The sequence below is a fragment of the Miniopterus natalensis genome, chromosome 13 (genome assembly GCF_054644295.1).
Source record: "Miniopterus natalensis isolate mMinNat1 chromosome 13, mMinNat1.hap1, whole genome shotgun sequence".
In the NCBI taxonomy this organism is placed as follows: Eukaryota; Metazoa; Chordata; class Mammalia; order Chiroptera; family Miniopteridae; genus Miniopterus; species Miniopterus natalensis.
In genome coordinates, this window is record NC_142093.1 from 17,357,545 (window position 1) to 17,429,423 (window position 71,879).

Below are 71,879 nucleotides of genomic sequence, written 5' to 3' on the forward strand. Positions count from 1 at the left end.
AGCCTCTTGGGGCTGGATTATGTTATAACCACTGCTTGATATTTAAAAATAAAACTCAGCCTTGGCATTAGAGGAGGAAAGGAAGTATGTGTCTATTTGGGAGTATATAGTTATGATTTTTTCATAATGTGAAAATAGCCCATATCAGGTAGGTGAGCCAGGTTTGTACCCATTCTCTGTTGTCCTTCTTATGTTTGTGAGGCTGAGGTTTTATTGGAAGCCACTCTTCAACAAATGAAAGCAGAATCATCTACAAAACAGCTTTCATTCATTTGCTCACCAGAAAGGAAGAATAGTATATTAACATTGCAGTAGAAGCACTTACAAAATATAAGATTATAGCAGTGATTGCTACAGAGAAGTCTTGTTGTTCTTGGCATCATGTTAATAATTATAGGGCATTCTTTATTTGAACTAAAGTCTGCTTTTAAAATCTGATTCCAACTTTAATGAAAGAGAAATTTATTTGCCGCTCATGCTCTTCATATATCTGGGGCATGTAAGGAAGTGGTCACAGTATGGTCAAGTGGTCTGCCATTGATGGAAGCACAGCCAAAGGTCAGTGCCTGAGTTCCTCCACTGGAATTAGGTACCGCATAAATCAGGATGTTGTACAAAACATCTCCATTTAATTGTGATGTGACTTCCACTGAAACAGATACAGTGGTGAAATGTTACTTTTATTTTTTTTAGAGAAAAATAGTTTATTTCATAACAAGGAATAAAAAAAGGAATTCTTAATTCCTTTTCTCTCTTTTGGTGATTGAACTGCACTAGTCAAATGGATAGTAACATACAAGGATTTGCTTGCAGTCCTTAATCTTTTGCAGAAATGTTAAGATGCCTGAGTTACGTGACTTGCAATTATTATTTTCTAGACAAAAGTGCCAGCTGTTGTGCTTTCCAGTATATCAGCAGTTGCTACATTTTCATTCTTGTTTTCGGGTTTTATGACAGGAAACAGAAGTACTTCCTTGATGTTATCGGAGTCTGTAAGAAACATGGTGACTCAGTGGATGCCCATGCCCCAGCCAGCTGTGGGGGGCAGTCCGTAATTCAGGGTGGCGCAGAAGTCTTCATCTATGAACATGACTTCATCATCACCAGCCGCCTTTGTCTTGGCCTGTTCTTCAAAAAGCTGCCACTGCCTCATGGAGTCATTCAGCTCTGAGTAGGCATTGCATATTTCCTTCTTCATGACAGACAGCTCACAAAGTGCTCAGCCAGACCCTCTTTAGAGCCAAAGGGCTCAATCTCTGCAAGAGATCCCAGATAAATGTAGGACTGATGCATGCCAGTTACAGGAACTCTCTAACAAAGTTATCAAGGAACCTGGCTGTGGTCCAAGGTGGAAGCATTCAATAGCTTTTGTCACATATATATCATCAGGAATTTTGCTAGTTTCTTCAGTTTTTAAGGGGTTAGTTTCTGGCAGCTTTACTCCCAGGGCTTTCTCAAGCTCTTCTAATGTCTGATTCTCTGGAATGGTGTGGTAAAGTCAATCTCAAAGGCATCGCCCTCAAGGCCATCTGGATGGTGGGTAACCTTGTAACTGCCTGTAGTGTTCCTCACCATCTCTGAGGCCATCTCCGTGATTTCCATGATATCATGATAGACTGTGTAAGCCATGTAGAACTCACAGGTGGTGAATTCAGGATTGTGAGTCAAATTAGTTCCTTCATTCCAGAACTGGCATCCAATTTCATGAACCGGGTCCATGCCACCAACAATCAACATCTTATGGTAGAGTTCTGGAACAATGCTCATGTGTAAATTCATATCCATCTCATTGTGGTAGGTGATTAAAGGTTTGGCCACAGCTTCTCCTGAGATGATGTTTATCATGGCAGTTTCAATCTCTAGGAATCCCAACTCATCCAAGAAACATCTTATATAGGTAATGGTAATAGAGCAGATGATAAATTTTTGCCTCACAAAGTAATTCAGAATCAAGTCCAAGTATCTCTGATGGTATTGTGTTTTCTTGTCTTTGAGGCCAAAGTGAAGATGAAATAAGATATGCAAGCAAGGAGACAGTAGTGTGATCTCATAGGGAATGGTGCTTAGCTCAACCTTCTTGGTTTTCCCAGGGTTCCCCTGAACTCCAATTATGTTTCCCCAATGCAATTTTTTATTGATACAAATAAATTCTTCTGATTTATAATTTCTGGAATTGGCCATAACTTGTAACTTGACCCCCTCTCCTTGAAAGTCATAGAAGATGAGCTTTCCCCTACAAGCTCTTTTGGCATGGATCCTACCTGCCACCTTTAAGGTGTTGTCACTCAGGTGGTTTCCAGGCTGCAGGTGACTCTATTCTTGGATGAAGTGAGTGAGCGAGACATCTACATGAAACTTGTGTGGGTACGGGTCTTCCCCACTGACCTTTAGTTGGTGGACTGCTTGACTGTGAATCTTATAGTACTGACTTAGGTCCAGGCTCCCCCCTTGGCACCCACATCATTGTCTGTGTTAAAGTTCGTGGCAGCAGCTGTGGCCTGGCTTAGTTGTTTCTCACTGAGCTCCTTCCGTTTTGTCGTCTTCTCCACCTTCTTTTCAGCTTTGAAGCATCTCTTTAGCTTACCTCATCCTTGTGAAGCACTGTGAAAGGAACAAGTTGACCCAGTCACAGCTTCCTCTGCCCCCACTGTGTCCAGGAGTTTGGCGCAGGGACCCCCTAACTAGCCTCACAGTCGCTTGTATCAACATGGCAGAGCACCCTGGAACTAATGCTTACCACCACCACTCTGCACAGTTTGGCTCACTGCCGTCCACATTCACCTCAGCCCCCTGAACTGCAACCATCTCTCCAGAGGGCCAGACCTGAAAATCATGAAATGTTACTGTAAAGAGAATCCCTGCCATATGGTTTGTTTTGTTTGTCAGTGTTATTTCTCTTGAAAGATTGACTTGTTTATTTCACACCTTTTCAAAAATGGGTCAAGTGATTCAAATAATAAAGAACAACAAAATGTTAAGAAAGACTTAGAAAATCAAGCCCATTTCAGGGAATCAGCAAGAAATATTTTAATTGAGAGGGCTAAACCAGTTATTGTGATGAAATATTAATTTTGACCAAGATTTCTGGTACCCGGGGCATAAAGGTTGACATGATGTGACATTCATATCTGCTTGGATAAAGCATGCCAGTTCTTCATGAAACAGGACCCTTCTCTAGTAATAAGAAATCTGTAGTATTGAAGTTGAAATTAGCCCTCTAAACAAAATATTAAAATCTTAAAAATGAAATTAAATAAATTTCAGAAGTCCATGTCATCTGTATCAGTCAGGATAGATTATGTCTTGCTGTAGTAACAAAAAAATCCTCAAATCTCACTGTCTTAACCCAGTGAATTTTTATTTCTTACATCAAAGCGTGATGCTGCCAGTGTGGCTTTCCTGGGTCATTCTCATTTTAGCAGGAACTCAGGGATCTGGTCTCCTTCTATCTTGTAACTTTGCCAACTAGCAGTCCTTAGTTGACAGTGTACAGATAAGGGAGAGAGTGGAAAAGTGCATCAGAAATTTTAGAGACAAGGCCTGAAAAAGATATATATTCTTTTCACTCATATTCTCTTGGCCAGAACTCAGTCACATGCTCCTAATTTATTTGCAAAGGCAGCTGGAATATGTGGTCTTCCTCTGTTCCCAGGAGGAAGAAATGGGATGCATGAGCATCTGGCTGATTTCTGCCAAGTCTCATATTCATTTTTAGGGCTTTTCTTCCTCTCATCTTTAAGTCTGTTTTGAAACATTTTAGTCCCTGGGATTTCTGGGGACAAGAAAGTTCACCAATTATACAAATATAAAGTAAAATTATTATATTAATATAATTTATCATAAAAATACTAAACGTTGAGATCATTTTAAATCACATTTCTGTAAATGATGAAAATTTTATATACTCAAGTATATACATTAATATAATCATCCAAAGAGGGGACTCTGTACCCTCCTTCTCATCCAGAGCAGCTCTAATTTGAATTGCTTATGTTTTGGGGTTCCAAATAAAAATTTTTTCATATGAGAATTTCTCAGATCTGGAAAAAAGATTTGGGAAGTACTGAATTTGGACAGGCTGTTCCCTTGACTGTGGCCACATAAGGATAAGAACCTTTTTTCATTCAGATCCAGGAGCCAAAAAGGATCTTTTCACAAATGCAAAAAAGGGGTGATCAGAGGCCTATCAGAAAGAGGGACAGTTTCCAAAACATTCATATTATTCTTTCTTTGAGCCCCGCGTCAGAAACAGTACGAGCTTTCAGCTGACCTGAAACACTGTCCTCCACGGAGTTTTGGGAAACTCATCAGCTTCCATTCATGGACATTTGCATTTTATGAAGCTTCGCACCCATACCTTTGTCTTTGAGGTCTGCCCCATTTAGATCCGTATTGCAAAGGCTTGAACTCCCGTCACAGCCAGGAATTTCTTCAGCCCCGGGGATTTGCTTGGTTTTGTGCCATTTTATCCCATTTTTATTTCTTCCATCTGATTCAAATGTCTCATTACCAACTCATGGTTGTTCTTAAGAAAAGAGACAAAAAGAAAAGCAGCGCCTCTCTTTAAAACAGGAAAACACGCTGGTTTGAATTTCCTGTCAGATTTGGGCAGGTTCCTTGGCAGTTGGGGATTTGGACACATTTCAGAAGTCAGAGTAAATTTCACAGAGCTTTATTGCCTCCCTCTGGACCCCGTTGGAGGACAAGGCGCCAGGCTCACCTTAGTAACCACACTTTCCATTAGTCAGCTGCCCTTCTGGGGCGCACACATCACAAGCGCCTTCTCCTCACTGTCCCCTGGCTTTTTACTCCATCTGTGCATTGGAAAGGGACTCTGAGTCATCAGCAGCACCTTTCAACTGGGGGGAAATGGGGCCCAGGAAGAAAGAGCCTGATGTCGCTTCAGTCCCCTTGCGAGGCAGCCATGCCTCTCTGCTGTTCTTGTTATCTTAGTGAGCTTTTCATTGCTGCCAGATAAACTGCGAAGTTGCAACGGGAGTGCAGAGTTCCTGTATGCCCCACCCCCGGCCTCCCCCACTGTCGGCCTCTTACATTACTGTGGCACATTCTCCACCCTAATAAGCCAATAGTGGTACATTATTATTACCTCAAGTTCATACTTCATTTCAGTTTCCTTAATTGTAACCTGATATCCTTATTCTGTTCTAAGATATGTCATCCTGGATCCCACATTACATGTAGTTGTCATGTCTCTTCTGTCATCGTGTGTGTGTGTGTGTGTGTGTGTGTACTAGGCTGGGATATAATATGTAGGTCATGGCCACCCACATTGAAAGCCACTGGTATAGAGCAAATGATAGTTAACCACTCCTTTAAATTCCTCACAATCACTGAAAAGGGAATGTTAAGGAACTTTCCAAATATTAGAAGCATTTGTGATGCTAGTTTGTTACAGTAAAAAAAAAAAAAAAAATGAAGAGAAGATAGTTATTATATTTACAGGAAATTGAACAGCAAATAGAATGTATCCTAGAAATGGAGAGAATTCAGGCTCAAATACCATTCAGGTCTAGAGGGACCCATAGCGTTTTCAAAGCCAGCAGTAATGTGCTCCTGCTCGCGATGTTCATTTCTTTCAGGAATGCTGTCTGTCCTTAGTGACTCATAGCAGCCACTTTTACTGACTTTTTTTTGAAGTGTCAGATGTGGTGAGTTGCCTGGGCGTAGGAAGAGTTGGTACGTAGGTTTGGGCTTCATTGACTGTTTCCCATGGGAAAATTCAGTTGGTTAGATGAAAGATGAAAGGCTGTCCTGGTCAGCTGTTTCAGGCCATACACAGATGGAAGGAAGCAGGGAAGGCGGGGTATGTACATTTGTCACAATCCTCAGTCCAGATAATTTAATATGGAGTTCCTGCCTTATTGGTGGTAGAAGGTAGGGAGTGTGGTAATGGACTCAGTGTTTCTGGCTACCTGAGAACGAAGTCTCTATGGCATGGACAGGATTTGACTGGGGTAACTCATCTATGTTTCAAGCCAAAGTGAACAGACTCTGTACACATAGTGGTTGTAAATAAATAGGACTTAGGTGTGTGTTTAAATTTTTAAAATTAATTTTCTGCCCTTAGAATACATTGTTGGAAGCAATTTTCAGAATATTTTAATCTTTCTTTTTGCCTCCAGGTAGGTAACTTGGTCACAACCAGTTGTTCTTTGATTTTTACTTTTATTTACTAGGTCTTTTTAATTTTAGTAATTAAAATGAAGTTGGATAAGTTACTTTGAAAAATTAAAACAGAATAATGATCATTCTAATTTGTAGCAATCACTTGATTAAACATTGATTGAAGAGTTTTTGCCTTATTGAACTCATTTATTTCCCCTGGCTTACCACCCCCCCTCCCAACTTTTGACTCTCACTGAGTTATGACAATAGGAAGGGAAACAAAATAAAATAGAAGTGAATGTATTCTACTACTTGTCAAGTGATTTGGTAGTTATGGGGTAAGCAAAGGAGTTTAAAAGATGAAATAATGCATCTATATTGATTTGTTCTCTCATTAAAATAATGAGGAGAAAGTTATTTCTAAGTTTGAGATAGTGACCACCTCTGAATAAGAATGAGCACACACACACACACACACACACACACACACACACACACACACCCTCAAGTCTCCAGCTGGGGCCGCTTTGCCCTAACATCTCAGCACCTCCTTGGCTTTTCATATTTACTTTCAATTCATTAAAGATACTTTGCTGTTTCCAACCTGTTTGGGCCTGGTGTTTCTGTTGGGAAAGTAAATGGCAAAAGACCACATGACACCCAAGAGCAAACAGTGCAGAGAAGCCCACAGCTGCTGCTTGAGGGAAGCACAGGCCGGTTGCAGAGCTGAGGAGGCGTGTGGAGCAGACAGGGACGGGGCAGGGGGGAAGCGGCGCTCTCTCCCCGCTGCCTCAGTGTAGGTCCCCCAGGAGGTGGGCACCGAGATAGAATTAGGGACATAAGACGTTTGATGGGAGATAAGAAAGGGGGGGGAGGAGCAGGAAGCAGAGAGGGGAGCCTCAGATCATGATGCGAGTCTGACATCCGTGGAGGGAGAGCAGGAAGGAAGAATTGGGTAGGCAGGGCGCAGGCCGCAGGGCAGCTCTGAGGGGCCTTGGCCAGGGTGATGGGGAGCCCCAAAGCAGCTCCACTGGAGAAACTCCTCCCTGGGCAGGAGCGCCTGCTGAAGTCAGCGCCCTCCCCAGGCTTGCTCATGGGCTCCGAGCTGTGTTAGGGAAGTGTAGCCTTGGTGTGGATGTTGCCATGGATCCCAGGACTTCAGAAGCTGCAGGCTGGCGGATAAGTACACTGCTCACTGAAGAGTCTCTTAAAGGGAGATCTGAGCGGAGCTTTTCCTTGGCTGCCACGCCCATGAATCACATTAGTATCAGAGCCCAAGAAAGGCAAGGATGGGGCAATTCCATCTCAGGCATCTGGTCACCCTGCTATTCTCTCCACACACACACCATAGCAGATTATAAGACCCACAGAACTGAGTCTGAGTGCTGAGAATTTTCCTTTACCTCCTAAAATCCTAAGGCACCTGGCAAAAGTTACCTTGACCCAGTTCAGTTTCTTCCAGCTACCACATGTGGTCCAAAAGCCTCTCGAACAATTTGCAGCGTGCTGACTCAACTTGGCAGAGCCGGAAGCCTCTTGGCAGAAATGAGAACTATCTCACCTCTCAGATCTGTACGGAAAGGGAAATTAATTCACTGGTTTTTATTCTTTTTTTCTTTTTGTGGTGTTGCGTTTAAATGTTGGAGGGTGTTGGCCTCTCTGTGACTCAGAAGCATAAATCTCTTTTCTAAGGTGAAGGACTAATTTTCAGAAAAAAGAAAGTCTCTTCCTGTTTTTCACTTTAAGGTCAAGAACTGGTTACATGGAAGCAGTTGATCCAAAATATTACAGAGGGATAGGAGGGTGGAGCATAAGTGAACTACAAGGCAAACGTGGCTTCTGAATACCACTCCAGGTAAATTCAACTTTGCAAGGAGCTTTTCAAAATTCGGCCAGTTATCTCAGTTGAGCCTATCACGCAAATTATCTGCTTGTTTACCTTGACCAGCACATTCACAACACCTCATATTTCACATCCCTGGGCCCAGATAATAAAATTATCTTCATGTGAGAGATAAATTAAAGCCTAACAAGTCAAAGGCTCAAAGGGATACAAAATTCCACGTGCAGAATAATTGCCTCTCCCATGGATAAAGAAGTGGTGGTACATATATACAATGGAATATTACTCAATCATAAAAAAGAATGAAATCTTACCATCTGCAACAACATGGTAGGACCTAGAGGGTATTATCCTAAGTGAAATAAGTCAGACTGAGAAAGACAGATAGCATATGATTTCCCTTATATGTGGAATCTAAAGGGCGAAATAAACAAACAAAAACAGAAACAGACTCATAGATTCAGAGAAAAACTGATGGTTGACAGTTGGGAGGAGTGGGGGATTGGGTGAAAAAGGTGAAGGAATTAAAAAGTACAAATTGGTAGTTACAAAATAAGTCATGGGGATGTAAAGTACAGCATAGGGAATATAGTCAATAATATTGTAATAACTATGTGTGGTGCCAGGTGGGTACTTGAATTATTGGGGGGGTCATTTTATAAATCATATAATTATCTAATCACTATACTGTACACCTGAAACTAATATAAAATAATATTGAATGCCAACTGTGATTGAAAAATAAAATTTTAGACAAGGAAAGAAAATTTGGCATGTTCCTTATAACAATACCTAATTCTCCCATTTTGATATCTTTAGTACTTTGATCTGTAAGTAAACTAAGTAGTTCATTAAGAAAAACAACTGGCCTCTCCCAGAGATCCAACTTTTCCAGATGCAGATTCCAAAGATATCACACAGCACACCTGTACTGCACTGGTCGGTCCCGCTGGTCTCTGTGCAGTTAGAAACTGTGCCTTAGTCACTGCCACATCCCTATGGCCCAACCCAAGCCCAGCACCTCGCAGTGGATTCAAATATTTGTTAAATGAATTCACGATCATTCTCTTTTCATTCTCTGAACCTCAGCTTCCCCATCCATTATGTGAAAGTACTAATGTGTATCTCACAGATTGCAGCGGGGATTGCCTGAGGCAGGGCACGAGAAAGCCAGCAGGAATCGCTAGACCTGTGAGTGACGGGATGGGAAGACTTGGCTCCTTTCTGGTCCACAGTGTCCTTTAAACAGGTTGGCTGATTGTGACCCACAGGCTGAAATCCAGCCTACCTCCTGTTTTTGTAATACCATGAGTTAAAAATGGTTTTTAAATTTTTAAGTGGTTAGAAAAAAATCAAAAAAAGAATAATATGTCAGAACACGTGGAAATTGCATGAAATGCAAATTTCAGGGCCCATGAATAGTTTCATTGAGACAGAGCCATGCTCATTTGCTGTGTACTGTGGCTGTGTTTGGGACACAACAGCAGAGCTGAGTAGCCATGACTGAGACCTTAGGGCCCACAAGCCTAAAACATTTACCCTGGGCCTTTAATAGAGAAAGTTAGCCGACATCTACTCTAAACTCAAAACTTCTTCTGTCCCATCACTACCCTGACCCCCGCTTTGGGCTTGGGATCTGTTTTGATGTCTTAGCTTAGAGACATTTGATATTTCCTCACGGATCTAGAGAGAAGGCGCTATTTCTTATTTATCCCGACACAACCGTCTGACTATCTGAGCAGAACCCAGCAGGGCGTTTCCCAAAGACATTTCACATCTGGGCGTGGGTAACGTGGCGAATGCAGGAGCAGAAGGACTGGGGTCCCCTGCAGACAGCCTCCTTACTCGGGGTATTTGTTAAAGGAAGGGCTGCTTCTGCTTTTCTCAGATTAATGTCTGCGTTTGAAATTTGTTCAGATGTGTATTATTTTTTTTGTCTGCGTGGGGCTTTTTATTTCATTTTTAAAAAGAAATTAATGGAAAGAGACTAAAAGCCAAAGCAGTTCCCACTTTAAAACTTAGGGGCTTGTGGGCTTTAAAATTAGAGTAGATTCAGGTCCATGGTTGGAAAGTGAAGTGGGGGCAGGGAGGGGGGGGAGAGAGGAAGGGAGGGAGGGAGGGAGAGGAGAAGGCAGCTAAGAAGTGCAATGGGCACCTAATGAGAAGACAGGAGGGCTAGAGATCCTGTCGGGAAGCTGGGGCCAGGGAGGTGAAGGGAGACTACCTCAGGAGGCAGCCTGGTTCTGTGAGGACATTTTTGCGGTAGTTAAATCACTTCCTGCAGATTCTGCGTAACTGTTTGGCATCCGAGAGTCTCCTGTTCTGTCTCCCCCGTCTGTGTGGTATGGCTGTGGTTGTAGGTGAAAGAGAGAACTTCAAACACCCTGTTTCACAGGGAACACGGTGCACCTCCTTCCAGAAGGAATCCAGCGGCCGCCTGGACCCGCGCTGCATTCCTGAGCTCCTCTGAGGGTGTAGTAAACAAGTCGCTGGGATCCAGAGATTCACGAAGAGAGGCTCAACACTGGGAAATGCTTTTGATTTCTTGGTTGCTCCATTTGGCACCATACCACGCGCTGTGAAAAACAATCATTTTTGCAGTGTTATAGATGGGTCTAATCACGAAACCCACCAACTCCTCCCCTCCCTGCCTTCTAAAATTGCTCTAACAAAATAAAAAAAACCCAACTAACACAATATTCCCGGAAGACGGGAAAACCAAATACTGAGGGTCGGGGGGTGTGATATAAAGCACATATGTGAGCTTTCAGTTTGCCCCAGTTTATAACACAGGCTGTGTGTGCACATTCACAGTTGGAACCTGTAAACTGAGATACGACCCTCTGAGTTGGTTTGGGGGCAACTGCACCGACTTGTGTGAGCCAATGCCTGCTACCAAGTGGTGTTTTTTTCTGAACTCTTTAATTCGAGGGGTTTTATTTGATTTTGAGGATTAACTGACCCTGGATAATTATTTTATTCTCCCACAGCCCCAGCCCCTTTGCAATGCTTTTAAAGAGAAGTTTAAGTTACATCAACTAGAAACATGTGCTTCAGTTTGATCTGCGGTTGGTATTTCTTAAGACCTGGCGAACTTTTGGTGCCTATAAACATTTTCCTTTTAGGGGAAGGGAGTGGATTATGGTTTAGAATTCCACTAACCTGTATTGGGACAAAGTGTCTGAGAGATGCTCGTTACATATCGTACCTGTGCCCTGGAAGAATGTCTTTCTGTTTCTGTGCCCAATTACAATGTCGTTTATAATAAAACCGTCTTCTTCCAGACATCAGCTTCCCACAACCCATTTTTCCTTCCTGTTAATGTTCGCAAAGCAGCATGTACTTGGCTCATTATTAACCAGCAACTTGTAGATGTTTCTTCTTCCTCCTAAACCTGGGGTGGGCAACAATTCTTCGAGCTGGATTACAAACACAGTAAGTTATTTTAAAGCCTGTGCCAGATAACTCTAGTATCCAGATTACTGTAGAGCATTCCTCTCTTCCCCACCATGCCCCGCTCTGGTTTTTCAATCATTTAGTCTAATCTTATGGTTTAATGGTTTACCTTGTAAGTTTTGATTGAATGCTAGACATTATATATGAAAATATTAGGTGCAATCCGAAAACTTAGATGTTTTCTTCGTTCAGAGAGTGTTTAGAATAGAGGCACGTCACCTTCATGTAGCCTGGGAGTGTCCTGATTGCAGGGTTTTGGCCTTAGCAGCAGAGGGCTGGTGGCTGCTGGCGGAGGCTTTGCCGGGTGAGTGCCGCCAGGGCCCTGGAGGAGGCGGGCGGAAATGCAGGCCTCGCCCTCCCAGCGCAGTAGCCTCTCCTTTCTGCGTCTGTTGTCCTGCCATTGGCCGGCCACTCTTTTGCTTCACTTCTCTTAGGCCTTTGCCCTGTCCTTTGCACGGTCACATCAATGTCCTTTTCATAGAGTCGTGGCTGCTTGGTGGGACCAGCCTTTCTGTAATTTTTTTTAGGTCCAGCTATGTCTCCCTCTTTCACTTGCTATATTGACAGCGTTTGGGACGGCTTTGTGAAAGGAGTTAACCAGAAGTTCCCCGGGCGGTCTCTGCATCTGAGGAAGTTGATGGGGCCCTCAGGAAGTTAGTCTGAGCTGATCAGCAGGCAGAAGAAGGGGTCTGCTGGGGTAAATGAAATAGAAGGACAGGAAGATAGGCACAAACAGAAGGACAGGAGGATGGATGCCACCATGCAGAGACTAGGAGGGAGAAGCTGCCCCAGAGAAACACAGTTCACCCGCCAAGAGGCCACAGGGTCCAGCAAACTGCCTGATTGTCATAAGATGAGAGAAAAGTCCACGGGGAGAGGACTCAGCCACTACTAAGTTCTAAAGCATTTAAGGATCCTGAGGAAGACAATACTGCGGTGCATATCAGCTCAATACCCCCTTTCAGTCCCAGAATTCTGGGAAAACCCATTTCACCAATTCCCTACAAAAAGTTTCCAAACCACTCAGAAAATAGTATTTGCCTGAAAAACATTCAGTCTTTCCTTATCAGTAAGCTCCTGCTGCCAGCAAAGGTAAGACTATGCTTTCCTCTAAAGATGTGCAGGGCTTTGGGCCATGGACAGACATTTGAGCCTTATGACTGTCCATGCGTCAGCCTGAGTTCTTTTAAAATAGCATCTTTTAGGCGCCTTCTAATACATACTGACTGCATTTTCTAGAGGCCCCTCTCCCTCCTTTAGCACAGACTTTCAACCCCCCTTCCTGTTGGGTAGGTGGTTCTAGGATTGCTTGGATTTTTGTAAAATCCTGGCCTTTACTTAGGCCTAAAACTGGGCAGACTGCCCTCATGGTGCATGGGAGTTAGATACCCTGAAGCTGGTCTTGATGTGTCAGCTCTGATGAGCTCTCATTTTTGGTAAAAAGGTGAAGCACATTCTCTCCTGGATTGGATTCCTGGAGCTAAATCGGGTTTGCTGGGGTTAGCATTACCTCTTTCCCCCCATGCAGAAGAAAAACAAAGACAGGTGGTTGTACAAAGGCCCCGGTGAGTAAATCTAAAGCACCTGTGAAAACTCAAAGTCAATATTTTCTTTAAAGTAAAGAAAAAGAGAATGTACACAATTGTGGGTCATTTAACTCAGCTGCCATAGCAGAGATCACCTGGCTATCAATGGCTGGCTTCTTTAGCCGCTCTGGGTTTCCTTAGGGCCACTAAGTTGGGCAGTGACCTCTGCCAACTTATCATCAAGATATCCCAGTATTTTGAACAAAATTGTTATGTTTCTATTCCCACCTGGAGGAAAACAGTGGTGATATTGCTTACGTGTTTGAAATGCTAGCTGTGTTCCTGGCACCAAGCTAAATGTTTTATGTGGATTATCTTGGTTCATCCTCACAACAACCCCATGAAGTAACTATTGTTACTTTCATGCATGGATCATAGAACGGTGGCTTAGAAAGGAGAGTTAATTTGCCCACAGTCATATAGTTTGTGATTGATTCAACCCATGGCTATTCTGACTTCAAAGTCCATGCTACATTGTCTTTATCAGTTGAGTAAAACTCATCTAAGTGTTTTCTTTTTCTTTCCTGGGTGTTTCAATCATTTATCAACAATGATTTATCATTTCTTACAGTTCTGTGGGCAGTTATCCTGCTCTCAGTGGTATTAGTCATATTCAATGACATCTCAGTTCTCCCCCACATGGCCTCTTTGGTACGTGGTTTCTTGTCTTCCAGGTGCCTCTCTCTAGCAGGATAGCCTGGGCTTTCTCACAACATTGCAGCTTGAGCTTAAAAACTCCAAGAGGAAGCTCTCTCAGGAAACAAACCTGACTGTGTAAGTGCTTATCTAGTCTCTGCTTGTATCATACTTGCTAATGCCCCATTGGCCAAATAAAGTCACATGATTAACATCAGCTTTTGTGTGGGCGGGGCCTTCACATGGGGACTGATAGGAGAGCTGTGTTCATTGGGGAAGCCACAGTGCAACAGCCCCCACTCCAGTAGCAATAGTCATAGTAACAGTGTCTGTCACTGAGCACTGACTGGTGTGCTAGCCAATGTGACTTCTCTTTAATCATCGTAATAACACAACCTTTTGGCTCGGAACCTTTATCTTCATTTTATAGGAGAAGTAACTGAGGCCCAGAAACTCTAAGTAACTTGATGAGAAAACAAGAGCGAATCCAAACACTGGTCATTCTGTTTCTAAGGTCCCAACATAAGAGAGAGTGTGATGTGTGGGGAGTGGGGGAGGAAAGAATGTACTGTTAATGTAACAGCAGGCCGTGGAATTCGGAAGGAAAATGAAAGGTCCTAGGCGGTGGTCTTCATGACGGGCACTGTAGCGTGTTTGGGGCCTTCTTGTCTCAAGACTGACTTTCTTGCATTGGCAGTCATCCTTTCCACTCTGGCATTTCAAATGCAGAACACAGTCAGTAAACAAGATTGGGTATAATTACGCTCATCAAAATGTGGAAGACTATAACGCAACTTTTCTTTTAATCAGTCTATTGTTTTAATCCTTGGCAAAAAAAAAAAAAAAATCCAGCCTTTCCTTTGGCTGTGTTTTCTACAAGTTCTTCCCCTAAACCATTTGGGAAGCAGAGAGTTGGAGAAAGAATGAGAGTGGAGGGAGCTATAATACCCGACAATAATGCAGATTTCAAAACATAGCTTAGATTTTTGGAAAATCCCTTCATGAGCATGAAAAGTGCAACGACTTATGCTCAGATGCTTTTGCCAGCTGAAAACCACCATGACACTTGAGCACAGTTGCAAATGTTCTCTCTCTCCCACCAGCACCCAGGCTGTGTTCCAGGCGATGAACACAGTGTTTGGCCTGTCTCAGGGCTGGGAATGTATGAAGCGTGGGCATTGTTGGGTGAGCTTGGAAGGGCAGTACTTAAAAGCAAGGGAATCATGTGGAAAGATTAACGGAAACATATTAAAATATGATACCTCCAAAAATAATTTCTTGCAAGCAGTAAGAATTAATGCATTGTGAAACAAACAGAGCTTTCACTATTACCCTCAGGGAAGAAAAAAAAATGGGGGTGGTTGGCTCAGTGGAAAATATCGGCCGTGATTTTTTTTTTTTTGGCCTTTTTTGTGCTACACGGCACTAATTGATTGAAGGGGTTGGTTGTGGGGGGGCGAGGAGCAGAGTGGGAGGGATAAATGAGACCATGTGATTTTTGGTATATTGGCAGGGGCTATTTTATTTTCACTCCTGTGTCTGACTGGTTACTTCACTATTGTTTTGGTGTTAGAGGTAATTTTTAGTTTTAAGTGGATTGCCTGTTTTTTTTAAATGCAGACACTTGGAGGAAAAGCTGACTAATGGGCCTGCAAAATCACTGGGGTGGGTGTTGACAGATCTGACTGGCATTTGCATGGCATTTCCCAGTGTCCTCTCCCCCCACCCTGCACCCTAATGGCAGTTGTTTAATGGTACAAAGGTCCTGGAAAATAGCATTTCTTTCAAAGTGAAACCCATAGAGAAAGGAGTCATTTTATCTTAGCAAATAACAAATTCTTACAGGAGCTTGTAATCGCTGTCAACTCTTCCCCTCCACCCCTCAAAAATAGACCTTGTGGTGTGAAATGAGGACAGCAAATGATTCATATGTAAGTGAGTTTATAATTCATTTTAGAAATAAAGCTGAACTCATAAAGTAGAGTCCAGGAAAAATAAGAAAGAATGAATAGCCTTAAGGGCACATCAGACTACTTAGGCCAAAATAAAAATATTTGGTATAACTTAAAATAAGTCTATATTTACTTTGTGAAAGGTTATGTGCAATTAAAGTTTCCTCTGTCTGTTGAACAGTCACTTGAAAGTAGTTTTGCAACATTCATATAGTGACTTCCAATTTATGGAGGGATTGTGTGCCTTGGACCCATCAATGGTTCTGTGAAGAAGGCTTCTCATGTAACACTGTTGACAAATAACAAAACAGGCCAACAATTTTGACACTTTCCTAAGGTCACATGAATCATAAGTGACAGAACCAGGACTTGAACTTTCCATTAAGTTGTTCTGTATCTCACTGTACAAGGCTCTGTAATTATGGTAGCCAAGGGCCCTCTCACCTATAATCGGGGTGGTGGAAAGAGTTCTGAATATAGAATTAGGAGAGCTAGCTAGATTAGAGTATCTCCTGATATTACTTTGCTGAATGACTTGAAACGCATCACTAAAACTCTCCATGCCTCAATTTTATTGTCTGTAAATTGGGGCAGGGGGGTGGATTTATCTACAAGGTTGTTGTGAATGCAAAAATTCTTTGAAGATGGTGAAGTTCTCTACAAAGATACACTGTTGTTGTTTATTAGGCACAGACTAGATATCCAGCAATAGGCCAGGAGCTATGAGAAATCCAGAAGGTTTTTTTATAGTCTGTTCTAACATCCTGTCCTTCTTTCTTTCCCATCCATTCTAGAAGCTCCATGCCCTAGTCACAGTGAACTTTTTAGTTTTCCTATATATAACATACTTCTTCCTATCTCTATGCCTTTACATATTTTGGTCTTCCTGTCTGGAATGCCCTTTGCCTAAGAACTCTTAGGCATCCTACAGAGGCCTTTTCCAACTCTCCTGGGTAGAGTTAATTTTTCCTTTTTTGGATTCCCATACTGTGTTCACACCTCTGTTATAGCACTTCCCATAGCGTATTGGAATCCATCTGTTTACGTATCTACTTCTGCCCCTTCCTAAGCCATGAGCTCCTCAAGGGAAGCTGCTGCCACCTGTATGAAGCCTGTGTGCCTGGCACATAGGAAACACCCAAAGGCTTGGCTGCTGAATGAGTAGACATATAAGAATTACTGTTCTGACTGACAGGTACATCACCACCTAATTTAGGAGCAAGACAAAGACATGGAAGACTGGCAAGGTATGAGCCATTCATACATTGAGATGAAAAGGTGATCATTGAAAGCTAAAGTAACTAGGGAAGCAAGTGTATAGAATTAGTTAATGATAGGAATTGAGTGGGGAAAACATTAAATCCACCAGCATTATTTTAGGAGGGAATCCTATTGGTTTTGGAAGCCCTGCTGTGATAAACGCTAGAAACTGCTAGGTATTCAAGGGATCTTCTTGGGGTAGAACTGTTTGGTAAGAGGAAGGGGGTTTGTCTAGTGTCCCGGGGAGATAAGGGATGAGGCAGAGCATTAAGGATGCTGCTCGAAGGCCACAGGCCCAACCAAACCTAATGAAGTTGCCTAAATCCTGAAGAGCTTAAACTGAATAGATGTGTTTTTGGTTGGTTTGTTTTTTAATGGAAGCAACAGATAGACTTAAACCAGAGACGTTCTATGTGAATACTGGAACAGGGAGGCAGAGAGAGAAGCGAGGCACAGGCGCTCCTAGAAGGGATGAAGAGAACCCTTCTGAGGGTCCCAAGAGTTAAATTTAGGGTTTGGGCCAGATTTAGCCAAATCTCTAAGGAATGGAGCTGGGGGCAGAGGGAGGGGGAAGCTGACATGTAGATGACAATATCAAAAAGATTGTTTCTACAGAGCAAAGAACTGCCATGAGTCTTAAGGAATCAATGTTAGAGCAAAATAACACATCAATCCTCTTTATAGACATCCCTGTAGCCACTGACCCTTAGACCTATAGCCCATAAATGTCAGCCCACTGACCATGTTAGTAATAGAGGAAAAGTTCTCCTGTGTCTCTGGATAAGTGAGGAAAAACAGCATTGATGTGAGATCTTCATAATACTAAATTCATTAAAGAACTGTTATTTTGAAATTATGTTCTTATATATCGTTTTGTTATAAATGTCCTTTCTTTTATGAATTGATGGTTTCTTTTTGACATCCTTACATGGCAAAATTAAAATGTGTCAATTTTATGTCCATCTCCTAAATTTCTTGGAAATTTCACTGGTCTGTAACATTCAAAAGTCTAGGAGCTGTCTCTTAATGTGACCCACAGTATCATTTTAATTAGCTGATTTGTCTTGAATGAAATGGAAGGAAGGAGACTAATTTCAGCTCCTAAGTCCACTATTGCTGGTCTTGGTTGATGTTTAAGGCAGTGCCTTTTTTATTCCCATCATCTACTGCCTCTTCAAATTAAAATTTGTGAGTGGCAGAACTGCCCCAGGGCCCCTCTTAAGACTATGTGCATATGGACAGGGTTTGGTTCTGTAATCAATATGCTATTCAGCAAAGTATATCTTGCACCTAGTATAAACAATACCTTGCATTGTGTTATTACAAAGCAGTGTTTATGTCATGATTACATATTTTCTCTTACATATTATGAAATGCACAATTATTATGCTGTACAGTAATTGACCACAAATGGCACGCATTTCATGTACATGGCTGCATTTCCTGTGACTTTCTGTATCAGGGCCAGCTTCCTGGGCATGCAGCCTGTGTAGTCCCACCAGGCCCCATGCTCAGGAGGGCCCGCACTTGGTTTAATGCTCTGCAGTTGCTGTCTTGAAATTGTTAATAGTTTTTAAACAAAGGGTTCCACATTTTCCCTTTCCACTGAATCCTTCAAATTATGTTGCTGGTCCCTTTTTATATCCAACTGCTCTTGTAAGGATTCAGGTCAAGCTGGGAGATAGAAATAGAGGTACTAGAAAGAGATTTGTTTTTCGCAGCTCCCTGGATTTTTCTGCCTGCTCAAGAGCTCTGCCTCCAATCCAACTATGAGAGCTTCTTCTATTACTTATAAGATCTTGGCCCTTTTATTCCATGGGAGGAAGGAGAAAGAGTTAGCTTTGCAGAAAATAACTGGTTTAAGTTAGCACAGAGTAAAGGAAGGGAGCTGTGAATGTGTGTTAATAGGAATGATTGCTGGGGGGGGGGGGTGCGGAAGCAAGATGGAGGGGATCAGTGGGGAAAAAAGGGGGGATATCTGTAATACTTTCAACAATAAAGATAATTTTTTTTTTTTTAAAGGAAGGATTGCTGATGGAGAGGATGGGAAAACAGGAAAGATGCATTTGAAGATTTGAAAACATGGGGCAATTTGAGAAGTCAGTGGGAGCTCCTGAGCCCCTTGTACAAGGTACAAGGAGGCCTGGGGAAGGAAGGGTGCCCAAGGAAATCCTTCTCCATATTTATCTCCTTCTGGCACAGGCCTCTGCCTTATTCTAGAGGCTGGGCTTAGTTGACTTTAAGTCCTACTGAGGATACCTAGGGGAGAGATGGGAAGAAGATTCTGGGCTGTCTGATTTTTTGCGGAAAGATTAAGGCCCCAAATATCTCCTTATGGACTAACATTCCATCTGACAGAAAGCATTTAGATTAATGCAGGCCGATCATCTTGGAAGGGTAAGGGTTAGGGCAGGGGACTCCTCTTCAGTCCCTTCTTTGGCATAAGCCTTGTGCTGGAGGTGCCTATAGCAGGAGGTGAGCTCTTCTGGGAGAAGAGCAGAGAGGATAATTCTCACTGGTAGGTGGCCAAGGAACAGCTTTCGGGGGAACAGAAGTACTTAATGGGGTAAGTTGCTGCTGTGAGATATGCAGCATAACCTACCTAACACTCCCCCACTAGTCTAGAACATCTTCAGTAGATGTAATGTTGCTTCTTATGGTTTTGTGTTAGTGGATTTCTTTGGGGAACTAAAAAAAATGCCAAGTTCTAAATTCAAGTTGATTCAACATGAAAATATAGATTGTACGCTTGGGCTCAGGAACCAGAGACTAAAGGGACAGTGAGCAACTGGCCTCTGGATAGTGTGGCCTCTGTAAGAATTTCAGTTCTGCTGTTATCTTCCTGCTGAGGTCCTGAGAATGTGGGTATGTGGCCCTGAACTGTGGTGGGGATGGTGGGCATACTTGTAAGCAGAGTGAAGCCTGTGCAAGCTGCGAACCTATTAGCTTTGGGGATCAGTCATCCTTGCCCAACTTTTTATAAAATTTTTGTACTTGTTAGGATGATATTTTGTTTAACTCATATAGTGGACTTCAAATATCATTGGAAATAATACTTTTGTTACTGGACAGCTGCCGATGTCTGAGGGGTCTTGGCTCTTCCCTCAGCTCTTGTCACATTCCCAAGAAAAACTTCAGATGAGTGACAGAAAGCAGTGTTGAAGCAAACAAGGGAATTTATTAAGAATACACTTGGCACAAAGCACAAGTGGGCAACTCAGCTAGTCTGAGTGCACTGCCTGGTGGGGGTTCAAGGGTTTTATGCTTTCCCCTCTATAGGTTTCAAGGTTCCCCTTTTACATTGTTGCCACTCTTCCAAGAATTTATGAGAATATCTGGCGATTTCATTTTGGCCGGTCCCCAGATGGCTGACTTCTTTGTTTAGTGGATGAGATAAACTCCCCCCCCTTTCCCTCCTTCCCCTCCTCCTATCCTAACAGCTATTTATCCTGCCACATTCCCCCATCAGGTGATACCATCCAAATGCTTTTGGGGTTTTTTTGTTATTTGTCCCCCAGACTTCATCTGTCCTTGGGATTAGCTGGCACAAATGGCACTAATTGGGTCTTTATTTTCTATTTTCCCAGGAAAGGGTGATTTAAACTACATATTTTCTGGTTAGGCAGGAGAGGTATAAACCATTTACCCTCAAATAGCCTTGGTCGGGGAAGATAAGTTCTTATGATTCACAGGCTGGCTGCAAGCTGCCCAAACTGTTTGGCCTTGTTTAATTTTCTTGTCTCAGTTTCCCCATTCCACTTGCCCAGGAATTTCCCTAGCTTCTTACTATCCTACCACACTTTTGTCATTAGTTATGTTGCCTTTTAAGTTTTTCCAGGTTTCTTCTATTTTCTCTCCTTCTCTCTCTCTTTCTCCTTTTTTTCTTTTTATTCCTGCACACTACATATAAGTACACTTAAGTTTTACTGATGCCATAAGGTTAACCTAAGACAGTGTATGTTGCCAGGCACAGGTCAGAATACTGGGTAGGCATGCAAAAAAGAGATATTTTGGCAGAAATAGAGCTTAGGAAGCCAATATATACTTTTTTACCATAAGTTACAGTAAATATTTACAAATTCAGTCTCATGTGGGTATTCAGATTTTGAGCGAAAGCAATCTCATGCACAGATATTTACTTTGAATATGTTCTCTGGTTTTCAGTAGCCATGACTAATTCCCCTTTTCACAGAGAGTAGAGAGCAAGTTGGCTCTGATTCTAGCAACACACACATACACACGCACACACACTCAAAAACACAAAACAGTTTACAATGCACATGCTGGTAGCGGGCATACAGTCAGAATGCTGGGGTAAGAAAACAAATGCAAACCCTAAAATCATAGTGTAATAAATGAACTAAGTGTTGTTGCTGAAGGGGCTGAATCACTGTTCCACTGACTCTTACTCTGACTTTTGCTGGGAAGGCAAAGACTCAGTAAACTGAGTCTGATATAGTGAATGAACTGAATCAAGTAAAGACATTCATTGAGGATCGTTGTCGATGGCCTGAGAGATGTGAGGATCATATGGAAGATCCTTACTTTCAAGGAACTTATATCTGTAAATAAACCACATCAACAATGCAAAGTTAAGTAACCATGAAAGATGTGAATGACCCTTGAAGGAAACAACAGAAGAGAGGCAGAGATGGTAGCTTTATAAATGGAATGTATAGAATTGTCTCAGAGAGGTAAAAGACCCTTTGAGGCTGACAGAAAAGGGAAATCTCTCTGGAGGAGGTAGATTCGAGTATTAAAAGGGGGCATTCCAGGCAGGAGAAGGCATGAGCAGAATTACGGAGGTGGTGAGAGATCCATGTGCATGAGAGTGAGATGAGTAAGCCAATCTGGCTGAAATGAAGTTTCAGGATGATGAATAATTGGAGATAGCACTGGAAATAGCTAGTGTGTTGGATTCCAGAAGGCCTTGACCCTTGGGGACAGGAGAGTCACCACACACCATAAGAGACTTGTTCTGACAAGGTAACCATCTCTGAATCCACCTTTGCCTCCGAGCCCTCTTGGCCTTTCCCTTTCTGCTTTCACCTTGCAGCCAAGGGTCCATTCCCACTGGATAGACCTGCCCTTCCTGGCTCCATTGATCCAAGTCTGACACAAGTCTAGGCCTGGCAGGTAAGTGTGCAAGGCCATGTGAGGACTTCTTGAAACTCATTACTATTCCAACTTGGACAGAGCCAGTTTTGAAAGTGGGGTGGCGAAGTCTTCTTGCCTCAGGATGTGTGGAAACACCATCTGCATGCACAATGGAAACACAGATGGCTTCTCCTATTCACTGCTCCCAGAACCCACTCACCTGGCCTCTGACCCAAGAACCTGAGAAGTAGGTGTAAGATTGGGCATTTGCTTAAAGGGCAAGGATTGCATAAAGTTTCATCTACAACCCTGAGCAAGCCTTAAGGAACACAGACCTGATAATGCATTATTATAAGAAAATGAAAAGCCCAGACTTTGTGGTGGTGCCTTCTGAGCTGCGTAATTCTGGAGAGAATGAAGCAGGAGATTGATTATACAAACTGCAGACTAAACATTTAAACCCTGTGTGGGGGGCCGGCTGACAAGCAGAGGTAATTAATAGGCAGTTACAACGTGGAAGATTCTGGAAAATAGAATTTTGTCGTCTGAAATTCACAGTCTCTGACAGAAGAATATTAGTAAGATGAATGTAGTTGGCTCAAGGAAAATTGAGAGGAAAGGCATTCTCAAATCACTTTTGGGAAAACTCCTGGTGGTGTTGGGTTCCCTCTGTCCCCTTATGAAAGAGTGTATTCCTTGAGTGTTACAGTTGGCGAGCATATGGGTAAAGGAGATGTCACAAGCAACTGCTACAGCTGTACAAGCAAGCCACTGGGAAGATTAGACACTTGTTAGTTTTTGTAAAGTTAGGTGTCTGGTCTCTGTTTCTTTGCCTTCCAAAGGCACTTCCTGGCGGAGAGTTACAACAGTGCCTCAGAGAAAACCCCCGGTCGGCAGCATCTGCTCCAGAGCTTGGCAGACTGCAGCTGGCCAGGAGCATGGCTTGCTAATTTTCTGGGTCACGCGTGGCGGTGGTGGTGATGGGCTTCAGCCAAACAGGGCCCTCTAATTCTGCTCCCTTTCTCCTGCCCCAGAGGCCCTGATTATTAGAAGGTGTCACAGGGATTCTTGCCTTCCTTTGGGTCAAAGGGAAAAGGGAGGGAGCATAATGAATTTTTTGGAGAGCCAGGAGTCCAGTATCCAGAGCTGGTTTTTAGAACACTGTGAAGCTGAACTTAGATGACCCTCAACTTCTTTTTCTTCTATATTCTTTTGGGGCTCTTCCTCAGCACCAACGTAATCCTCACTGCTGACAGATCCCTTTGTTCTAGTCCCTAAATATCTAATTTAATCTTCCTTTAGAATATCATCAATGTCTTCTTTCCTTCCTGTAGGAGCCCTCCTTCCAAAACGATCCCAATCCCCACCTCTTCAGAATGTCCACATATGTTATCTTGTGCATTCCTGTGAAGCAGATAATCTTATTATTTCAATTTTACAAAAGAGGAAACTGAGGCTCAAAAAACTTAAGTAACCTACTTAAGTAAATAGTCCAGGCAGGGCTTGAACCCAGATCTCTGGCTCCAAGAGGCCTTGTTCATTGCCTCACACTCCGCTGCTTGAACAGCAGATGAAAATATTTGGGTAGCTGATTCTTCTCACTTTTTTAGAACAACTAATAGGCTAATCTCGAAAAAGCAACAATCTGCTAAGGCAATGCAATGGACTAAATTGTGTGTCTCCACCAAATTTATATGTTGAAGCCCTAACCAACGTAATGGCATTTGGAGGTGGGGCCTTTGAGAGAGAGTTTCAGATGAGGCCATGAGGGTGGAGCTCTCCTGATGGGATTAGTGCCCTTCTACAAAGGGACACCAGACAGCTTATTCTCTGTCTCTCTCCTCACTGTGAGAAGGCAAGCCAGGAAGAGTTCTCATGAGAATCTAACAATACTGGCACCCTGATCTCAGACTTCCAGCCCCCAAAACTATGAGAAAATAAATTTCTGTTGTTTAAGCTACGCAGTCTACAGTATTTGTTATGGTTACCCAAGCTGTGTAATACAGGAGAATACAGAGAGAACTGGGATCATTGTGCCAGTGTGTAACCATATCTATTTACTTACCAAATGCCCGCATGATGAATCCCAAGAAACCAGGGAAGAACTAGGAAAACACCAAAAAGCAAAAACTGAACCAGGAAAGTCTGTTGTTCCTTTTTTACTAGGTTTTCCTAAAATTATGTTTTAGTACAAAACCTTGAGTACAAGCCTATAAGATAGTCCATAATTTCTCTTAACCCAATAATATCAGCTTGAAGTTTTCCTCCTGCCCCAACCCACCCAAGTTGGACACAATATTCCCAACTGTATTAGTTATAAAAAAATAAATGCAGCCTTGTCTGGGTAGCTCGTTGGTTGGAGCATCATCCTGTTCACCAAAAGGTTGTGGGTTTGATTCCCGGTCAGGGCAAATACCTAGGTAAATGGGTTCAATCCCTGGTCAGGGTGCATAGGTGAGGCATCTGATCGATGTTTCTCTCTCACATTGATGTTCTTCTCTCTCCTCCTTCCTTTCTCTCTAAAACCAATTTTTAAAAAACATATCTTTGGGCAAAGATTAAAAAAAGAAAGAAATGTAAAACTCTGCTCAGTCATTTTAAGTCAGTGTCTTCTTGACTTAGTTGGTTCCATCTGTTGTTCTGGATGAAAGAAGTACCCTTGAATGAGCTTTAGTCTTTGGAAGTTACTTTCTATGATATCAAAGCTACACATCTGGTGAGTGGCAGGCAGTAAAGTTTCTCTTGGGATAAGCCAAGTGGGATGATTCGAATCACCCAAGGGTGATGTCATAGTCCAAGATCAACAGAAATGTGCTTAGGCAAAGGAGGAATTCATTATCTCTCATAACCAAACCATAAGAGAATTTTGGGAGGTTTTTGGGGGTAATGCTGATGAAAACTCAATCATCATAAGCCTCTGTCTCCCTACTCCTGGCCTCTGCTGTTCTCTACTCAGTTCCCTTCTAGCTAACAAACGTCCTCCCAGCAGCTGGAAATAAGACCAGCAGAAGCAACCAACCTTCACAGCTCACACCTGGGGTCTAGTGCTCACCCCCAAGACCAGTTGACATTGATGGTAGCAGTTTTAAACTACATGAATGGAATGGGGGAAGGGATTATCTCCCAAAGTTAAGAAAAACTATTCAGAAAAGGATTGATTGCAGGAAAGGACAGCGTAGATTCCAAATAAACAATACCATAAATGGTTATGGGAATCACAATGGATGATGACAGAGCTGATTATTTATGCATTACATATATTCTTAAAATGTAGGTTCCAAAGAAAAAATTGATTTGCAGCATCCAAAATTCCCACTATTTTCTTAATATTACTAAAATAGAATTATGAATGAATGGAAACTTTCATCTTAAATACATAGTAAAGCTACACTTAACTGATGCCAGCTCCTTCTGACTCATACATTTCAAAGACAGTTTCAGATGAAAATTAACTCTAAAAGGGTTTTGAAAAATAATAACGAGGAAAAATTGAAGTAATGAAACATTAATTCACCCATTATTTCCCCTCAAGTATGTATACTGTAACTGCAAAACAACAATACCAAGAATTTTAAAAAGTGGCAGGCACACTAGAACCTTAAACCAACCATTTTAAAATGTAGTCATTTTGTTGGTATAATAATAATAGCTAATAGTTATTGAATATTTACTAAGTACAGGTAACTATTATAAAGCTTTTATTGGCATTTTCTGAATTAATACTCAAACAAGTTGTTGGCAAACTAATAAGGCCTGTGGCCAAATCCAGCCCACCATCTGCTTTTGTATGGAGTTTTATTGGAACACAGCAACGCCCATTCATTTATGCATTGTCTATAGCTACTTTCACACCACAGAATTAACTAGTTGCAACAGAGACTGTACGAACTGCCTAAAGAATTTATCATCTGTTCTTTGATACAAAAAGTTAGCTGATCCCTGCAAAACAATCCTGTGAAATAAGTACATACTCATCTGTGCTTGATCCCAAGGTTACATAGTGGCATTGTCAGGGCGGTGAGTCAAACCTAAGTCTGTCTGAATATAAAGTCTATAATCTTTTTAGGTATTTTCACAGTGGGGAACACAGACCATATGGCTTCAAATCAGACTCCACCACTTAGAAGCTGCATCTGGGACATTTTGCTTAACTGCCCCATGTCTCAGATTTCTCCACAACTCTTCCAGTTAGTAACTAATGTTGCTGGTCATCCTTGACATCAGTATAACCTTTGGACTCGAGGGTGCCTGTCCCAGGCCCTACATCTCAGGGCCTCCCACATTTTGGAGTACTTTCCTCAACATTTTCAAAGTTCCCTCAGGTACCTGGGAACAACTGGGGTGGCAGTCTTATCTGGGTGGAGTCCCAGGACCAATATCCTTGGGGACCCTGGTTCCCATTTCTCTCCTTTGGGGTGCTCTATGATTTCTACTCTTCTCTACCAGTGGGGTCAACCAGATGCCCTAAAGCACTCCAGGACTCATATCTATGAGATCATTCTGGGGCCTTTGGTCTGGCCTTGATTCCAGGAGGGTGGCCTGACAAGCAATTGCTCCCCAGTATAGCCCAGTCATTCCTTGTTGAGATTTCATGAGATTGAGCTACCGTTCAAGTGCAGACATACTGATTTTGATGACCCTCAGGTAGAAAACACAAGTTCTGGGCTCTGGAGTACCCATGGCCCACTGCCAACCCTTGGTCCATGTGCCGGCTGTCACCCCTCCACGTTCCATTACATGGCAGCCTCTGGTCTGTAGTGCCCCAGGGCAGCAAAAGTGGCATCATACATCTTTTACCCTGCTCACCATCCGTCACTGGCACCAGGATGGTCAATCTCCCTCCCTAAGCAGCCCTTCTCCTCAGAGAGCTTCTGAGCAGGGCCCTGTGAATGCCAGGCGGATGCCCTTCCCGACTGAGGCACTGTCCAGGGGCCTGTCTAGTGTTGGCGCTGAACCCCATGTTCAGCCATGCTGGTGAGAGACGGACATTCCTTGCATGATGGGACCTCTCTTGTTTGTTAACTCTTCTTTCCCTGATGGGGTTTGTGGAAGGCAGAGGTGCTGTCAGTGCTGAAAGAAATCACATTATAGGAGTTCAGTGACTACCTGAAGGAGTTCTAGAGAAGATATGATCGGAAAATGTGCTGTTCTATGTTTATTCTAGAAAATTTCAAACAGTGCCTTTCACATAATCAGAAAGTGAATTAACATTCACATTACCCTCCATGCTCTGGGTAGGGCTTGCCCTTGTGATCATCTCCGAAACCACTGAGAGACTCATTGGAAGCTGGGATTCATGGTGGCAGGATGGGTAATGAGGCATCCAGAGTGATTGTATAACCAGCCTTAAATAAATAGTGTAGGTAAAAGCAGAGGCAAGGTTTATGTTGTTTCAATATACACATGTTCTGAAGAACCGCTGCGTTGTGAGTGTTAAGTACAACGTTGTTACCCTTTCTCCCAGTGGGAAAGGTGAAATTGGCACATCTAACGGCAAAGAACACAGAAGGTTCTGGCACTTGCACGGGAAACGATGGTGCCTAGTCACTATGAATGATCTTCACCTACACTGACTGACAATGAACAAATACGAAAATTCCTCTTCTCTACCCATTATTCTAAATCCTCATTGATAAATCATTTTTTCTCATGCAGACCCATGAATTTTGTAAAACATTTAAAAAATAAAATTGTTTATATAGTCAGGGACCCTGTGAAAAATATTTGCTCAGTACACACCCTAGGGACAGTGCTACTTGTGGTCGACTTGTTTTCTTTCCTATTAAGTTACTCTTACTTTCACTTGTAGCTTCTCCTCTCTTTTCTCAGGTTTGTGCTTTCTGTATGATTTCCACTCATTTAGTTGCTCTTTCTTTGTTGTCTCCTTTTGAAAAATCAATGTACGCTTTGTAATATTGTGTACTACTCAACCGCTTTTCAAGCAGATGACTTACATGCTTTCTCTCTGTCTCTGATCACCTGTCTGTCTTAGTCCGTCAGGCATTCTTTTTTCTCTCTCTCCCTCTCACACACCGCTATGCCTGCATACACACAACTATGGACATAAAGCCTTAATATACAGGCAGCATGTTCACATAGAATTTGTTCCTTGCTTTGGGAACTACGAAACTCATGAAATAAAGAGCCCCACACTTAACATAGAAAAGAGAGTCCAGAACCCCTCACTGTCATTCTCAGATCTGGCATCTGGACAATCGGGTCAGAGTATGCTGAGAATGCCAAGATGCCCAGGATGGCACAAGTGGAAATTCTTTTCGATGCCCTGTTGGGTGCACTCCTGTCTGTGGTTAGAACTTGGCTCTTTAAACCTTTACTTGTCTGTGGATCAAGTGTCCTGTGACTGGTGACAGCTGCAGTGTTGGATGAGATAATGGGGTGCTATGTGCAACTCATGGCTATGTGTCTATATTTTTACCATAGAAAGCTAGTAAACTAAAATCACATTTAAAACTATTTGGATAGCCTAAAATGCAATTTTTGCTTTCAACCAGGAGCCAATATAGTCAGTTTTTATGTGTTGTTCCTCTTTGTTATTGTGAATAATTTATATGTTATTATTCTTGATACTATTTGGCTATCCTAGAAGTGGTCAATGTCCCCATTTAGGACATAAAATCAGTTACTGCCAACATGCTGCCTTATTGTGTGTTCATGCAGCAGCGGGGTAGGGCATTTGAAACACATTTGATTTAGCTCATTTAGATAATGTATGGTGAAGGTGACAGGCTTGGGTGTTGTTGTTTTTTTGCCAACTTGTACATTAGTGTCTCTTAAGTGGCAGATTAAAAATTTCATAAAACACTAACGCTGATTAAAAGTGTTTGTTTAGGCTTGTTCAGAACTCTAAGTGCTTACAGGCTCCAAAGCACATTCCTGTCCTTTATTAAACCAACGACATTTTAAAAGCTGTAATGGCTCTGTCTTATTTAGCAAACAATAATAAGTTCCTACAGGGTTATATTCCTTTAAAAGGTAAAGCATAAAAATGTGTAAACATGGAAGGCAATCTGGATCCATGGAAATATTTGCAAGTATATGCATGAATATATTTCAAAAGCTTTTGTCCTATTAGTCAAATATTCTTTCAGTTCATTGGAGACATGCATAGCAGCTCACTTTTTCCCCCTCAAAAATGCTTTTTCAGAATTATGGCATCTCTTGCACCCAGTCAAGACTCCTGAGATGTCGTAACTTCTTGGTGCCTTAATATGTGTAGACTAATAAAAAAATTCTTCTTTGGTGAGTATTAATCTTAGTGTCTACTCTTAATCCATTGATTCCTTCATCATCCCCTTCATTCAACAACAGCTCTGTGCCTGGCTGGGAGTCGGGTCTGAGACTGTGCTGTCACATCAGGAGGATCGATGTGGTTATGACACCATGGGACAGCTGCTGTGCAAAGTGTGATGGGGCCCAAAAGGAGATAACAACTGATTCTAACACAGGCTTCGCAGGGGAGGCAGCAGCTGGCTTGGAGCAGAGAAGCTCCTGCAAGACTTAGAAGGAACTGAGACAGGTGTAAACTACCTTGTGAAGGTTGAGAGCGGGCCAGGGCTTTGAGGCAGGGCTCTGGGTTTCAGTGGGAGGGACTGGAACACGTTCTCTGCCCTGTGTTCGCTGGTAGGTGATGACACTGACAGACTGTTTTAGCCATGATGGTCAGTCGCAGTTCTGCCCCTCCTGTCCGATTGAAGACTTTGGTTATTTAGATCTTTCTCAACTCGCTAGATGGCTCCTGGGACCCCAGGCTCCCTGTCCTGGGCGCATTTCCTGTCCACTGTCACAAGCAAAGGGTTTGCCCTGCCCCTGCTGCAGCCACCACGACTGCCATGTGGCAGTTGGGCCTCATCTGGTATGACACTTGGTATCCTCTCTTGGGCTACACTTTCTCCTTCACCTGTTTGTATTACATTCGTGTTGCATGACTCTGGGTCCTATAAAGAGCTTAGGGTGGTCCCATAAATAGTTAGGGGGCCAGTGAGATGACAAGTAGCCTAGGGTGGGACTTCCCACAATGCAATGGTTGGACATCAAATGCCTAACAAGGACCTTGTGGCATTGAACCCTCAGCCCCTGGGGCAGGTGGGTGGGGCCCGTGTCAGCCATAACAGATCTTTCATTTCCCCAGCTGCCCTTCAAGTATCTCCCTTTCCTTTGGCTGGGCGTCGCCTTTAAACCCCGACTGTCCCTTCACCAATCACCTTCCGGAAGGACATTTACAAGGCCCCTCACAGCACTCAGGGTCTCAGTGAACCCTCTGGCCTCTTCTTTGATTTGCCCTCTGCATACTGGGAAGGCTGATTTCACTGTGCCCGGCATTGGTGTGGGAAGGGACACTTCTGAGGCAAAAAGCAACCGAAGAATATCTTCTGAGCCACAGCCAAAGGCCCCCTGCAGTCTTCTCCGCTTTCTTTTTGTTGTTATCTGGATGACAGGGCTAATCTGGCCCCTGCCCACATCAAATGCTGTCTGGGGCTGGAAACAAGCCTCTAAACATGTTTTAAATTTTTTATTTCCCTCCATCTCTCCTGAGTTTGCCCACCATGGTCACACTTGACTTGAGTTACATCAGCAACAATCAGTTGTGAGTGACAGTGACAAGTCAGCCTGCAGGTAGCCAGCTTCGCTCCCACGGGCTAAGGTATCACGCCTGTGTCTGATTAGACACTGTGTTACCCAGTTGGAACACGAAGCACATGAAAGCAGCTCTCTCTCCTCAGCTTGCAGGGGACGCTTTTTGGAAATGCTACTGTGGGCCTGGACTTTGCTCCAGCTGATCTCCTGCCTGGAATGTCCTCTCCTTCCTCACCACCAGCGAGGGTGCCCCTGAACTAGTGTAAACTCCTAGTCTAAGAGTGGAGACTGAGGTCCGGGGGGGGGGGGGGGGGGGGCTCATCCTGGTCTTATCTCCTTGAAGAGCCTAACTCTTCAAGGGGGTCTTCTTTATTCACTTTCTCTGTTAGCCTGCTTGAGCCGCCATAATAAACACTACAGACTGGATGGCTTCAACAGAAACTGATTTTCTCAGTTCTGAAGGCCGTGGACTGGCTTCTCCTGAGGCTCTCTCCTTGCCTTGCACATGACACCTTCTTGCTGTGCACTCATGGCCTTTTCTCTGTGAATGTGCAGAGAGAAAGACAGAGATCCTTCTCTTTCTCTTCTTTTAAGGCCACCAATCCTACTGGATTAGGGCCTACTCTTATGACCTGACCTTATTTAACCTTAATTCTCTAAAGGCCCTGTCTCCAGATACAGTCACACTGGGGGTTAAGGCTTAAATATATGAATGTAAGGAGAACATCATTCAATCTACAGCATTTTCCATCCTTAAAATATTCCATTTTCCTGCTTTCTCTCCAATGCTTAGGTATTGCATTAGTTCCCTATGGCTGTTTTAACAAATTACTACAAATTTGGTGGCTTAAAAAGAACAGAATTTATCTTCTCACAGTTCTAAGGCCAGAAGCCCCCAGTCAGCATCACTGGCTGAAGTCAGGCTGTCGGCAAGACGGCGCTCCGTCCAGCAGCTCTGGGCTCTCAGGGAGGGTCTGCTCCTATCTCCTCCAGCTCGACTTGCGGCCACACCACACCAACCTCTGCCTCTGCAGTTTATTTCCTCCTCTTGCATGTGTCAAATTTCCCTTTACCTCTCTCATAAGGACAACTGCGATTGCATTTAGGGACCACCCAGGTAATCCAGGATAACTCCCCATCTCAAGAACCTTAACCATATCTGTAAAGATCCTTTTTTTCAAATAAGGTAACGTTCTTCGGTTCCAAGGACAGGGCCTGATATCTTTAGGGACCATTATACAGCCTACCACAGGTTTATATGCTCTCATACAGTGTTATAATAGTGATGTCAACCTTTGAGAGAGCCCTTGTTGGAAGCAAGAGACGCAGAGGTGTCTTTCTTGGGCATATCCAGGTAGGTCCGACCCTCCAAACCATTCTCCAGACAGCTGGCTCCTTCCCCTCCTGTGACCTTCTCCTAGGACCTGCAGGGAGGGCTGAGGGCTGGGAAGCTGAATCGCCTCCCTGGGGAGGAGACACTCAAACTGTCAGTGGACAGGAAGAAAGGAAAGTATCCTCTATGCAACCCCATTTCGTGGCTGGTTGGAGGGGTGGGCACCTCACTCCTGGAAGCCATTTCCCTGGCAATCCTTTATTTCTGGTTCAAGCAATCTCCAGGAGTGGGGTCTTGGGCAGGAAGGCTTGCTTCCCCCTCTCTTACACCACAGGCCTGATCCTCTCTGTGTTCTCCTATCACGACACTTACAATTCGTTATCTCAATTACCTAGAACACCTACTCAGTTTTTAATGTGCTTCTGAAATCCAGAGCGCCAACTGTGTTGAAAATGAGAAATTTATTTATTTTTTAAAAATATATCTTTATTGATTTCAGAGAGAGGAAAATAGAAACATCAATGATGAGAGAGTTGTCATTGATCAGCTGCCTCCTGCATGCACCCCCCCCCCCGAGCCCACAACCCGGGCATGTGCCCTGACCGGGAATCGAACCGTGATCTCTTAGGATCACTAGGTCGACGCCCAACCCCTGGGCCAGGCCCGGCGGGGCGAGGATGAGCAGTTGAAATCAGCAGTGAAGCCAGCACTTCAGGAAGCCGGGGTTGCGCAGAGCGAGCCTCCAGCGGCAGTGCTGTGGCCAGGGCTCGGGTCTGCCTGGAGGACGGCAGGGCGTTAGTAGCTGCTCATCTAACACCTGAGACCGCGTGCACTGCCCTTCCTTCTCGCCGTTTATGGTGAAAAACGGGAGGCCAGGGCGGCAGAAATGTTTTGCTGCTCCTCTCTAGTCCCATCCCAACTTCATTTTCATGCAATGAGAGTAGAGGTTAGAAGATAATTAGCAACGTTCCTCTCCCGTTACCAGCGCCTCTGCTGACTTGACAAAGATACATCACTGCTTACTCTGAAAAATCCAGTATTAACGCTGTCTCGGGCTTTTCAGGGTTTCATGTTTCTGGGACATGACTATTTACCTTAGAATGCAGAAAAACTATCAGAAAGAAGACTTCAGGATAAAATCATCATCTTTTCAAGGAAACCGTGTTCCTCAGATGCCCTTGTTAAGGGGTGGGGTGGGGGAGCTAGAGGGAAGGTTAGACAGAGATTTAAAAATATCAGCGTTTGGCAGTAAGCCATTAAAAATGCCTCGGTACCTTGTGGCCTGAAGGGAGAGTGGATTTGTCAGTCACTGAGAGTTTGGTATTAACCCTCCCCTGTGCTAATTTGTGTGGATTCAAAAGTAGATTTGATTGCGATGGTTACATTTACTCCTTTGGCGCCAGGGAGACCAGCCGACTATAACCTTTATTATCTTCTCCGGTGATGGCCACATTTGGTGACAGGTAAATGTCTTGGAAAAGCCTCTCTCCTCACCCTTTCTTATTTTACAAAGTCCCTGGCAAAATTTCGTGTTAAGTGAACTCGCTCTTCGTGCTTTTCCTGGTCTCTCTCACTCTCTGTGCCTCCCTCGCCTCGGCCGACTTGCTAGAGGCTGTGCCCGAGTAGACAGCTGGTGAGTGAGTTCGCATCCCATCCTGATGGCTTTAAGATGCTCATACTCCTAGGAGTATTCTAAGGGGACTCCATGCCTATCATGATACCTTATCCAAAGGAATCCTTCTCTAATGGAGGGATTTTTGCTACATCGAGGGGAAACTGTTCTCAGCAGTGGCGTGTGGTTTACTGTACACACGTCTCTAACGCTGGGAACCACCTGGGCAGCAGTCTGATTCCAGAGTCTTATTCCACTTGGAGAGTCTTCTCAGGCACAGGCCCAATTCTTCCAGGCCTGGAACCCAGCATTTTATGCTTTGATCCCTGCTCCCCGACTGTTTTGAGTAGAAATCCTACTAGGATGCAGCGTATCCTTTTGTTTGCTCATAATCTTCTTCCCCACCAAGTATTCCTCCTTCCCTAAAAAAAAGAAAAAAAATCTCACCAGTCCCTCGAGCCCCCTTTTGGGTCCTCCTCTTCCATGAAGCCATCCCAAGTCATTCTCTCTCTAAAACTCAAAGCTCTCCCTCCATCCTCGATCTCTTGGCAATGACTCACACGCATGCCTCATGACCCACTCCAGTAATCATCTACGGTCAGGGTAATGGCCACTTCGCCTACGGGCCTTGCTAATTCCGATGCAGGGCAGAGCTCTCTCTGCCCGGTAAGTCTCTGGAATATTCACTCTGTTCTCGATAGTGGCTTTGATTTGGGCAGATGTTTTCATCTGTCACCCATGTCAATGTTTCCCATGAGGAAATCCGGCTGGCCTTCAAAGGATGAAGATTACAGACCTCCCGTGAAAGCCAGTGGAAGTGAATTCTCTATCGGATTTTTTAAAGTCAAGGTGGGAGATAATTACAGTGTACAGCAGTTGTAAAACAGATCTCGTTGTGTTCTACACAACTTCATACGCATAGTTCCCATTCTTCCATATGACTTTCTCTGTAACATTTTTGACTCCCTGATAACTCAAGAAATGTTTAGGTTAGTTCTTAACAAGCACTTGCTCTAAGAACAAGGTGGAACTTAGACCTTCTCAGATGGAAGGCTGGTTGGATGAAATGCTGTGCCGTCAGGATAAAGCATGTGACATTCCAGGTATTGTCAGATGAAACAAGCAAAAAATCTGTCAGGGAGACCCGTCTTCTTGAGAAAACAAATGCATTGCTTAGGCAGAACCAGAAGTCAGAGTGTGTGAATGCAGTTTTGAGTATTGTGATGTTCTGGAGTCCTGTACGACCAAACCAGCCAGAGGTCTACCCATCTGAGCCAGTGGCAGCTTATCGTTCAGCATCTGCGTTTTTTATTTTGCTGAATCTGACGCCGAAGTATGGGAGGAGACACAGGGCGGCACTCAATAACCCTATTTATATAGCTTATTGACTTCTCTAAGAACAAAATGACAGTCAATCATTCATATTAGTCTGGTGGACTAATTCTAAAATCTGAGAGTTTTATTAGAAATACTACATTTGGGGCAAGGCTGGCAACATAATTTCCAAAGGAGAACTCCTATTGGAGAGAAACCATGTTTATTCATTCTACTGTTTATGTATTTCACAGTAAAATTGATTGTCTCTAGGTTCCATAATAGGATCAGAACCATTACCTAATATGTAATTTTATTTTGTCTGTTTTAGAATGTTTATCAAGTTAATTCACAAACTCATGGACTTTCTTCAGTCTATGACTTCAAATATTTCATGGGGAAACTTGAGAAAAAAGTGGGACACTTCAGTAAATTAAAAAAGGAATAGATTGTGATACTGGAGCCCTGGGTTCTCTTTTCTGTTCAACCTGGTTAGTCCTTTGTGTTGACAGTTACTTTGACTCACTGAAATGTGATAACTGATGACCTTATATTTGTGAAGAGCGAAGTACTCTGATGTTTCAATCTTTTTAAGCAGATAAAATTAGGCAGAAATCATATATTTTGTCCTTTGTTAAGTCTTTTCCCAGGGGGAAAAAAAATCACCCACAAGAATCCTGCCTGCTGCCAACATGAAGGGTCTCTGCTTGCACAAATTGTATGGTCTCTTTTCTGGTCGTTGGGTCACAGGTGGCTTGCCATTCTGAGTTTGCAAATTAAGTGCATCTTGATAAATCAGGTTAAAAGTAGACCAATTCAGCTCTCAGCAGGTGCCAGTCAAATGTGCCTTTTTACAGTAGAAAGCCACCAGCTCTGCATCTGCTCCCCAGAAGAGGAACCAGGTATTAGAAGGGTTGCCATAGAACTGACTCAACAAAATGGTTCATAAGCCGGATGTGGCTTTGTTTCCCCTCTAGCAGGGCATGTTTGTCGCCATCTCAACTAGACCTAACCTAACAGTAGTGACTGCACGTGAAAGGGCTCAGGGGAGCCCTACTTAATCGCCGAGTACCTGCAAGGGCACATTATCGCTTGGATTCTGTTGAGCAAACCCAATGCTAGCAGAAGCGTTCTCCATGTCACAGGGGGCAGAGGAAGTGCAGACATTCCTCATCATTCCACCTAATAATTTAATCTTGTCCTTGAGGTCATGCTGCAGATGAAAAGTAAAATGAGAAAGTGAATCTAATCAATGATAATTAAGATGGGGAACATGTTGAGAGTCTGGCTAAAAATTATGAGGTACATCAGACTCCTCCTGATTCACAAGATTTAGAAGTGGCTGGGAAGTTTCTCTTGAAACTCTGAGCTGTGAGTGGGGTGTGGCCGACAGAAAAAGACACTGAAAATCACGGAATAGAAATAGAGCTGGGAAATGAAGGCAGGCACTCAGTGCTCCGAGTGAACAGGTTTCCTCTGCTCCTTAGTCGTCCTGACTGCGGTTCACCTGCAGCTACTCCAAACCCCGTGAGAGAATCACTGAGATACTGGGGAGAGGAAGTCATTTCAGGGCTACGAATGCAAGTTATTGTGTGCAAGGGTTGGTCTTTGAGGGGGAAAGGGTGGTTAACAAGGGGACAGGAATCACTGTACATTTCCTGTTCCGGTTCCTTAACTGACACCCGCAGGGCATCTCGGCCCTCTTTAGCCTCCTGATCTTGTCTTATAAGAACACTTGTTCTATAGGGATGGGACTGGCTGGGGTTGTAGGAGTTTGCTGTAGAGTGTGTTAAAGGGAGGAGAGTCACAGAAACGAGTTGAGAGGTTGGCATCAGTGTTGACTTTAAAAAATTCTGATCTCACATGTGTGTTTTTCCTAAAATTGAGGGGATCTGTTTTGGGGGATCTCAAACTTTTGGGAAATAATAATTACTGAGTTAATGGAAATCACCTCTTACCTTATTTTAAAGACTCACGTACACTTTAGAGAAGCAATTTTTCTAGCTCTGAACTATATAGTAAGAAAATATTATTAGTCTTTGTTTTTTGTTTATTACTATAATCATGCAAGTTCATTTTTAACATTTACTCTTTATTGCGTTGTATGAAGTACCTATGTAATGCAAGTATGTACTGTACTAAAGACCCATATTTCCAAAGAACATTACATGGTGTAGCCCACAGTCTCTGCAGAAGCGTCATGAGTAACCTGTGCCTTTACACTCGACAATCCATTGCTGGCTGCTATGAAAGGTTTAACAGGGGAAGGAAAAAGAAAATAAAGCTAAAGTATGAATACACTTTTCCAAACAAACACATACACAGCTTACAATGGAAACGAGTCAGTGACAGCATTCGATGTAGTATCTATAAAAGGCAGACTCTGCAATAAAAAGCCAAAGGCACATAAAAATATATTTTAACTTTAAAAATAACTTAGTTACAGTAATACTTTGCCTGTGTCTTACCAACATGTAGCTGACAGTCAAAATTCTGCAGTATCAACATAATATATAGGGATATATAAGAGCTACAAGAAAATCCCCCAAACCCATAAAGTTGTTCAGATGTGAAAACAGAGCAAAATTTTAACACTGAAGAATCTGCTATGGTGATCCCAAACAACGTAATATAGAAAAGAGTCTCGGAAAAAGGCTTAGGCGTTAAATAAATGTTGACTTCCTCTTGCTCAGAAAATGCCAGAGTATTGGCAAGGTCCTCGCGGGGCCGGTGCAGGCCTCCGTACTAGCGCCCTCCTGGCCGAGGCAGGCTCCTGTGTGTCTACAAACACGTGTGAGCTGAACATCAGCCACGCCGCTGAAACGGGTTCTCGCCGACTCACTTCCTCTCTTCCCAGGACATGTTTTTGGGTGTTTTTAACTGTTTTTTGCAAACAGGGCATAACAAGTAAAAAAATACTTTGTAGGGACATTCTTTTAGAAAACCCATCACATAACTGCAAATATAGCCCGTGAAGCTCTTCTTTTGACTGTGGTTTGTTGTTGTTGTTTTATTGTTGGTGTTTTCTGACACCTTTTATCCCAAAGGCGCTGCTGGACTGTTACTTGTTTTTATCCATGACATTCAGCACCTCATCCAGAAACGAGGGCCCCAGGTCGAGCTGCAGGGACAGCAGGGAGCCCGTGAGATCGGACAGGGACTCCTCCGACTTAGTCTTTCCCTTGACCAGCTCGCACGGGGCCGGGTGGTCAAACAGGTCCTCGGCCGGCCAGTCGGGGTACTGTTCGGAGAGGCTGGAGGAGTGGCTGTCCCGGCCCTGGCTGGACTGCGACGCGGACGCGGAGCCGCTGGAGCCCCACGAGCCGTCCCCCTGGCGGGCCGCCCCGCTCCCCAGCAGGCTGCCTTTCTCCGGGGCCTTTTCCTCCGCGACGGGCGCGCAGTTCAGCCGGGGCAGCCTGGCCGGCCCCAAGGGCTCCTGCTTGGAAGGAAACGTCACCGGGGACAGTAAGGGCAGCATGAGCGCCTGGGACCCGCCGATGGTGGGGAGGGAGATGGCGTTTTTGAGCACGGGGGAGGGCGTCTCGGTGAACACGGAGTCGGAGGTGCTGTTGGCCCTGAAGAACTCGCTGTGCCCGGGCAGCTGGCCCAGCGGCGCCTTCTCCTGGTTGCCAGGTAAAAGCTCATAGTTCCCTTGGAGAAAGGAAATGTCCCCGAACACGTCGTGCTGGCCCTCTTTGCCGATGTGGATGGTGTGGCGGAAGTCCCCGAGGGGCGGGCTGATCATGTCAGGAGACAGGATGTCCCTCAGTTTAAATTTCTTTCCTTTCTTGTTGTTGGCAGCTTTCAGGTAAATTGGGGTCTTGGCTGGCATCTTGGAATTCGAGAATGTCTCTCTTGCAAAAGGGGGAAAGGGCCACTTTCTTCCCAGAGGTCGTGTGTTGCCGACAATCCTGCCGATGGGAACTGTCACACCATTTTTCTCAGGTGGCGTCAGCAGCGGCTGTGGGAGGAGCAGGAGGTCGAAGAGGCCTTGGTGCAGTTACAGCCACGCGGGGCCTTCTGCAGCGCCGGTTACAGCCCGGGTCCCTGTCGCAGCATGGACACGCCTGAAAGAGACAGCGCAGGCTGCGATTAGCGGGCCTGCCCTTCTCGCAGGAGCCTGGGAATCGGGCCAGGACAGTTCCCACCTGAAGCCACTTTGTTTCCCTCCATGGAGCAGGATAAAAACTTAAATCTAAACGAGGATCCACTAAGCTTAGTCTTATTTCAGGGGGAAAAAGAAAGAAAAAAAAAAGAAGAGAAAGAGAGAGATTAAAAAAACCCCAAACCTATGACATCAGGACTTTTTAAACATGGCCATGGGTGGAATTTTCTAGACATGTCTAAGATTTTAGTCCTTTCATGACCAGTGACTTCAGCTCATTACAAACTGGATTTGTTTAAAAATACATTTTCTCTTTTGCTTTGGCATTCACACTAGCAATACTAATATTTTGTTATCAAGTTGAATAGTCCTAATAAGGAAAGGGGCTGGAGATATCATTCACTAAGTGACAGCAACTATTATATGCTGGTGTCCAACAAAATCCTAATGAAACACATTTTTACACACAAGAAAACGCTAAGATTCAAAGTAAAAAAGACAACAATTAAAAACACATACAAACCTTTTCTCAATAACACAGAACCAAGAAATGAAAGAGCAGGAGCCAGAAATCAAGTTGTGGAGCAAGAACTGGGTTGGCCAGGATTTGGAGGCGTTCTGAGATGGAAGGACAAGTCTGCTTTTCAAAGAGTGTGATCATACAGAATAGGGTGGGTCTTCATTTGGAAACACCTCTGAACCCTTTACTGATAAGCTCGTATCCTCTCCCTGTGGTAGGTCCTACCACAGGGTAACCCCATGATCTACCTCCTGGTGTTAAGGCCTTTTGTGGATGGAACCTGTGACTTGCTTCTAATCAACAGAATATGGCAAAAGTGATGGGATGTCACACCTCGAGTAGGTTACCTTATAAAAGACTCCATTTCTGCAGACTGGAGGTGGGGATTCCCTTTACTGGTTTTGAACCATGCTGAGAGAGGGCCTCTGGAGATGGATTCTGCCAACAACTTGAGGGAATCTGAAAGTGGATCTTTCCCCAGGCGAGCCTCCAGATGAGACTACAGCTCGGACACCTGGTTCATAGCCTGAGGAGACCATGGAGCTAAGCCCTGCCCACATTCCTGACTGGGGGAAACTGTGAGACATTAAATGGGTAATGTTGTAAGCTACTAAAAATTGGTGATAGCTTGAAAACGAACACAGCCTCCCTGCCCAAGGCTCCATGACAACATTAGAGGTGATGAGCTACAAGAAGGCTTGGGGGCTCTCATTTTACAAATGAGAAATCTTTACCCTTGAAAAGAACCCTCTAACCCACCCTTCAGTCACATCAGTTAACAAGGAAAAGCTACAGCCTCTCTCACTGTGGGGATTCCTGCAATGGCTCTGCTGTGACCTCTCCCTGGCTGCAGAGCAAGTAAATAAATAAATACTCGGAGGGGTGGGTTAGATGGTGGCTTGAAGGCAGCCACACTTGCTTTGCAGCAGCTGGAGGCTGGCATACATCTGCCCCATATTTCTTTCCTTTCAGCAAGTTTTAAATTCATTTGCCCATGGCAGGTGGCGAGAACTGTGCTCCAGCACCCACTGGCAAGGTGACAATTGGCTCTGTAGGGGAAGCCGCTTGCACTTAGGCCTGAGAAGGCAGAGAATGATGAACTGGAGAGGCCCATCCACACTGGGCGGCGGGAGCGCGGAGGAGGCCGAGGCAGCACAACTGGCTTTGCAACCAGTGTGGGCGAACCTGGAAGCTGCTCAGCAGAACCCTCTAGCCACCGGCTCGATTTCTCTTCAGTTCCAACTAAGGCACTGGCTCAACCTCCCCGAAGTGCAGTTTTGCAGCCACATGGACAGGCCTTGGGGGTCTGCTTTCCCACTTCAGGTTAGAAATGCATGGAGGCTGTTATTCAAAGAGAATCACAGGAAGACATTCTCTCTCACTGTTTTAACTCAAATTTGGGTCTGGCAGCAGTTACAAGTTTAAATACTGGGTCTTCCTGCTCCAACTTCAGAAGTTCCTTCCCCTGTAAGTGCACCACAGCCCAGGACCCTGCTGCCCAGGGGTGACTGGTGTTGCCCTCCTGCCCACTGGGCCCAGCACCACAGCTGCGTGCAGGAGCAGATGGGCACCTCCTGCAGAAGGTGTGGGCAGCCCTGAGGGACAGCTGCCCACTGGAGGTAGTGTCCGCCCACACACGGCTACGAGGGCAGCTTCCTTGGAAAGATAGTGTGTCCACCATCACTCAAGGGCATGCAAGGGCTGCCTGTGGTCAGCTGGGGGTGTCAGGGTTATGCAAGGCCAGAAACTGAGGCAGGCCATGCCACATTATTTAGAAAAATAAAAGGCAATAAAGTCGCAGCAGCCAGAGTGCAGTTCTCTGCCTCTCTCACATAATCACTCACATTCGCTGCCTGGCCACAGCCATGTCTATGGCCACGGGCACGGGTCTCGCAAGCCCCTGGGCAGAGACTCACTCAGCCTGGTAGAAGCTGGGTTTTAGGTCAGTGGCATGGACCCAAAGGTGGCAGAGAAGTAACAAAATATAGAGGAAAAAGAAAAGGGTTGGTGAGTGTAGGCTCAATAAGCTGCTGGCAATGACATTCCGAAGAGTAGGAGAGGAAAGAAAATACCTTAAAAGGCATTTTTCTTTCTGCAAATATTTACATAGTATTTACTGCATAACAGGGACAAAGGCTTCTAGACTTTGGAAACAGTAATTTGTATTGAACTTTTGCTCAGTGCCAGTGCTAAGAGCTCCCAAATACATTGGATTTTTTTTTTTAAGAAGGAATTGGGACAAAAATGTCAGTTTTACAAGTGTAGATGAGTTGATGTTTTCAATGCAATATGGGGAAATATCTGAGAGCTCTGACCCTACCCCTCTATCTTATCTGTGATCTTCCTCCTCTAGCTCAGGGCCAACCATGCTTGCCCCTCCATTCTGAATATTCTGGGCTCCCTCGCTCAGCAGCCAGTGGACATCCATGTCCTGCTTCCTTCCCAGGCTGACTGCTCTTTCATGATCTCCCCCGCCATAGCTAATGCAGAAACCCAACGGGCAGTTTCTTCACAGGTAACTAAGGGGCTGGTCCTGGAGACGGTATGTGTGCGTGTCTCCTGGGAGTCACCAGCACTGAAATATGACAGTAAACATTTATGTAGCAGGCACCAATCTTTGCCATGTACTAGCTCACTCACAGGAAACCACGAGGCTGCTACTGTTAATATCCCCATTTTACAGCTGATGTACTGAGGCTCGGACGCTGAGTCACTGCCATGGCTGCACGGCAACCAGGCACTAAGCCAAGTGAAGTGGCCAGGCTCTAATATTTAAGGTCTTGACACTTAATAGGCACACTCCCTGGGAATTCAGTCAGCTCCCAAATTATGAAGGGGAGGCACTGCAAAGCCTGTTTAAGATAGACGTGTGCAATAAGGCGCTGGGCTGATAAGGGTGGGAACAGGCCTTGCATACTATGAAGGCATAAGCTCAGACAGGTCTAACCTCATTGGAAGTCAGTTTAGCAGTATCTATCAAAACCGTAAATCTCGTGCCTTTGGCCCTGGAATTCCACTTACAGACATTTCTGGAAATTTATCCAACTTACATATATGGGAAATCATATGTGTACAAAGTTATCAATCCAGCACAGTTTATAAAAGCCTAGAGTTGGAAAGAACCTAAGTGTCCACCGATACATAAATTAAGGTGACTCCATAAAAGAACATTACAGAGATCTAAAAAATGAGGAGGCAGCTCTTTATATGCTGACATGGAAAGGGCTTCAATATATATATCTTCAAAGGAAAAAGACAGGTGCAAAGTGTGCCGATACATTTGACTGGCCTGTACGTCTGTGAGACACCTCTGGAAGCACACACAGCTACGTGACTGCCCACAGGAGCGGGAAGGAGATGGAAGGAGATGAAGTGAGAGAGAAACTTGTCACTGCATATCATTTTTAAAAAAATCTTCACCTGAGGACATGCTTAGAGAGAGGAAGAAACAGAGAAAGACAGAAACATTGATGTGAGAGTGAAACATTGATCAGCTGCCTCCTGCGTGCCCCCTGCTGGGATCGAATCTGCAACCCAGGTATGTGCCTGACCAGGAATCGAACCGGCAACCTTCTGGTGCACAGGACAGGGCTCAACCAACCGAGCCACTCTGGCTGGGCAGTATATCCTTTTATGTTTTTGGATTTGAGTGAATTTTGAAGTAGCTATTTACAAAAAAAAAAGATAAACGGGTTGCTTAGGGCTCTGACTGCTCTTTCCTGCACAGCCAATTTTATACACAGTCCCGAAAAGCCTACTGAACTTTGAGTTACGGGCACTGGAGGAACGGCCACCTCGGGCTGTCCATGTTCCATCTGGAGGGAAGCACAAGCAGCCCGAGACCCTGGGGCTCGCACACAGCTCCTTGCTTGGGAGGCGGCCAGTGACAGGGAGAAACATATTATGGCGGGATGGGCCTAAATGCTACACCCCAAATCCTGTCGCTCCTTGCCATTTCAGAAAAGGAGACTTGGGCTCCAGGTTGCTGGCTGGTGATCATCGTGGCAGTAGACGGAGCGAGGGATGAACCAGAGTGGAACAGCCTGAGTCAGAAGGACACTCCAAATCTTTGCTCTTTGCCCCCAAGGGCGCAGGACGTCCTGTCATGGGCTGGTGGGGGGAGAAAAGGAAAGGAAGAGCTAAATTCTAAGGGCTTCCAGGCGGCAGTGAACTGCTGGAGCAAAACTGGTGAGCGAGCCCTCGTGGGTGTCTCGAGGCCAAACGAGAATCTCTAGCCCTCGTGTTTCAGTCAGGACTCTACCCCATCAGTAACCACCAGCTCCTGGCCCATCCCCAGGGCGCGGCCTGCCCACTCGGGCCTCTCCTGTTCTCCAGCTTTTTTTCATGCCAGGATTCCTCTACCCCCATTACCTTCCTCAAATAAAAACAACAACAACAAAAACAAAACAAAAAGGAAGGAAGCAAGGAAGGGAAGAAGGAAAGAGAGGAAGAGAGAGAGAGAGAGAAAAAAAATCTTCCAATGTGTAGCCCTTTCTCAAAAACCCTCCCTTTGACCTTGAAATGTGAACTCTCCATAATCGCTAACCCCTTTCTTGGATCACTGCTTATTCCTCTGTCCCCACTTCGATGACACTCAAGACAATATTCATCTGGGAAACCAGATTCCTCTCAAAACAAAGGTCCCAGGTTCCTGGGCACTGGAGAGAAGAGATTCACCCACAACAGGGTTCCACTCCCCAGGCAGCTGCTGGCCACCTCCTGGGAAGGTCACAGAGCACGTCGGGCAGGTGCGCGGCGAGGGGGTCCAGCTGCAAACGCACTGGCTCCCGCTTACAGGCGCCTGCGCACAGTCCCAGGGTTCCAGGCCCGACAGGCTGGAGAGGAAGCTAAGGGACAGTGCCCAGCGGTCATCCCTGCACTCCGCTAGCCAATTCCAGTTCCTTACTGGTGACTGGTATAAGCACAAGCGACAATGTCCACTAGAGGAATCACCACGGCAATAATAATTCAGCGAAGGGAAAACCGAAGTGGCCCTCTTTGTTTCCTTGTCATCCTTCTTGTAAACTGTGTCGCTGGAGAGACCAGAACAGGGAGTGGCCAGGAGGCAGCGGGGAAAACAAGGGGATACGACCAAGTCACATACCAAAAAATCAGTTCCTCAGTTACTCAGAGTTGACTGTATTGGCAATTACAGGGCCCTAAAAAGGAACAAAGAGACTGAGGGTTTCTTAAAAATTCCATTTACTGTATTTTAAGAAAGGAATGTTTGGTTTGTCTGCTATTTGTTTTTAGATCAATTCTTAGTGGAGAGAGAGAATGGAAAAGTCCTTGCCTCCTGCAAAATAGGTTGCAACGTTCATTTAAAACACACGTGGGTAAGAACAGGCAGGTGGAGGGAGGGGGAACAGGCATCCTGAGGGACCCAAAGGCCTTTGCCTTCTACTCGTAGGAAGTGAGCCTGCAACGGACTTCCCCTTCTTGCTCAGTTGTCACGTCCTTCAAGGACATCCCAGCTTCTGATCCCTTTTCCCTGTCCCAGCGCTGTACAGTGCGCCCTTCTTCCTAGCACCCGGACGCAGCACCACTGCTCCATCTGGGCCCAGCGAAAAACTCAGTTACTCCTCCAACATCCCAGCCAAGGGTGAGGCGGCGGCAAGAACCCTCCAGCACCTCCCCACCCAAAGCATCGCTGGTGTATTTCTCTCTGCTGACAGGAAGACAGTTCCATTGTGATAAGTCTCAGAAAACTGCATTTGACCCCTGGGCTCCCACCTTAGAAGGGATAAAGACTACCTGGGACATGTTCCTATATGTCCTGAGGGGTCCCAGCAGAAGACAAAGGGACTAGGCTGTGACACATGAGCAGCAGCTGAAGGAGTGTAGCAGCCTCAAGAAAACCCAAATATGGGGGGCCACCAAGCTTCAGGGATCTAAAGGATTCATTTCAGTGCAATGGAAAAGGCCTTAGGGCTCCAAGCAGAAGCTACAGGGAAAGAGATTTTGGCTCCTCCAACGGAGGGGTAGGTTTCTGGAAAGATGGAATGGTTTGCCACGGGGAGGGGACCTGAGTAAGGACGAGGGTCTCACAGGGGCAGCAGCCGTGACTGTGAGCTCACCCGAGGGTGCACTGCACGTGTATTTACACACCCGTTCACTGTAAGCCTCCTGTGAGGGAACACTGTCACTGCTTACCTCCTTATGTCACATGTGCCTATAAAAATGCTCAGACTTTCCCTGGAGGACTTTCCATTCAAAGATAGCTGTGTTTTTACTGATATAGGGATGACCAGCCACCCTTCGGTATCAGAAACAATAAAATCCGAGTCACACTCTTCAAGGGGAAAAAAATCATAGTATTAGAAATTCATCTTGGAACTTCAATGAAAAGCTAAGACAGAAATAAATGTCACTAGAGAACACCCAGTGAACAGCATCCTGAAGATGCTTTTCATAGTTTCAGTCTGTTACTCCACCCATGAGAAGATAAGAAGATGCCTTTTCTATTTTTAGATTCTTCCTCATATCATCTAAACCGAAGACAGAGCTACGTGCCCTAAGACTGTAAAACTCCATTAGCCCAGGTCCCAGCTGCCGGCCATCATGCACATGAACTTGCAGCCCGACTGGGCAGACGATACTTCATAGACCCACTCAGCAAGTCCATGACATGTCTCACCTCAATTATTCATAAATGGGCTTCTCATTTATGACTCAGCTACAGCTTTATTTACTTTTCTTTCACAACCTTGATTATATAGAAACTCACAAATACCATATGGGAGACTCACTGCTAATTTGCGTACAATCTCCACATTTATGGGATCTGACTGTACTATTTGAAAGACTTTTTAAAAACAAAACTGGAAGATAGAACATCCAACCTCACAAAATATCAAGTCTGTACTTTTGAAGAGAGGCCATTAGGCCCTTTCTCTCTATTAAAATGCGTGATTGGGGAAGGACCCCATGTGGACATTGATCCCTGGCAGTTGTCACAAGGCAGGAGGACAGGTCCTCTCAACATGCCTGGTCACTCATCATGAGTAGTTTTACACGGGACTCAGTCTGAAGGACCAAGGCAGGGACCCGAGTTTGGTGGATATGAATGAAATAAGGCCATGACTGTGAACTGTTCCCAGCTTCCAAAAAGAATGGATTCCACTTGATTTGTGAAGCTCCAAGGACTAGATCAATACAGGAAGAAAACCTGAAATTTTTAGCAATATTCAGCCAGGATATTCCTTCTAAACTGCTCAAAAGAAAGGAACTTGTGAAGCTGCTTAACTGCTCACCAAAAAACCCTCATATTTAAGTCAGCAATTCTTCTCTGAAAACTCCAGCTCTAGCGACAGTAACACCAAGTGATCCAAAACAGCAGGTTTGACAGGTGTCCAGAAATTCAGGCCATGGTCACTCGGCCCATCCCACATAGAAAGTGAAGTGCCTTGTCCTCTGCTTTTATAGCACATCCTCAGATTGAGGCTCACTGGCAGCTGTCCCACTAGTTGGGTGAAGAGGCAGATCTGGGGTTTCCACGCTACTCTCCCACCCTGCTAGGCCCTCGGCCATCATCCGTGATCGTCTGATGGGCTGGAACACGGCTTCTCCGCATCACACAGCATTGGGCATACTCTCAACCCACCTCCACGCAGGCTCCCCGGGATTGTTTGTACATACACATTTGTCCAGTGAGTGACTGAATGTCCCTCCAGACTAGGCTGGGAGCTCCTGTATGCGCATGAACCAGGTCTTAGGCACCTGCTGGCCTCCCTCAACAAATGGCACACAGGGAACTTCCGGTTCAGGAGTGTTTGAATCCACAGCCCCTCCTGGACCTTCCATCACGAGAGGGGAGGTGGTTTGCCCCAGGGGCCCACTCCCAGTCCAAGTCCACCGTAGGCGGCACATTGGACATGCCTGGTCCTCTGAGGAATGTACACTTGTGAGCAGCAATGGCTAATGTTTCAGTACTTGATGTGGGCCCGGCAGCAAGTGTTAGAACACACCCTTAGGGGCCGGCCTTGGATTGCGTCTTAGTCTTAGGTCAACCAGCCCGTACATGGCGGAGGCAGAATTTCAGCCATGGCTGCCCCGTCTGTGCTCTAACGGCTGGGCCCTGGATACATGAGGACCGCCGGGGAGTGGGTTGAGGACAGAATGGCCACTCCAGACTGTCTGTCTAGAAGCCTGACCGCACGAAGAGGAAATAACAAACTATGATCTCAACAGTTATGAGAGGCAGAGGTGCTAAGTTGGCCTTGTTGGGAACCAAAAATGAGTAAAATGGTCCCAGACGCCAGCTCCTCCAACTCTCACTCACTCCATCGTTTCAGTATTTTTGCTCTTGTCAAAAAGAATCTCAAAAGGAATTTGACTTTATGGAAAAGAAAAGCCAAAAGATTAAAATTTTGAAGTAACAAAGCCCCCTGAGTCTCAAGGAGAAAAGCAAACATCCTGTTCTTAGGAAAGAGCATTAGTGGCGTTAATTCTTTGCCCAGAGGAAGCAGGTGCATTGGGCTGTGTACAACCACAGGACTTTCACAGGGGACAATAGCTCCCTTTCCTCGCCACTTCACTTCCCTCCTACCTTTCGGAAATTCAGAGCCCTGTGTTCCTTCCATGGACTGTCCTCCTGCCTTCTTACCATTGACCACTGTTCATAACATCCTCCAAGACTGCTTCAGTCACTTCCTTCCTGAAGGATTTCTCTAACTCACCTCATGAGACCCAGGCTACGTCCTGCCTTGCCTGCAGGTTTTCTCAGGGCTCCTGTAGAGATTATATTATTCTGTTATTTCCCTGTTCTTGATTTTATGATTGTATATGTGATCTCTCCAGGTAGGTGGTGAGCTCAGTAAGAGTAAGCAAGCAAAGGAGCTAAACATAAGACCAGTTGGAAAAAATCCCTTAAAGAGCCTCCTCTTGGCCTGTGAACACAAGAGGCCCTCAAATTTTATTGAATAAACCCTTTTAGTTTTCCCTCTGCCCATCCCTTAGGACAAAGGTCTGCAAATTACAGTAGGTGGGCCCCAGCATACACCCCCTGTACCCCCCTCCTGGTAAATGGCAGAAGCCATCCAAAGCCAACACTGGCTGTCACCACCACCTCCTTGCCCTGCCTTACTTTCCGAGTCAAGTCCCCTGGTTATGATCCTCTTCACTGTGCCGCCTCCGCCTTCTTTCTGGCCCTCGGGTCCCTCTCCTGCCCGAGGGCATTTGCCGCCCCACCTAGCTCCTGGCCTCCAACCCCATCTCCTTCCACTCCGGATCAGAGTGGGCCATCTACATTGCTCTAGAAACCCCGTCACTTTTCAAGGGCAGGCCCACCCTTGCAGCTGCGAGATAAGATAGCTGATGAGGCCCACTTTAGCAATCTGGTCCCACCCACCCCTGGCCACCCCTGAGGCTCTATCTATCTCCTGCCAGTTCACCCAAAGCCTCTTAAACTTGTTTACACCTCAAACCTACCAACTATCACACTATACTGCAATCACTTCTTGTCTCCCCCACTAGACTGCCTTCATCAGGGGAGAGACATGATACTTAACTCACAGTTGGTACTGAATAAATGTTTGTTGAATGAATCAACAAGTGAGAAAGTTTGAAGGAGACTGCCTTGACTTCCTTCCTCTTCAACCCCGCCTGCCCCCCTGGAAATGCAAGACGGAGTCTTTCTATGACTCCCACAGGCAGAAACGAACTAAAGAAAGTCATTTAACAAGGAGTTGTAGCCTCTTTTCTTGTGGCAAAGGCTTGCTCCAATTTTTCCATCTGTAAGATACTTGACTCTTTTTCTCTATCCATGCAGGGCAAGAATTTAACAGCCCATCAATGCAAGCCACAGTAATTCTACAGGCTCTTACAGATCTTTTGTATTAAGGCAAAGAATATTTGATTTGAAAGGGAAGTAACTTCTATCCATGACTGAATGTGCAAACAGAGTCTCAGAGAGACAGGCAAGCCTCAAGAAAAATTTCACAATACATTCCCCCCTGAATGTAGACTCACTAGTTATATGTAAGTCCCTCTTAAAAAATGAGGCCCTGGAGAAACAATAAGCTTGCTCTCTTGACCTTTCCTTTCAAAAGGAAATGAGTTAAGGGGAGAATTTGAATTATTTGGCACAAGACGTACAAGGGAAACTCAAGAAACTCTAATGGCCATTCTACGGAAAAGGGTGTTCTGAATATCGATGCCTGATTAACACAGATCAGGTACTGAAAGAAAAACACCTATCCAATGAATGACTGCATGGGGAAGCAAAGCTGCAGTAGAACTCTCACTCCCTAGGGAGGAAAGGACTGGGCCAAAACACTGACCAGCCCTCTAGGACCCTTGTGGAATGCCAGACTTGTAGGGGTGCCAGTCACCTCCTGTGTAAATGGAGATAATTACCCCAAACCTGCCTCTCACAGGTGATTGCAAGAGCTGAGAGTGAAAGTCTTCATACCAATAAAGCACTACGCAAGCACAAAGCATTATCTTTATCCCAAATGAACAACCAGAACGTCTACTGAAATACAATACAAAGAAGGGGAACCATACTAACTGCCAAAATAACCACTTCCATTTTCTCCTGAAATGCTGCCTATCAATGCAATGCTTGTACATGAGGCTAAAATGGCCTGTCTGCCCTGTGAACAGTCTCCACAAAGGAAAGGAATTCCCACCCTCCAACTTGATCAGAGGATAATTCCTTGGGTCAACAGGACTCAGGGCTAACATAGTTCTATACACATATACATATCCTTTATCTCCAGGTGAAATTCTTCCAGCCTTGAGAACAAATGGGACGTCTTTGAGTTGGGAAAGATACAGTCAACCATTATTGGTCAGATAAAGAACATTTTAAGGGCATATGGTTAAGGTTCATGGGGAGGCCAGGCGGGGCTAGATCTGAGAAAGAAGTCTAAAGCAACTCAGAGTTAATCAGCTTGAAGGATGGGAGAGGCCCACTGCAGGAAGCTTTCCCACTGAGGCCGAGATTGGTGTAGGGATTCTATGGGGAGGTGAAGGAGGGAGAGAAGGCAAGCAAGCATCCCTCACTAGAAGAGTTAGGGTAATAAATATCCTCTAGTCCATGTTCCTAATTTAAGGTAGCATCCCCTGGTATGTGCATGTAAGCAACATGTACACACAGGGAGGTGATATAATCATAGACTTGTGCTTAAGATTTATTTAAACTTAATATTACAAAGTATTTTAGGACAGTGGTTACTCACACTGTGCTCCCTGGAACCCTAAAGGATCAAGGAAGGCACCTCTAGGACACTAGTGAAAGGCAGGGAGACTTAGAAAAGTAATGTCAACCTCTCTACCTGTCTCCTCCCTCCTCTGTAACCAAAGAAATTCTGCTAGTATCTGTTACTATATTAGGGTTAACATTTCTTTCCTTTTCCCTGGCTAAAAAATAGTAATAATAATTTGAAAGAGAACTGGGCCAAGAAGGAAAAATGCTTTCTCTGTGTGTGTGTGACTCAGACTCTTAGGGTCTCTGTTTCATCATGACAGAATGAGAGAGTGGGGCTGAGGTAAGGCCTTGTCCATCATGAAACGTTAGGGTTCTATGACTGCACATGTTTGTAGAAACATCAGCTTCCAGGGAATTTAAAGAAAAAAATCTGGTACTTTTTAATAAAGTTAAGACTATCCTTAGAATCAAAATACCGTTTGCCAGCTTTTTTCATCATCTTTGCCCCTCCTTCCTGGTATTAAATTAAGGGCACAGGGCAATGCCAGTGACTCTCCGGGAGCCTCAGTTTCCTCATCTGTAGAGACAGTAATGGTGAGTGTCTTCTTAGGAGTAGATGCCGCCCATAAAGTCCTGCTGGGCACTGAGCTTACCATCAGGAGAAGAGCAATTATTATTAATTACTCTAGAAAACTAGAGCTGCATAAGGAACAAGACAGGCTGAAAGCTTACAGTGGGTATTTCTTCCAACCTTATTTCTTTTAGACCTTGGGATCTGAACACCTACGATGGTTTTAAATATAGTGTGAAAATCCCCTAAATGTTCTGGTTCCAAGCATAATTTCCCATTTGGAGGAAAAAAAATGGAAAGAAGTCACTGTTTTATTCTACATGCCACCCCTGAGATATTTGCCCGTGGAACTCCACCCAGGGGGCCCCACAGCTTAAGGGTTTCTTTTCGAGGAAGACAGAACAAAATCCACCCATGAGCATTAACTTACACTAAACTTAAATAAGGCCAAACATCAACATTATTTTGGAAAACACTTCACTCAAGTCACCTGAGAGCAAGAAAAGAGTCTCCAGTTGTGTACTAAGGCACGCCCCCCACGGGGCATGGGGCCTGAACTGACTCACTCGGTGCCAGGCAGGCTTTGGAGACGGCCTTCCGCATGCTTTCACCTGGCCCCTGGCTAGTCGCTCACATTCTGCATCTACTGAGGGCCTGCTAAGTGCCAGACAGTATTCGAGGAATTGAGGCGACAGCTATGATGCGCTTTACAGAGCTTACATCCAGTGTAGACAAATGATCAAAAAGAACACCAATAAGCGGCTGTCACAGGCATGGCCGAGGATTCCAGGCCAGCACTAGGAAACCAATGACCCTTATTCTCCTCAGCATCTGGGCTGCCCGGGCCGCGCTCTAAGTGGACGCGTGGCACCAAGATGCCACAGTCAGACCTGGGCACGAGCAATCTGCTGTGGAGGCTGCAACTGCCCAGCAAAGGCTGAGGAAGTTCTGGCGGTGGCCAGATTTTCAGGAAACCTTGCATGATCACTATCGGGAGCGTCAAACTTCCCCTGAGTCCGAATGTTTTGTAGCACGGGAAGGAATAATTTTCCTATGACAGGACTTAAGTAAGCTACATAAGTGATGACGACTTCTGGCACCACAGCACTAAGCGAAGACGTTGCCATAGGCAGGCTCAGGTAATATGGCTAGGACTGGATTGTCCGCTTTCGCATGAAATCCGACTGTAAAACAGATGAATGCCGAGATTAACTAGGTTTAGTACCTCCTCTCAAGGAGCCAGTAGTCTAACTAGGCAGCCACAAGTGTCAATAAACAATAATTTAAATGCAGTAAGTGTTAGAATAGGAGAAGGTATAAGACACTACAGAAATGCCTTGGATATAAGGCAAACAGTAATGAAATTAAAGCAGTTTAGAGCCAGGAGAAAGCCCATCCCCTTTCTCTGCCTCCCTAATCCCCCTTCTCCCCCCATTTCTTCACTGAGGAGGGCACAGAGCCTACCCAGAGAAGGGCAGGGATTTGCCTGGTGACAGAGCTGGCAGGTTAAGGTCTTAGAGCCTCAGCTCCTGCTGTGTTAAAATCACTCTTGTATGTCTGAACTGACCCTTGGCAGAAAAAGTTATAAAAAATAAATAAATAAAGAGGGAAAGAAAGCAAATATGTCCCACAATGGCAAAGCCACATTTCACCAAAAACGCCTTTGTTTAAAAAAATGAGTGTAGCTTAAGTGATTATAATGGATTTGAGCAGATCTTTTCCAACTAAACACACAGTGATCTATCACTGGCATGATGTGTCTACAAATAGGACCTTCAAGTTGTCACCAGAACATGATGGATTCCCAAATGTGTAAGCTGACTAAACAGAGGCCTGACTTTGAAGTCCCTGCCTTCCATGCTGGCTCAGACTGCTCTGCCAGAGATCGACACTGGTCTGTTTTTTCAACCCAGTGTTTTACATTATTATTGGTAAGATTGCTATGCTCAGACGTGCCACTGATCCTGGCTCACTAAATTCTAAAGCTAGAGATTATCTGGAATCATCTCGGGTCAAATGCCTCATCGCAGAAATGAGCCAGTGACCCCGAGAGGTCAGTTACAGCTTGGGTCAGACCTAAGGCCAGTCCCTCTGTGACTGTCATTTAATTCTGCATTAACTGTATCCAAGAGCAGAATGACGGGTGCTTGCTGGCATCTTCTGACGTATTCTTGTCACTCTGCTCCTGCACACCTGGCGGTTCGCTAACATGTCCTTGGGTGCCTTCTGCTCGGTAGGGCGGACTGCAGTGTGGCTTCTGCCTCTGGCTGAGGGTTCCCGGAGTGTCTCCTGTCAGACTAGTCCTGCCAGCTGCTCTGTGGGCAAAATGACTTCAGAGACTCTGGATACTCTCTCCCGGTGGCTCACTGTAACAGTGACATACTAAATGCTTGGAAAAGTCCTGCAGAAAGGGGCCTTCACCAAACTGGTTTCCCAAAGACTCCCTTCCTGATGTTTCAGGCACACATTAGGTGGTGGTGCATTAGGTAACTGCAGGTGTGTTATCTAACACAGAACCAAAGGCTAGAAGGCGACTTTCTCAAACATGCAAGCAAAACTCAAATCACTGAAAATCCGGGTGTTTTTAAATTTGCAATGTCAGGATTCTGCTATTAATTCATGACTTGGGAAATCAATAAGGGTTAAGCAAATATCAATTTGGAATTTATCAGCTTTCAAATTCATCAGTTTGTTTGGCTACTCAGAAATTATGCTTTGTATAAATTGTATGGTTTACTTTTAAAAACTGCTTTTCTACCAGAGGTACTGCCCATCATCATGAGACTGGTACAACTTGGCATTGAAGACATATATCAAGGCCAGGAAGGCTTTTTTTTTTTTTTTTTAAGGAAAGAAACGCACATGATTCCTACTGAACTATTTGACTACTTATTTATTCTGGTTTGTGGGGTGCTGTTTCATTTTGTAGCCTTTGAAAGCAGAAGGGAGGGAGATGTGTGAATGGAGGGTGGACAGCACTGAGCCTATTGCCCTCGTCTTTGAGGCACATGGGGTTATTTCAAGCCATCCTTTCCAGAACCCCAGCTTCAGTCTGAACACAGTCTCCTGAGCAGCTTCCCACAGCTAATCACAAACCCACAGTATCAAAGGCAGTGGAGGCCAGGCAGGTCCCCTGCGGGTCATCCAGAGCCTCCCTCTAGTTTCAAAGGCTTCCTTACTCTATCTCTCTCACACCAGAAGCTTATCTGGCAGGGCCTGGGGTAAGTGCAGAACTGCAATGAGGCCTGACTTCTGCCAAGGACAGAGCCTTTCTGCCCAGCTTACTTGGGGCTTCTGCCTCTTGCTTTAGCTCTTCTGAAGCAACATCATTATGAAACATATAAAACATCACCAGAGTGTAAGGGACTGAAGGGCCATTACATGTGGATGTGGTCACTAGGCTTAAGGAGGTGGCCATCCAGACTGCTTACTGAACGCTGCCACCCCTGACTTTCTAGAACTTTGAAGCAAGGATACAGTCTGTACTAAGCTCCACTTCAGCCCTGGCCCCTGAAATCCCTTTCTTGGCTGTGGTGGGGTTTTCTTGCATGTTCCAGAGACCTACATTTCCACCTAGTAATCCTCCTGGTACAAATGAAACTGCTCATATTAACTCTAGCAGTTTGCTGGATCCTGCAGAAGACCGTGGCTACACCCAATGGACTGAACTAGCTTCAATAATAAAATCATTCTAATGGTCCCCCGGAAGGTTGGCAATTACTGTTATCTCCCTTTGGGCCTGGTATTGTGAGATACAGAGTACTATGAAAAAGTTCTCTGCCAGAGGCTAAAAACCTTAACATGAGTGAGATGTAATAGCTTTCTTGCCTCTCCGCCAGGTGTGGTATTTTGTACAAGCTCAAACAGACCTGAATTCAAACCTGAATCTGCTACTTACTTAGCTGTGTGACCTTGGCCAAGTTACGCAACCTTTCTGAGCCCGTGTTGTAGTCTGGAAAATAAGAACTATACTATCTACCTCAAAGTGTAGTAATGAATATTAACAATGGAACCAGTATTAAGCACCTAGGACAACAAAAGCATCAATGAAAGAGTCCACGTTTTACTGTGCCCACTCTGGGCCAAGTACTGTTCTGACTACATTATATTTTAACTCATTCAATCCTCAGGATAATACTATCATCTCCATTTTAGAAGTGCTGAACTGAGGTACACAGGCCCAAGGTCACACAGGTATTAAGCCCCAGCGCTAGGAGTCCAGGCAGCCTGATGCAGAGAGGTTGCTTAACCTCAGAAGGTTTTCCCATCTTACCCCAAAGAGGTGCTGACTTTCATGCGGGATTAGCCACTCATATATGCACCTATTGGGCTGTTAAATTGCATACAGGGTGGGGCAAAGTAGGTTTACAGTTGTGAGTATGCAAAACAGTTTATTCCTGTATTATTATTTATTAATTATTGTATCATTTTCCATCTGAACAACTGCAAACATACTTTCGCCCCATCCTGTATATGTGTTGAGGAATATTCCTTACCCTGTACTTTTGGGCAAGTTATATGACAGGTCTGTCCTCAGTTTCCACATCTGTAAAATGCAAATATTAAGAGTTCTTCCTACAGAGCGTTGTTAGAAATAAATGAGTTAATCAAGATAAAGGGATAAGAGTGCTTAGCACTTAGGACAGGCGCCATATAGGAAGGACCTTTAATGTCCACAGTCATGCACAGTGTGATTTATTAGAATTCTTGGGTGTCAGTACTTGGTAAAGGAGATTTTGTGGGTGGCTGAATCCAGTAGTTTCAAATGACACTACTTGTTCTCTGGCAAACACACTGCATTTAAAAATAGATTTAAGTTCTGATTCAGCCAATGAATAAATAGGTTCACAGGATTCCGGTTGGAAAGAAATTAGGCAAGGCCTAAGTGAAATCAGTCTGAAAGCAACAATTTTAATAATTAAAATAGAACAGTCCAGGACACCTGCTGGAGGTTTTTCAGGTTATGAATAGCAGTCCACCTACTGGATGAATGTTACAGCTACTAGCCAAGGAGCTTAAAAAATTTTTTTGGCCTGGTAAAAATCTTTGGGTGACATAGGTTAAAACCATTTTCTTCCCAATGCTACTGAATACCATGGATTCTTATAAGTGAAAAAGTGAAGCTTTTGTGAACATGTTGGACATAAAACACCACATTAAAGGAAAAGCTGTAGAGCAGACAGAACAAACTAGCTCATGTGAGCACTTCTGCAATAAATTTTATGGCTTTGTATTTACTACATTTAAATTTACAAAAATGTGCAAAAAAATGCAAAAAATGTGCAATATTCATTATTCTAGCTGCTTACATGTTCTGTTGAGATACAAAACAGAATTTCAGTGCTCAGATTTTAAGGGAAGGGGGAGCTCATCTTATTTCACGTCTGTAGCTGCTGCCACAGACACAGCACCATGTTCCAATCATGGAATTCATAATATAAATCTCTTGCAGATGATACCCACTGGAAGCTGAAACTACCATGGATCCAGAATCGCTTCCAAAGTTCTTACCCGTGGAGCCCAGAGGCTGGTACTGAGTGTTTCGTTCAATGAGTAAGGACTATTGGGAAATCTACTCTTTGGGAGACTTAATCAACAACTTTCAAGCCTTCCTTGACTGTAACAGTCTTTACCACTAATTTCACATGTGACCAAGTCAAACATTTCACAACTGCCCCAACTTATGTCTCAGTATTTAAGTCTGTTCTGAAAAGGATTTGTGTCACACACATACCTGTGTAGCTTAGTCTTTTTTTAAATTTTCCCTTAGCTTTAATACTTCTTAAAAAATGTTTTTATTGAATTTTTGGAGAGAGAGAGGAAAGGAGAGGGAGAGAGAGAGGGAAACATCAATGTGAGAGAGAAACATCAATCGGTTGCCCCTTATACCCACCCTGACCAGGGATCAAACCCGCAACCTGGGGAAGTGCTCTGACCAGGAATTGAACCAGTGACTTTCTGGTGCCTGGGATGACCCTCCACCCAACTTAGCCACATGGGCCAGGGCTGTGTAGCTTAGTGTTAATGCCCGTAAGGGCTCATACAAATTACAGGTGGTGTCGAAGAGAAGACCCTCTGGAACTGTCCAGAAAAGAAGCTGCATTTTCTAGTTGTTGGATGGAAGATCTTTTCAAAGTTAGAACATTAGAGGAGTCTTTTAAATTGCCTTAGGGATACCCTAGAGGCATCATCAGAATGTTGTTCCGGGAACTCTCCCAAACCGGCTTTGCTATTCGAATTGGGACAATCATCTGCTCACCTAGTTTTTGCTCTCTTTTAAAGGCAACATCCCCCCAAAACTCTAGGATACTGTGAGCCCTAAGAGCTGGGGGGTTGGGAGGAAATCTTTGTCTCCCTAACACATTCATCAGTTCCCTCCCCCTACCCAGCCCCACCCTCCCTAGCACGCCCCACACCCTCAGCAAGCACCAGGAAGACTCCCCTAAACACACCAGGCCTGGAACAATTCCCACCGCAATACCCTCCTGACATTCCTATTCCCGCCCTCATTTCAATTCACTCACTTTTTTCTATTCTTTTTTTTAAACAAAATGTAATTACTTGACTGTCAGCCTGGGCCGCACTCTGGGGCTTTCACTCCTTTCAACACAGCTGCGCTCCGCTTTGATGCCGCTGTCCACGAGCCGCCCCAGCCGCGGCCTGGCTCTCGGTAAGGCAACATTCAAGTGCATATTTATTTTTAAGCTGACCTCTCCTAGACTGCACAGTATAAAGGAGGTCCTGCCAAAAAATATGCTACTTTCTATTTATAAGATGAAACACATGCCTTCGAAAGTCGAGAGGGGGATGGAGTATAAAAATTCATAACGAAAAACTGACCGACCAGATCCACTCGGCCTCACATGTCTGTGTCAAGACACTTAGTTTCAAGAAGAGAAAACATCTTGAAAACGGTTCAGCTGTTCAAAACCCACCGGCGGGAGGGGGGGGAAAGGCAGGAAAACCCCCCAACTGCCAGACCTGCAGGTTGGAGCTCTGCTCACAATGCCCCCCCCCGTAAAAGTGAGGGGAGGCGCCCAGCGGGCACCCCGAGGACCCGCGCGGCGCAGCGTGTGCGCCCGGCCGCGGTGGGAAGGGGGCGGGGGCCGCGCGCGGCTTGTCCGCGATGGAAAAACGCGGTGCGCGCCCAGAGCGGCCGCGGGCAGCTCCAGGGGGCAGTCAACGCGCGGCCCCGCCCTGGGAAGCCGTGGGCACAAACGGCGGCTGGCAGCGCCCGGCTGCGGCGCCCGGACCCCTCGCGGTGTACTTTACGTCCCCTTTTGTCCTTCGGCCACCAGCTGGAAGGTAATGCCCTGGCGTCTTCGCTCCCTATGGATTTCCACGCCTCGCACCCCACGCGCGCCGCAAGCGGCCAAGGCCGCCGCGGGTCAGACCGGCTCGCAGGCAGGCAGAGGGGAAGGGGCCGCGGGCGGGCAGCAACTCACCGGCAGACCCGAGGACCGCGGCTCCGACCCGGCGCTTCCACCGACGCCTCCCGGCGCGCACGGTCCCGCCGGCCGCTCGCACACCCAGCGGCGGGCCCTCGCCGCGCCGTCGCTCCCCGGCGGCGCGAAGGGCCGCTCGGCCGCTGGTCCCCAGGCTCGCCCGCCGCTCGGAGCCCGCCGCTCGGCCGCCGCAGCCGCAGCCCCGGCCGGGAGCGAAGGTGCGACGGGACTGCGCGGGAGCCGCCGGCCTCGCGGACTGAACCTGCGGCGCGCGGGCGGGCGGGGCGGGGCCGCCGCTCGGGGGCGGGGCGGGCGCGCGGGGCGGAGGGCGCGGGCGGCCGGGCGCACCCACGCCCCGCGCTACCTGCGCAGCCCCTCGGCGGGCGGCCGCGCGGGGGGTCACGGGCGCGGAGCCTGCGGGCGCACGGAGGACAATGGGCGCCCGGTGTCACCTCCCCAGCGCCACCTCCAGGGAGGTGGCTTCCCTCGGAGAAGGTGCGTTCAGCTCCCTCCGCACAAAGAGAGGTGGCGGAAAGCTCGGTTCAAAAAGGGACCCCGGGGTGCCAGCGCCTAGGTGCCCGAGGACAAAGGAACGCCGCGTGCCGCGCAGGCACCTGCACCAAACCCCACGCGCCACCGCCCCTCGGCCACCCGGGCCCCGGCGGCGGGCGAGCGGAGCAGCGGCGCCCCCGGGCCGCGCCACCCCAGCGGGGTCGGGATCGCGGGGCCGCTGACACCCCGGGCTTGGGGGAGGGTCGCGTGCTGTCAGTTCCCAGCCTGCTCCCCTCGGAGCTGTCGCCAAAACCCGGAGAGTGGATTTCACGCGCTGGAGCCCGCGGCTGCAGCCGAGCGGGTGGGCACGCACCGGCCGGCGCCGCGGCTCTTCCTGCCCGCGGGGAGGTGGCCTTTTCTCCCGCGGGCGCCCGAAAGACACTCGCCCGAGGCAGGGGCGGGCGGGTGGCGACCGCTCGGGGCGCGACGCGGCGCAAGGGCGCAGCTGCCGGTCGGAGCGTGAACTTGCGCCCTTCGCGACACCTGCGCCCGCGGGTCACTCCCGCGCCCGCCCAGCGCGGACCCGGGTAATTAATCTTCTTAATCCGTCCCCGTCGCTTCCTCCTGGAGTCATTGGCCTGGGGACTGAGTAGGCGACAGGAAAGGGCGGCGTTTCCGGCGGCGAGGTGCCAGCCAGCGCCGTGGGCCGGGGCGGGGCTGGAGCCGGGGGAGCGGGCGCTGCGGGCCGGCCCGGCGGGGGCCCAGGCCGGGCGGAAACCCTGCGCGCAGCGGGCGCGCGGGGCCGGGGCTTCCCCAGGCGGTGCCGGCGCGGGTCGGCCCCGCGACGCCCTCGGGTGGGCCTGGAGCCGTGCGGGGCGCCCGCGAGGCCACGTCGCAAACCACCGTCAGGCCGCCGTTAAGGTGAAGCGGCGCGGAAACGGGGCGACGGCTCTGCGGGGCGAAGCGCTCGGGTGGAGCGCTCAGACCCCAAAGAAAAGAACAGCTGGCAGGTCGAGTGGCCGCGAGGCTGGAAGGCGGGCACGGGACCCGGCGGCGGCGCTGTTAGAGACCTGACGGGCGGAGCAGCCCGTGAAGACGAGAGGCCCGCACTGCTTCCTCCCCGCAAGGGGCAGTCGCTCCGAAGTTGCCTTTGGCAGATACCTGGGTTTGACTCCAGATTCCTGGGAGTTTTACTTGAGGTTCATATTTCAAAATATATGTTCCATTTGGCACTAATGGATATATTTTATGTATGAATGTATTGGAAAATATTAAATGTTACTGGCCCACTTAAAGGTATTTTTATAAATATGCATGGCTTTCACTGCATATGGTATTTTCATAAGCACAAATAGCATGTACATATATATAAATACCACATGCAAAATTTCTTTTGCACACACAAAGACATTGATTACACATCTTGTGTGTAGAATTCTTTTCATTTGCTCTGTTGTTAACGGCTGTTAACAATCCTTTATTTCCACATGACTGAATAATTTCTTTTACAGCTTCTGCAGCATAGAGTGGCATGTTCTTTGAGGTACTAATTTTATTCGAAAACTCTATTTTCACTTTTCTGTACCTCTCCTCACTTTCTAGAGACTTCCGCGCTCTCTCTGCCTTTCCTTTATGAGGCTTCCCAGATGGGCTCCAAACAATTTATCCAGAACCTGCCCCTTCAAGGGCCTAGTGATGCTGATTTGATATATCCTGTACTGTACTGAACACCTTTCTTCGTTCTAAACATCTCCAGCGAGGGAGAATGCCCTTATATAGTGAATTATCCTTTCAGACAAGTGCATTTCCTGTATTATGATGGCTTTTAGGTTTAATGGATTTTTATTTCAATAGGAAGAGAGAAAGAAGCTTTGCTTTGGGAAGATTTTCAGGGTTCTGCAATTCTGCTATGAATTACAAAAAGGTTTAGCCTTGAAAAATTGGTGGTAACCCTAGAAGCCTAAGTGAGACTAAGAGAGTGGAATAGAGAAGATATTTTAATTAGGTTCAATTAATGCACTTACGTCTGTAGAGCAAGCATCTGTCAGGCCTAAAGGTGGGCTATTTTTCTATTAGTTCCGACTGTGGGAGAAGTGCCAGGAAGTGTCAGCATTAAGTGCCCTTGCTGTCCAGAAGCCTGCAATCTACTTACGGGGCAGAGAGAACATGCCAGTGTGTGCAAGCTAGTGCTGACTAGAAATATTCTAGCCTCTTGCCACCAAGTGTGGTCCTAGGACAAGCAGCACCAAGGCTCCCTCCAGAGCTACTGAATTGGAATCTTCGTTTTTAATGAAATGTAGATGGTTTGTGTATACATTTGATATTTAAGAAGCCCTGGTCAAGAGTAGTGCTGCTCAGTCTTTTAAAATCACAGACTTATTTTAAAATCGCATGTGACTTATGAACACTCTTGTCAGGAAAACACACACAGAGAATTACACATAAACTCTTTCGCATTCAATTTCAGGGTTTTCCTGAACGCCAATCTATTGATGGCTAGGAAGTCCTCTGTAAAAGCCTCCGATCACAGAGCCACTTGGTGTCACTTAGAAGATTTAGGGGAGGATCCTTAGAGCCTAAATTAAGCTTGGATAAATGGGAGAAATTGAGTAGGGAGGAGTTAAGGGCAGGAGAAATGCATAGGTAAAGGGGCTCGGGAGATGAAACCACAGATACCCATTTTTATCTGGAGTAAGGTGACTAGTATGACAGCAGGCTTTCCTTGCAATTCATTATCATTGTTTAAACCTCCCAAAAATGAAGCTGAACTGTGGACTCTGGTCCTTCCACTTCAGGGGCACCAGGAACCCTTTGACATATGGTTTTCTGTAAGACCTCATTTCCCACTACTAGCTTTCCCTCTCTCGTTTTGCCCTGGCCACATGGCCTTCAGGCCTTTCCAGGAACTCCAACAGTGCCTGGGGCACTCCATCTGCCTGGCCACTTCTTTCTCAGGTAACCAAAAAATCCATTGTCTTTATTCAAATGAGACTTCTTCCTTTAAAATAGCAGCTGCTCCCACAGTCCCTTTCCCTCCTTAAAGCAGGGAGAATGTAATGTACTTGACATTACATTGTATTTATTTATAAATTCATTTATGGCCTGTTTTTCTGTAAAATGTGGGCTTGGTGTACTGTTGTATCCTCCATAACTAAAATGGGGCCTGGCTCATAGTAGGTTTGCAATAAATATTTATTGAGTAAATGGACCCCTTGACTACAACTTGCAATGAGTGTAAAAGCTCTGTTCACAAACTCCATCACTACAGAATAATACTATATTAAACATTCCTGAAATATACCTCATGCATGCTGAGACTGAATTTTCAACCACTTTTCTTTAGTCTAGCTGAACAAGAAATACTAAACACATGGAACACTTTAAGTTCTAAAATTCAAACATTTTAAAGTAAGGCTTACAAAAAACTGTCTTTATAGTCCATGTATAATGCATAACTATTTCTCCTCTGGCAAAGCTGAAACACACTCCTGTGTACTCAGCTGGGGTTTTCTTCCAAAATGCCACATTCAGACTGAATTTGTGTGTGCATGTTCTCGATTATCCCCCAAAGTTAAATTTAAGGGAAAATGTAAGAGAAACTGGAAGTTTAGGACATTTTGAATGAGAATGACCTTGTAGCTGCAGGATTCCCTTCCTTGCAACCCCAATTAGGGTTTCACCAGTCCTGGAAATAGAGTCAACCTATTCTAATGAATTTGGTTGAACAATTGCCAAAACCTAAGGAATTTTCTAAGCAGTCACTTCCTTATAAACAAAGGACTTCAGGTCACATCTTGGTTAGGAGATTTCAGTTTCACCTAATCAAATGCAGCAGTTAATGGTATACATGAGAAAATGTGAGCATGCGGACTGCAGGCCTACCATGTAGTTCTGAGCAAGTTAGCAAGGTGCTCACAGTAACCACCAAATCCTAGGACTCTTGGCCTTTGAATTAGCTTTTGAACTTGGGCAACACCAATTTCATTCCTGCATAAGGCCTTTAAATATGGATGCATATTTGATCTTGATTGTTGACTGGAAACCAATGGCTAATAAATAGCATTACCTTATGTTTATATAACCTTCCATGCTTTAAAAACCCTTTACATTCATCTCATTTCTTGTTTCTTAGGTTGTCTGTCCCTGTTTGGTAGATAGGACTTTATTGAGTGATTTATTCTTTTCCTCTTTCCAGAAGGGAATTGAGGCAACTTTTGTGTGTAATGAGTCCTTCCTATTATATTCTTTGTGATACGCTTTCCCCAGATCCCTGTATGTCTTCTTCCTCACCTTTTTATAGGCCTCTGCCTAAATGTAGCTCCCCAGAGACCTTCCCAGACAACTCTATAAAATACCACCCATGCCCCCTTTTATCTCTTTACCTCCCTTATTCTTCATAGCACTAATGACCCAACATATTGTCTATTTATTTTTTTTATCATCTCCTTCACCCCACGTCACTAGAAGGTAAGCTCTGTGCGGGCAGAAACTGCCTATTTTATTCACTGCTGCATTCTAACAACTTGGTCAGTGTTTGGCGTGTAGTAAGGACTTAATAAATATTTGGTGAATAAATGAATGAATGACTCCTCAGTGGTTAGTATAGATCAGCGATTTTCAACATTTTTCATCTCATGGCACACACAAACTAATTACTAAAATTCTGTGGCACACCAAAAAATATATTTTTTGCCAACCTGATAAAAAATAATAGGTACAATTTTGACTCATGCACACCGGACGGCTATTGTTGTGTTGGCTGTTGTCATTTTTTATTTGACAGTGTAAGGGAGAAGAGGTCAGTGCCCCTGACTAAATAATTAGGTGTTGCATGTTCTAAAAATTCTTGCAGCACACTGGTTGAAAATCGCTGCTATAGATTCCTGGCATGTGATAAATACTGTTGAATACTGCAGTGCTTTCATGAATGAACCAGGAAAAGGTCTGATTCATTCAAGGTCACACAGCTAGTGATAACTTGCTTTATATATATTTCAATCCCTACGACTTCTTTTTCTGAAGCTTCTTTTTTTGTATACCTGGTAGCAAGTCCAGACTGTTGTATTGTCCAAGTTTTTCTGCTCATCCAACTTAGTACCTGTCGAAATGAACATAGAGCTATGCAGGAAGTATGTACTTAAGTTAATGCTCTGGGTTAGAGAAAAACATGTAAAAAAAGAGAAGAGAGAGGTCTGCAATGGCACCCCCCCATGTCGCCTGCTCCCCTACATACGCTCATACACGCATGGAAGGGTACGTGCCCATCTACCCCCCAGCCCACGCACAGAGCATACTCATACCCCAGGTATTTGTCTTCATCGTCTCTCTTGTGTTACCTTCCTTGTGTTACCCAGTGTCAAAGGTCCCCGTGCACAAAGCATAGACCGCCTTCTCCGAAGTTTATTACGGGTCACTTCATTTGGACGCCCCCAGAGAAACCAGCAAACGCACAGTGGCGGACACCCAGGACTGTCCTTGCAACTTCACAGAGCGCATTCCACGGGGACTTGGACAACCATGGCCAACGGTAGTGTCCCCAAGGTCGCCTAGGCTGAGGGCCGGGCTCCCTCGCAGCCCCTCGCCCTGCTGATGCCCCGCCGCTCCCAGCAGGGCGGTAGGTACTCCCAAGCCCACTATTTGCCCCTGTTGCCCGTCCCTGTAAACAGCGGTGGTGGCATTTCCTCCAAGAACAACGGGTAGGTGGGTGTGTGGCTTGATAGCGCATGGAGCTGCCCGACCACGGCCTGAACAGGTTGGAGCAGGAGGGGAGGGGAGCCACTTCCCACATTCAATACATCGTTATCGAATGCCCATTCTGTGCCAAGGAATTGGGCCAGTAATGCGGGCACTCCTCTTGGGCTGACCTAGATTTCTCTCATCTCTCCAAACCTGCTTGACTGTACGAGGCAACTGTGTTCCACGTTCAACTGTGGGCCTTCATCTTAACCCTCCGGGGACGTCTAGGTGCCCCTGACTGTGGTCTGGTCACTTGCCTGAGCAGAAGGACATGGTATGCAAGTTAGGCATGCACACAAGAGTCAGCGGTTGGCATCCTAAACTTTGCACCCTCGCCCAGAAATGCTGCGAGACTCACCCGAATAGACACTGAATGCTGAGCTTGTTCAAAGGTTGTCTCCTCTGTGGCCCTCTATTAAAATCTCTGTTCCTAGAGTGAATCTAAGACTTCCTTTTCGGTTTGTAAAGTCCTGTCTTTAAATCGTTCCTCATCATGGGCCTGCCTAGAAAGCCAAGATAAGAATTCTGCATATTCATTCCACGATGTTGTAAATCTTAGGACCTGCTGCACAAATGTGCTTGCTAGTGAATGTGACCTAACATTCTTATTGTCATTCAACTTATATTTGTTGAACACCAGAGTGTAAAGCACTGTGAAAGGTACTCTAAAAGATGCAAAGAATATGCTTCCTACATATAAGCAGTTTAAATTTTTAGAGATCGTAAAACAAGCACAGAAGAATTATTACAAGACAGCATATGATAAATGTCATCAACTCCATGATATTTTCTAAATGTCAAATAGGAACTCATATTCTGATATGTTTCTCTGACAATGAAACATGTTTCTAAATTGAGACCATCTGGATTATCTGGGATTAGAGGGTCCAGCAATAGTGATAGTTCACTATACATTAGTGGTTTTGAAGATTTCCCTCTTTTAAATGGAATTGTGCAAAGGTCCCTCGTCTATGTTAGGGGCAAAAGTACAGCTGTTCCGGCTGGGCTGTGTTGGGGAGCCCTTCCCTCTTAGCCTTCCACCCTTTCACCAACAAGGTTCTTGAAACTCCTTTCTGACTCTCATGGGCTCCAAGAAACACAGTTAAAACCATGGCGAGATGCTCAGTAAGTGGAGAAGTTGCTTCTGGTTAGGGTGGTCAGGAAGGCGACGGAGGAAGCAGCATTTGAAGGCGGCTTTAGTGTAGGGAGGTCATTGGACCTTGTATTGTATGGGGCTGGGGCACGTGGTCTGAGTCCACGTATTCTGGGCACAGATCTTCATAACCTGTAAGCGGCCTCCACAGAGGGTGTCCGTGAGGATACAGCACTTGGTTTGTGAGTTCATGGTGGGGAAGGACCAGAGGTTTATCTCTGGTGTCCTCTGGCCTTCCTCCCCCTCCTCTTCCTCTCTACCCCACTATAAGGGACTTTCTGCTGTTCTTTTGTCAACTCAGAGCTCCAGCAATTCTGGATATTTGTCCTTTGCCAGCAGCAGCACTTACAGTGGATTCTAACATTTATTTCTTTGGCAATGGACCCCAGAAGTATACCCCTAAGTCACTGCCACAGTGGATGAGCACTGCCGTCCTCAGGGAATGCTGTGCTTTCTTCTAAGGAGGGTAGGGTTGGGAGGGAGCCATAGAACCAATGAGCTAAGATCTTAGTCCTTAAGGATAGCATTTTGCCTAATCAAAGTTCTATACCATCTTGGAGTAGAGTTAACATTTTATTATTTCAGGCTAATGACCTAGTTAGCTATAAAGGAAACAAGGGTTTATGGAAAACCCAAATATGGAAGTTAATACCCAGATTTACAAATGTGTGGGGTTGTGCAGAACATCCAATTCAATTAAAAAATGTATCCGTTGAGTTTTTTCTTTATTTTTTTTTAGAGTAGTTTTAGGTTCACAACAAAATCCCCGAGAAAGTACAGAGAGTTTCCACACACCCTCAGCCGTCCTCCCCCACAACAGCCTCCCCCTCTATCAACATCCTGCCCAGTGGCACATTTGTTACAATCAATGAGTCCACACTGACACATAATCAGCCGAAGTCCGGTTTACTCTTGGTACATCCTGTGGATGCGGACAAGTATATAACGACTTGTATCCATCACTGCAGTGTCAAACAAGTGGCTCCACTGCTCTAAAAATCTCTGTGCTCGGCCTATTTATCCCTTCCTTCCCCGTTATTCCTGGTAACCCCTGGTCTTTCCCCTGTCTCTATAGTTTTGCCTTTTCCAGAATGTCATGTGGTTGAAGTCGTATCGTACGTAGCCTTTTCTCATTGGCTTCTTTCACTTGATAGTAAGCACTTAAGTTTTCTCTATGTGTTTTCATGGTTTGCTAGCTCATTCCCTTTAGCACTGAATAAATATTCCATTGTCTGGATGTTCCACAGTTTATTTATCTATTCACTTATTGAATATTTGTTGAGTTTTTACTCTTAATAAAGCATTAAGCTATATGCAAGTAAGGGACATAGTAATATAAGACATAGTTTATAAAAACAAGACATTTTTCAGTCATTCAAAGAACTTATACTACATTAAGGCCTTCTGTTAAGTGGTGGACTGGAGCAAAGGCATTACAAGGAGGGAGAGATTCCAGCTGGTAACATTTCAGGCTTCGTGCAGAGAAAGCATATGAGGAGGAATTAGAAGGATGGGTAGGATTCCAGCATTGGAATGGACTGAATTGCACCCTCTCAAAATTCATATGTTAATGTTTTAACCCCCAACACCACAGAATATGACTGCATTTGGAGAGAAGGCCTTTAAGGAGGCAGTAAAAGTTAAATGAGGTCACGCAGACCCTAATCCAGTATGACTGGATCCTTATAAGGCTGCCATAGAACACATCTTGAAAGTAGGTGTGAAGAGTAAGTGAAGAGTTTTTATGTATGTGACAGGTACATTATCAAACCTGAAAAGGTATGTTCAGATCATTTTCCCTGTTCCACAGGGATAGTCTTATCTGTCCCTGTCTCCCTAGGACCTAGCATCATTCCTGTCACGGTGTCTGTGTGCAACAAATGTGTGTTGAATGAATGAAGCCTCAGGAGTGGCCTAAGAGAAACAATAAAGCTGGGAGAAGAAAAAGGGAAAAAAGACAATATATGGATAACGGATAAGGGGGATCTGTAAATATTTAGATTCTCAGGCAAGCAGAAAGGCTTGAGCAATGTTAAAGGGCAGAAAAAGGAAAGAGGACTCCCCACCTCCAGGGGGTCGCATGGGACCACACAACAGGCATGCTTGACATGCCTTGCAAAGCACGAAGTACCAGACAGGTGTGCAGGAGCTATCTGCAGCCTCATCTTACGAGGATTGGAAGAAGAAAAAGTTGCCCCAAACATCCGGAGGTGCTAACACTGCGCAGATCTCAGGAACTAGGGACGTCAAGGGGGAAGATACAGAGGACAGGCTCAGGTGGTGCCAGTGACAATAGACCAACAATAAAGGCTACACAAGGTGGAGTGCATTAAGCATGTCTTTTTGTTCGGATGCTTTGACATCTCAAGGCCTTGCTGATACTGAAAGGGACTGCCTCTCCCAGGGTCAGCTAATTTCCGGAGATAGCAAAGACTTGCCTGGGAGCCCACCTTTTATATGTAAACCTGCCAACCCAAAGCCCTTACCCCAACCACCTCCTTTATGGGTGCTCTCAGAGGGCTCTCACATGGGAGCCCACTATGCCCCTGCCCTAATGCTCTGAGGCCAGACACCACACAACAAAAGGCCACCTCCCCCCCACCAATGCCCCAGAGCCCATCAAAATTATTCAAACTAGCCAATCCTAACCTACTTACCCAGCATTACCTTTCCCATGGAAACCACAGTATAGTCTCTTGCTAGCATTGGCTTTTAACCCAAAGCATAAAATAAATATCCATGAATCCACACTGATATGATTAAATGACTGAATAAATAAATAAATGGGGACAATAGCAAATCTCCTCTGCAGAATAATCAGATGACTTATGTAACTGTTTCACTGTCAAAGACAGACTATAACTCCCACTCCTTAATCGTGGGCTGCGTAGAGTGACTTCCTTTCAAAGAATGTAATATGAAAAGGCAGGGGGAAGTGACTTTACCGTGGAGAAGCCTGACACACACTACCTGAGCCACCACAGTCAAGGTCATCAGCAGCAGTCACAGATCACGTTGATAGTACGTGGCCTCGATCCGATGTGGCGAGAAGGGCACTGCACCTGTGTGATCCTCTTTCCCAAAACTCAGTCAAGTTCTAATCATGAGGAAAATATCAGACAATTCCTAATGAGGGACAGTCTACAAAATACTTGGCAAGTACCCCTCAAAAGTGCCAAAGTCATCAAAACCAAGGAAAGCCTTAGCAAGTGCTGATTTTGGCAGAAGAATTTTGAATGGCTTTGGACAGAGCAAGCTCAGCCTCAGAGAAATGTGTTAGAGAAAAAGCTGTGTGTGAAAGCTTAGGTGGCCTAACTAGGTATAACCAATGGGCTGCCAGGTCAGCCGTGGATTCTCACTGATGGGGGCCAGGGTACACCCCAGGGGGGATATGCGATCTGAGGACTGATGGGAAGGGCCCTGTGGGGAAGCTGACCCCAGTGAAGGGGGGGAGGTCTGCAGAGAATGGCTCTGGTGGAATGTGCGCCTCTGTTAGTCTGTGCCCTGTTTCCAACAATAGAATGGGAGGAAATCTTCACTAGAATGGGATTTGGTCCAAGAAGATAAAGAAAAGCAAGTTAAAGAGTAGCAATTAAGCTGATGGCACTGTTATTCTCAAAGATGTCATAATGGGCTCCTTGGTTAGTTGGTTGGTTGGCTGGTTTGCAAAAACCTGGGCAAGTTCTGGAAATAAAGGAATAGGAAAGGGAGATTGATATCTCTCTGTCAATAGTGTAAAACTGCCATCTCCTTTGTGACCTGGGGCCAGATCTGCAGATCATGTTGCCTTTAGGGACAAGTTTCTCTTTGAAAATGGACTGAGAGTGTATTTGTTTTGGGAGGGTTGAGTGTGCCTGTTGTTTAGATGAAAGCCCAAAGTGTTGATTCACATTGAACAACTCAGTCTTTGGGAGAAGATACTGCTGTGAGCTTTTATGTCTCAGGGATTTGCCCTAATTGGAGGTGAAGGAGCCTACTTTAGGGTAAGACCAACCCCCGTAAGTGGAAGGATAACGTTTCTTAGAAGAAGGTAGAGCTTTGCAGCACAAGGGATTGAAGAATGTTCTTTCTCCATTTCTGAGGAGGGACAGGGCGGCAAGGCTAGAAACCCGGGGACCCAATGACAGGATGCGTGTGAAAGATTTAATTTGTGCTTTAATTTTTCCACAGACCCTGGATACAGTAATGTTTAGGGTCATTGTTAATATTAAAAGTTAGAGTTAACTCTATCCCCAAACACTTTGTCAAGTACAGCAGCCTTGTGTTGTTGATAGAATGGGGCGGATTCAAAGGATGTGACAGCAGAGGCTGAGGTCGCTGTGACAGCACCAGAGTTCCAGGGAGGGGACAGTGCCCCTGGAGATCTAAGTGAAGAACTAGCAGTGAGCAGCCAGTGGCCCAAGGTGGAGCTGGTAGAGGCAAGCCATGGTGCGGGACCCCTTCAAGAGCAGAGATTGGAGTGACCTTCAGTGGGGACGTGTCCATTGGGATGACACAATCAAAGAATGGAGGCTTTACCATCTGCCCTTTCATTAAGATGTTGGAAGAGCAGATTTCTGGGGACCCTGGGGTATTGAGCACATATGTGGCTGAGGCTTTCTCGGAAATGTTATACATGTATTCTAGAAGGGTTGACGATGAATGGAGAAGGTGAGGGCCAGGAGGGGTCCATCAGAGGGACCCTCACAGAAGTCAGTGGGGAAGCCAAGTCAGGAGATCTTTTCTCCTCACCGGTCACTATGGTGAGGTGAGGTGGAAAAAAATTTCATCTGTAAAGATGTAGAATTTCAGCAGAAACTGCCATTTCCATTCGCCATTTATGGATATTATTTATTGTGTGTTGCTTCCTATTAATTAAACTTGCATTAAAATAACCTTGTGGTGAGAGAATTGGCAAGAAAAACACTTGTTCTTTATTTCATTACTAGGCAAGTTGGGGCTCTTGGCAGAATATTCCAGCAAAAGCAGTATTTTATTAAACGAATTACCTGGAGAACTTGAGGAAGGATTTACTGTGGCGGGTGTAGATGAGGAATTTTCAGTAGCTGTGGAGGTCTCGAAGGATTTATTTTTGAGCCAGGATACCTGCAGAAGCAAGAGTTAACAGCTTTGGGTGTGGGAAGAGGAAATGGAGCCTGAGATAGTGTTGTCGCTGCAAAGTTAGAAGAAGGTTTTGGCAACGCTTCCCATCGTATCATATAATTAGGCAGGAGGCTTGGGGAAGGGAAAGACTGAGAATTTGGTCTTAATTTTATTCCATTTGAAATGTTGATTGCAATTTCTGCTGGGTTTTCTCCATCTATTCCTCTAGCCTTTGAAACTGCAGTAATTGAGCTTCACACATGGGTTCAGCTCCATCCAAATCTCCTCTTCTTATTGGGTAAGGAGACAGAGCCTTAATCCAGACCCCATATCTGGGGTGATGACTCATTGCTTTGGGGAGCTTGTCCTCACCTCTAGCATCCAGTAACACCACCGTTTCAGTGGCTTTTATCTCATACCCCCTCTCTCTAATCCTACATCTCTATTTGTCTGTGGGACAATGTTATTTGAATCTCTTTATTGTATTTAATTTATTAAATAAACTCAAATAGTTCTCTTCAGATAATCACCTTTCATAGTTTTTTGCTTGTTTGTTTGTTTTTTCCATTGCTGTCAAGAGAACTACTTGGCTTTTTCTGGTTCCCTGAATAAATACATAGCACCTTGTTGACATCCAGCATCCAAACCTTTAGCAATTTTGCTAATTCCTTTTAACATAATGTTCTGTTCTCATATCCTAGCTCAGATTTTGTAGTTCAGTCAAGCAAATGAGCTTACTGTTTACTCAGTAGAGCTTTCGTCTTCTTGCTTTTGTTCTGGTCATTTCTTTAACTGGAAATACTATTTTCCTCT

At 45.3% G+C, this 71,879-nt stretch overlaps 1 protein-coding gene and 1 pseudogene across 3 annotated transcripts; both read right to left on the bottom strand.

Annotated features, from left to right (window-relative positions):
• Positions 1-736: 736 nt before the first annotated feature.
• On the bottom strand, positions 737-2,709 carry LOC107541784 (lysine--tRNA ligase pseudogene; annotated as a pseudogene).
• A 34,172-nt stretch (positions 2,710-36,881) lies between these two features.
• Positions 36,882-58,690, bottom strand: CDC42EP3 (CDC42 effector protein 3). 3 transcript variants are annotated; one of them, XM_087823479.1, is made up of 2 exons: positions 58,604-58,690; positions 36,882-38,877 (listed from the first exon to the last, which is right to left on the bottom strand). In XM_087823479.1, the coding sequence occupies exon 2, from the start codon at positions 38,640-38,642 to the stop codon at positions 37,872-37,874; it is 771 nt and encodes a 256-aa protein (XP_087679605.1). In that variant the 5' UTR covers positions 38,643-38,877; positions 58,604-58,690; the 3' UTR covers positions 36,882-37,871. The 3 variants fall into 3 exon arrangements, with proteins under 3 accessions (XP_087679605.1, XP_016074495.1, XP_016074496.1); XM_016219009.2 differs by lacking the exon at positions 58,604-58,690 and adding an exon at positions 39,783-40,543; XM_016219010.2 differs by lacking the exon at positions 58,604-58,690 and adding an exon at positions 39,439-39,676.
• Between the last annotated feature and the right edge of the window lie 13,189 nt (positions 58,691-71,879).

Coding starts and splice junctions, on each gene's coding strand:
- CDC42EP3 (XM_087823479.1), bottom strand. CDS start 38,642: ATGCCAGCCAAGACCCCAATTTACCTGAAAGCTGCCAACAACAAGAAA.